Raw genomic sequence first — 72,089 nt, forward strand, 5'->3', positions numbered from 1 at the left:
CTAAAGGGTTAGTATGCAAGATATACGAAGAACTTTTAAAACTCAGTGTCTAAACCTCCAAATAATCCAGTTTAAAAATGGGCAGAAGACATTAATAGACATTTTTTCCAAAGAATACATGCAGATGGCCAACAGAGACATGAAAAGATGCTGAACACCACTCATCATCAGGAAATACAAACCAAAACCACAATGAGATATCACTTCAAACCTGTCAGAATAGCTAAAATCAACACAAGATATCACCTCACACCTGTTAGAATGGCTAAAATCAACAAAAGAAACAATAGAAACCAAAACTACAATGAGATATCACCACATATCTATCAAAATAGCTAAAATCAACACAAGAAATTGGCAAGGATGTGGACACAGGGAAACCTCTTGCACTATTGGTGGGAATGAAACTGGTACAACCACTCTCTGTAACACAGTATGGAGATTCCTCAAAAAGTTAAAAATAGAACTACCCTCTGATCCAGCAATTACACTACTAGGTATATACCCAAAGGATACAAAAATACTTATTCAAGGAGACAAATGCACCCCCAATGTTTATAGCAGGATTATCAATAGTAGGCAAATTATGGAAAGAGTCCATTTGTCCATCAACTGATGAATGGATAAAGAAGATGTGGTACATATGTACAATTGAATACTACTCAGCCATCAAAAAATGAAGTCTTGCCATTTGCAATGATACAGATGGAACTAGAGGGTATTACTAAGCAAAATAAGTCAATCAGAAAAAGACAATTGCTGTATAATTTCATTCATGTGTGGAATTTAAGAAACAAAACAGGATCATAGAGGAAGAGAGGAAAAATAAAACAAAAGGAAATCAGAGAGGGAGACAAGCAAAAAGAGACTCTTAATCATAAGAAGCAAACTGAGGGTTGATGGAGGCAAGGGGCATGGGGGGGATGGAGTAACTGAGTTATGGACATTAAGAAAGGCACCTGATGTAATGAGCACTGGGTATTAAATAAGACTGATGGATCACTGACTTCTACCTCTGAAACTAATATATATTATATATTAATTAATGGAATTTAAATTTAAAAAATTAAAAAAAACATAGAGCTACCCTATGATCCAGCAATAATGAATTCCTTACTGCAAAGGTAAAAGAAAAAATCCTAGCTGATGCCAAAATGAAAAATGCTATAACCAAGACACAAAACTGACTGGATGCAATGGCCATGAGGCTAGACAAAGTAGAGAAACAAATCAGTAATATAAGATAGAATTATGGAAATAATGAACCTGAAAAGGAGAGGGAAATAAAAATATTGGATTACAAATTTACAGACTTAGGGAACTGGCAACTTCTTAAAGCATAATATCATTGTCCCAGAAGAAGAATAAGAGAGGGAAAAGGATGCAGAAGATTTATTTGAACAAATTATAGCTGAACACTTCCCTAATCTGGGGAAGGAAACAGACATCCAGATCCAAGAGGCACAAAGAACTTCCATCAAATTCAACAAAGCTGGCAAACACCAAGATGAATCATAATCAAATTCACAAAATACACAGACAAGGAAAGAATTCTGATCACAGGAAAGGAAGAAAATCTCTTAAACTACAGGGGAAGACAAATCAGCTTTGCAACAGATGTGTCCACAAAACCTTGGCAGGACAGAAGGGAATACTTTATCCACTAATGTTGTCATTCTGAATAGAAGGAGAGATAAAGAGTGTCCCAGACAAACAAAAACTAAAGGAGTTCATGACTACTAAACCAGCCCTGCAAGAAATGTTAAAGGGGACTGCCTGGGTGAGAAAAAGACCGAAAGCAACAAAGAGTGGACAGGAAGAGAGAATATCACCGGAAACACCAACTTCACAGGTAATACAAAGGCATTAAATTCATATCTATCAATAATATTTCTGAATCAAATATTTTTGATTAAATGCTCTAACCAAAAGACATAGGGTACCAGAGTGTATAAAAAAAATCCAAGGTACATCTATATGTCACCTATAAGAGATTCAGTTTAGACCTAAATATATCTACAGATTGAAGTGAGGGCACGGAGAACCATCTGTCATGCTAATGGATGTCAAAAGAAAGTCAGAGTAGCCATACTTGCATCAGACAAGCTAGATTTAGATTTTTTTAATTTTTATTTATTTATGATAGTCACAGAGAGAGAGAGAGGCAGAGACATAGGCAGAGGGAGAAGCAGGCTCCATGCACCGGGAGCCCGATGTGGGATTCGATCCCGGGTCTCCAGGATCACGCCCAGGGCCAAAGGCAGGCACCAAACCGCTGCGCCACCCAGGGATCCCCTAGATTTTGATTTTTAAAAAAATGTTTTATTTATTCATTCATGAGAGACACAAGGAGAGAGAGGCAGAGACATAGGCAGAGGGAGTAGCAGGCTCCATGCAGGGACCCCGATGTGGGGCTTGATCCCAGGACTCCAGGATCACACCCTGAGCCAAAGGCAGGTTCTTAATCACTGAGCCACCCAGGTGTCCCTAGATTTATATTTTAAACCAAAAACTGTAACAAGAGATGGAGAGGGTCATTATATCATAATTAAGGGGCCTATCAATCAAGAATATCTAACAATTATAAATATTTATGCCCCCAACTTGGAAGCACCCAAATATATAACAGAAATATTATATATAATATATAAATTAATATTAATATAATTATAATTAATATAAAATAATAAATTAACAACACATAAGGAAACTCATTGACAATAATATAATAATAGTAGGGGATTTTAACACACCGCTTAAAGCCATGGACAGATCATCTAAGCAGAAGATCAATAGGAAACAATGGCTTTGAATGTCACACTGAACAGATTGAATTAACTAATATATTCAAATATTGCACATTAAAGCAGCAGAATTTACATTCTTTTTTGAGTACACATGGAATATTCCCTGGAATAGATCACATACTGGGTGATCATGCCTCAACCAATACAAAAAGATTGAGATCATACCATACATATTTTCAGACTACAACGCTATGAAAGTTGAAGTCAACCACAAGAAAAAATTTGGAAAGACCTCAAATACATGGAGGTTAAAGCACATCCTACTAAAGAATGAATGCATTAACCAGGAAAAACAAAAAATACATGGAAGCAAATGGTAGTGATAATGAAAACATAACAATCCAAAGCCTTTCAGATGCAGCAAAGGCAGTCCTAAGAGGAAAGTGCAGTCCTACCTCAAGAAGCAAGGAAAGTCTCAAATACACAACCTAACCTTACACCTAAAGTAGCTAGAGAAGGAACAGCAATAAAAGCCTAAAGTCAGCAGAAGAGAAATAATAAAGATTAGAGCAGAAATGAATGATCTAGAAATAAAAAACAGATCAATGAAACTAGGAGCTGATTCGTTGAAAGAATTTTAAAGATTGATAAATCCCTATCCTGTTTTATCAAAAAGAAAAGAGAATGGACCCTAATAAATGAAATCATGAATGAAAGAGGAGAGATCACAACCAACACTAAAGAAATACAAACAATAAGAATAGAATATTATGAGCAATTATATGCCAACAAATTGGGCAATCTGGAAGAAATAGATAGATTCCTAGAAACATATGTACGACCAAAACTGAAACAGGAAGAAATAGAAAATGTGAACAGACCCATGACCAGCAAAGAAATGGAACCAGTAATTAAAAATCTCCCCACAAACAAGAATCTATGGGATGACTTTCCAGGGAATTCCACCAAACATTTAAAGAAGAATTAAATGAAATTATTTCTGAAAGGGCTGGATTCCCCATCTGGGAAACCAAAGGAAGGTCTACAGTTTGCAAAGTGAAATGTAGGATCAGAGAAGAGGAAAGTAAGTGGTATAAATAGATCTTTTTGTAGAAGTTACAGATTTTTATTTCAACTATTACTATAGAATTCAATAAAAACCATTGTTTGAAAACTTTTACTAACATAGGTTTAGGTTTTACTTTTAGAATGTACACACCACTGTACATTTAAAAGCAGCTACTTATTTTGCTACTTAAATTCATTTTTTATTTTATCTGCAAATGAACTTATCTGTTTTTCTCTTTGAAGCTTCGTAAAACAAACTTGAAGCTATAAGGAGGCTAAGCCCTCTCCTTCTGCAGGTCAAAAAAAAGTTGGAAAAATAGTTTGGACATCTCATCTGACAGAATGTTTTAAGGTGAGAACTTAGTTTCATATTGTATGGTTCTGTTTAGTAGTGGATACCACAAATCTCATGTTTTTCTCTTTATTCTGAAACAGTGGAAGGTAAAGAGAGGCATTAGGTTGACTTCTAAACAATGTTATTTTATTATTATTTTATTTTTTTAAAGATTTTATTTATCTATTCATGAGAGGTGGGGAGGGGGAGGCAGAGACCCAGGCAGAGGGAGAAGCAGGCTCCATGCAGGGAGCCGTAGGTGGGACTCCATCCCGGGACTCCAGGATCAGGCCCTGGGCTGAAGGCTGTGCTAAACCGCTGAGCCACCTGGGCTGCCCTAAACAATGTTATTTTAACAATTTTTTTAAAAAGTCTTTAAGATTTCTCCCCTCCGTTTACTTAAAGGATCATGGCTCACAGTTACACAGTAGTCAGCAAAGCTAATTGGTCTTAAAGCTAAACTTCCTCTCTTCAGCAGATACTCATTAAGCAGGGAAGCTAAATGTTTTAAGATGCTAAGAAAAAAATGAGACCCATGAGTCATTGAAAGGTAGCATTAAAACTCAGATTTCATTCAAGTTTCAGACTTGGATGTTAAGACCCTTGGGTCCAGGGAAAGGACAAGGTTGCTACAATTGTGATGCCCCTGACTCAGATGCGTTGGTCATTCATTGCCTGCTTGTCTTCCTCCTCACCTCAACCTCTGAACAGTTTCGGTAAGGTTTCTTTCTGCCCTAGTAAGGACAAAGCACTTTAGGCTTAGAGCTGCTTCTACTAATAGCAGGTGTTCTTCCATGAGAACAAATAGATGGGGGGAGGAGGGAAGGCAGCAGATGGTGACTATGCAGGAAAATCCAGGTCTAAAAATACCTTGATGAAGTCCCAACAGTTCATTTTTGCTTTTGTTTCTCTTGCCTTCGTGGATGTATCTTGGGAGATGTTACTATGGCCGAGTTCAAAAAGGGTGTTGCCTGTGTTCTCCTCTAGGATTTTGATGGATTCTTGTCTCACTAATTTAGATCTTTCATCCATTTTGAGTTTGTCTTTGTGTATGGTGCAAGAGTGGTCTAGTTTCATTCTTCTGCATGTGGATGTCCAATTTTCCCAACACCATTTATTGAAGAGACTGTCTTTCTTCCAGTGGATAGTCTTTCCTCCTTTATCGAATATTAGTTGATCATAAAGTTGAGGGTCCACTTCTGGGTTCTCTATTCTGTTCCATTGATCTATGTGTCTGTTTTTGTGCCAGTACCACACTGTCTTGATGAACACAGCTTTGTAGTACAACCTGAAATCTGGCATTGTGATGCCCCCAGTATGGTTTTCTTTTTTAAAATTCCCCTGGCTATTCGGGGTCTTTTCTGATTCCACACAAATCTTAAGATGATTTGTCCCAAACCTCGGAAGAAAGTCCACGGTATTTTGATAGGGATTGCATTAAATGTGTAAATTGCCCTGGGTAACATTGACATTTTCACAATATTAATTCTGCCAATCCATGAGCATGGAATATTTTTCCATCTCTTTGTGTCTTCCTCAATTTCTTTAAGAAGTGTTCTATAGTTTTTAGGGCATAGATCCTTTACCTCTTTGATTAGGTTTATTCCTAGGTATCTTATGCTTTTGGGTGCAATTGTCAATGGGACTGACTCTTTATTTTCTCTCTCTTCAGTCTCACTGTTAGTGTATAGAAATGCCCTACAACCCAGGAATTGCACTGCTGGGGATTTACCCCAATGATACATACAGATGCCATGAAACGCCGGGACACCTGCACCCCAATGTTTATAGCAGCAAAGTCCACAATAGCCAAACTGTGGAAGGAGCCTCGGTGTCCTTCGAAATCTACGAGGGATCCCTGGGTGGCGCAGCGGTTTGGTGCCTGCCTTTGGCCCTGGGCGTGATCCTGGAGACCCGGGATCGAATCCCACATCGGGCTCCCGGTGCATGGAGCCTGCTTCTCCCTCTGCCTATGTCTCTGCCTCTCTCTCTCTCTGTGACTATCATAAATAAATAAAAATTAAAAAAATCTAAATCTAGCTTGTCTGATGCAAGTATGGCTACTCTGACTTTCTTTTGACATCCATTAGCATGACAGATGGTTCTCCGTGCCCTCACTTCAATCTGTAGATATATTTAGGTCTAAACTGAATCTCTTATAGGTGACATATAGATGTACCTTGGATTTTTTTTATACACTCTGGTACCCTATGTCTTTTGGTTAGAGCATTTAATCAAAAATATTTGATTCAGAAATATTATTGATAGATATGAATTTAATGCCTTTGTATTACCTGTGAAGTTGGTGTTTCCGGTGATATTCTCTCTTCCTGTCCACTCTTTGTTGCTTTCGGTCTTTTTCTCACCCAGGCAGTCCCCTTTAACATTTCTTGCAGGGCTGGTTTAGTAGTCATGAACTCCTTTAGTTTTTGTTTGTCTGGGACACTCTTTATCTCTCCTTCTATTCAGAATGACAACATTAGTGGATAAAGTATTCCCTTCTGTCCTGCCAAGGTTTTGTGGACACATCTGTTGCAAAGCTGATTTGTCTTCCCCTGTAGTTTAAGAGATTTTCTTCCTTTCCTGTGATCAGAATTCTTTCCTTGTCTGTGTATTTTGTGAATTTGATTATGATTCATCTTGGTGTTTGCCAGCTTTGTTGAATTTGATGGAAGTTCTTTGTGCCTCTTGGATCTGGATGTCTGTTTCCTTCCCCAGATTAGGGAAGTGTTCAGCTATAATTTGTTCAAATAAATCTTCTGCATCCTTTTCCCTCTCTTATTCTTCTTCTGGGACAATGATATTATGCTTTAAGAAGTTGCCAGTTCCCTAAGTCTGTAAATTTGTAATCCAATATTTTTATTTCCCTCTCCTTTTCAGGTTCATTATTTCCATAATTCTATCTTATATTACTGATTTGTTTCTCTACTTTGTCTAGCCTCATGGCCATTGCATCCAGTCAGTTTTGTGTCTTGGTTATAGCATTTTTCATTTTGGCATCAGCTAGGATTTTTTCTTTTACCTTTGCAGTAAGGAATTCATTATTGCTGGATCATAGGGTAGCTCTATGTTTTTTTTAATTTTTTAAATTTAAATTCCATTAATTAATATATAATATATATTAGTTTCAGAGGTAGAAGTCAGTGATCCATCAGTCTTATTTAATACCCAGTGCTCATTACATCAGGTGCCTTTCTTAATGTCCATAACTCAGTTACTCCATCCCCCCCATGCCCCTTGCCTCCATCAACCCTCAGTTTGCTTCTTATGATTAAGAGTCTCTTTTTGCTTGTCTCCCTCTCTGATTTCCTTTTGTTTTATTTTTCCTCTCTTCCTCTATGATCCTGTTTTGTTTCTTAAATTCCACACATGAATGAAATTATACAGCAATTGTCTTTTTCTGATTGACTTATTTTGCTTAGTAATACCCTCTAGTTCCATCTGTATCATTGCAAATGGCAAGACTTCATTTTTTGATGGCTGAGTAGTATTCAATTGTACATATGTACCACATCTTCTTTATCCATTCATCAGTTGATGGACAAATGGACTCTTTCCATAATTTGCCTACTATTGATAATCCTGCTATAAACATTGGGGGTGCATTTGTCTCCTTGAATAAGTATTTTTGTATCCTTTGGGTATATACCTAGTAGTGTAATTGCTGGATCAGAGGGTAGTTCTATTTTTAACTTTTTGAGGAATCTCCATACTGTGTTACAGAGAGTGGTTGTACCAGTTTCATTCCCACCAATAGTGCAAGAGGTTTCCCTGTGTCCACATCCTTGCCAATTTCTTGTGTTGATTTTAGCTATTTTGATAGATATGTGGTGATATCTCATTGTAGTTTTGGTTTCTATTGTTTCTTTTGTTGATTTTAGCCATTCTAACAGGTGTGAGGTGATATCTTGTGTTGATTTTAGCTATTCTGACAGGTTTGAAGTGATATCTCATTGTGGTTTTGGTTTGTATTTCCTGATGATGAGTGGTGTTCAGCATCTTTTCATGTCTCTGTTGGCCATCTGCATGTATTCTTTGGAAAAAATGTCTATTAATGTCTTCTGCCCATTTTTAAACTGGATTATTTGGAGGTTTAGACACTGAGTTTTAAAAGTTCTTCGTATATCTTGCATACTAACCCTTTAGCAGATATGTCATTTGCAAATATCTTCTGCCTTTCCAAAATGGTACTCTATATATAAAACCCAAAAGAGACCACCAAAAAAACTTCTAGAAGTAATACACAAATTCAGTAAGGCCACAGGATACAAAATCAATGTACAGAAATCTGTTGAATCTTTATACTCTGATAATGGAGCAGCAGCAAGATAAATCAAGGAATCACCCCATTTACATTTGTACCAAAGACAATATGATATCTAGGAATTAATCTCAGCAGAGAGGTAAAAGATCTGTAGTCTAAAAACTACAAATAATTGATGAAAGAAACTGAAGATGACACAAAGAAATAGAAAAACATTCTATGCTCATGGATTGGAAGAACAAACATTGTTAAAATGTTTATACTACCCAAAGCAATCTACACATTTAATGCAATCCCTATCAAAATACCAATATCATATTTCACAGAGCCAGAATAAATGATTCTACAATTTGTATAGAACCACAAAAGGCCCTAAATAGATAAGTGATCTTAAAAGCAATTCTGGAGGCATCAAAATTCTCTACTTCAAGCTATATTACAAAGCTGTAGTGGTCAGGACAGTATGGTACTGGCACCAAAAAACAAAGACACATAGATCAATGGAACACAACAGAAAACCCAAAAATAGACCCAAAGCTATATGGTCAACTAGTCTTTAACAAAGCAGGTAAGAATATCCAATGGAAAAAAGGCAGGTGTTTTTTTTTTTTTTTTTCAAGAAATAGTGTTGGGGAAACTGGGTAGCAACATGCATAAGCATGAAACTGGACAACTTTCTTACACTATACTCAAAAATGAATTCAAAATGGAAGAAAGACCTAACTGTGAGACAGGAAATCTAGAGTAAAACACAGGCGACAACCTCCTTGACCTTGGCTATGTCAGCTTTTTACTAGACATGTCTTTTGAGGCAAGGGAAACAAAAGGGAAAATAAACGTTTGGGTTTCATCAAAATAAGAAGCTTCTGTACAGCAAGGAAACTATCAATAAAACTAACAGGCAACCTTTAGAATGGTATAAGATCTTTATGATTTATTTATTTTTTCTTTTATTTTTTGTATATTTTTATTGGAGTTCAATTTGCCAAAATATATCATCCAGTGCTCATCCCATCAAGTGCCCCCCTCAGTGCCAGTCACCCCAGTCACCCCATCCCCTGACCCACCTCCCTTTCCATTACCTCTTGTTCATTTCACGGAGTTAGGAGTCTCTCATGTTCTGTACCCTCTCTGATATTTCCCACTCTTTTCTCTCCTTTCCCCTATAATCCATTTCCCTGTTTTTTATACTCTCCGCATGAGTGAAACCATATAATGATTGTCCTTCTCCAATTGACTTACTTCACTCAGCAGAGTACCCTCCATTTCCATCCACGTTGAAGCAAATGGTGGGTATTCATCATTTCTAATGGCTGAGTAAAATTCCATTTTATACATAGACCATCTTCTCTTTCCATTCATCTTTTGATGGACACCAAGGCTCTTTCCACAGTTTGGCTATTGCGGACATTGCTGCTATAAACATCGGGGTGCAGGTGTCCAGCCAATTCAATGCATCTGTATCTTTAGGATAGATCCCCAGCAGAGCAATTGTTGGGTCATAGGGTAGCTCTATTTTTAACTCTTTGAGGAACCTCCACAGTTTTCCAGAGTGGCTGTGCCAGTTCACATTTCCACCAACAGTGTAAGAAGTTTCCCCTTTCTCCACATCCTCTCCAACATTTGTTGTTTCCCATATTGTTCATTTTCCCCATTCTCACTGATGTGAGGTGGTATCTCATTGTGGTTTTGATTTGTATTTCCCTGATGGCAAGTGATGCGAAGCATGTTCTCATCTGCTTGTTGGTCATGTCTATGTCTTCTTTTTTTTTTTATTTACATTTATTTTTTATTGGTGTTCAATTTGCCAACATATAGAATAACACCCAGTGCTCATCCCGTCAAGTGTCCACCTCAGTGCCCGTCACCCAGTCACCCCCACCCGCGGCCCACCTCCCCTTCCACCACCCCTAGTTCGTTTCCCAGAGTTAGGAGTCTATGTCTTCTTTGGTGAAATTTCTGTTCATGTCTTCTGCCCATTTCACGATTGGATTGTTTGTTTCCTGGGTGCTGAGTTTAATAAGTTCTTTATAGATGAAAACCTCAAAATAGACAAATTTATTTTTGTTGCTTGATTGCTGAGGCTAGGACTTCCAGTACTATGTTGAATAGCAGTGGTGAGAATGGACATCCCTGTCGTGTTCCTGAACTTAGGGGAAAGGCTCCCAGTGTTTCCCCATTGAGGATGATATTTGCTGTGGGCTTTTCGTAGATGGCTTTTAAGATGCTGAGGAATGTTCTCTCTGTCCCTACACTCTGAAGAGTTTTGATCAGGAATGGATAGTAGCCCTTTATTTGAGATGTCATTTGCAAATATCTTCTCCCATTCTGTAGGTTGTCTTTTAGTTTTGTTGACTGTTTCTTTTGCTGTGCAGAAGCTTTTTATCTTGACGAAGTCCCAATAATTCATTTTTTTAATTTTTATTTTTTACATATTTTTTTTAATTGGAGTTCAATTTGCCAACATATAGCATAACACCCCGTGCTCATCCCATCAAGTTCCCCCTTCAGTGCCCGTCACCCAGTCACCCCCACCCCCCACCCCCGCCCACCTCCCTTTCCACCACTCCTTGTTCATTTCCCAGAGCTTCATAGATGTATCTTGCAAGAAGTTGCTGTGGCCAAGTTCAAAAAGGGTGTTGCCCATGTTCTCCTGTAGGATTTTGATGGAATCTTCTCTCACATTTAGATCTTTCATCCATTTTGAGTTTATCTTTGTGTATGGTGTAAGAGAATGGTCTAGTTTCATTCTTCTGCACGTGGCTGTCCAATTTTCCCAGCACCATTTCCTGAAGAGAGTGTCTTCCTTCCAAGTCTCTCCTGCTTTGTTGAATATTAGTTGACCATAGAATTGAGGGCCCATTTCTGGATTCTCTATTCTGTTCCATGGATCTATGTGTCTGTTTTGTGTCAGTACCACACTGTCTTGATGAACACAGCTTTGTAGTATAACCTGAAATTCGGCATTGTGACGCCCCTGGCTCTGGTTTTCTTTTTCAATATTCGCCTGGCTACTCGGGGTCTTTCTGATTCCACACAAATATTAAGATAATTTGTTCCAACTCCCTGAAGAAAGTCCATGGTATTTTGATAGGGATTGCATTAAATGTGTAAATTGCCCTGGGTAGCATTGACGTTTTCACAATATTAATTCTGCCAATCCATGAGCATGGAATATTTTCCCATCTCTTTGTGTCTTCCTCAGTTGCTTTCAGAAGTGTTCTGTAGTTTTTAGGGTATAGATCCTTTCGCTCTTTGGTTAGGTTTATTCCTAGGTATCTCATGCTTTTGGGTGCAAATGTAAATGGGGTTGACTCCTTAATTTCTCTTTCTTCAGTTTCATTGTTAGTGCCACTGATTCCTGGGCATCGATTTGGTGTCCTGCCGCATTACACAATTGCTGTATGAGTTCTAGCAATCTTGGGGTGGAGTCTTCAGGGTTTTCTATGTACAGTATCAGTCATCTGTGAAGAGGGAGAGTTTGACTTCTTCTTTGTCAATTTGAATGCCTTTTATGTCTTTTTGCTGCCTGATTGCTGAGGCTAGGACTTCTAGTACTATGTTGAATAGCAGTGGTGTGAGTGGACATCCCTGTCGTGTTCCTGATCTTAGGGGAAAGGATCCCAGTGTTTCCCTATTGAGAATGATATTTGCTGTGGGCTTTTCGTAGATGGCTTTTAAGATGCTGAGGAATGTTCCCTCTGTCCCTACTCTCTGAAGAGTTTTGATCAGGAATGGATGCTGTGTTTTGTCAAATGCTTTCTCTGCATCTACTGAGAGGATCATATGGTTCTTGTTTTTTCTCTTGTTCATGTGATCTATCACGTTGAATGTTTTACGAGTGTTGAACCAGCCTTGCATCCCGGGGATAAATTCCACTTGGTCATGGTGAATAATCCTCTTAATGTACTGTTGGATCCTATTGGCTAGTATCTTGTTGAGAATTTTTGCATCTGTGTTCATCAGGGAGATTGGTCTATAATTCTCCTTTTTGGTGGGGTCTTTGTGTGGTTTTGGAATTAAGGTGATGCTGGCCTCATAGAACGAGTTTGGAAGTATTCCATCCCTTTCTATCTTTCGGAGTAGCTTTAGGAGAATAGGTATTTTCTTCTTCTTTAAACCTTTGATAGAGTTCCCCTGGGAAGCCATCTGGCCCTGGACTTTTGTGTCTTGGGAGGTTTTGGATGACTGCTTCAGTTTCTTCCCTGTTTATTGGCCTGTTCAGGTTTTCTATTTCTTCCTGTCCCAGTTTTGGTAGTTTGTGGTTTTCCACAAATGCATCTATTTCTTCTAGATTGCCTAATTTATTGGTGTATAGCTGCTCCTAATACGTTTTTAAAATCATTTGTATTTCCTTGGTATTGGTTGTGATCTCTCCTCTTTCATTCTGATTTTACTAATTGGAGTCTTTTTTTTCTTTTTAATAAGGCTGGCTAATGGTTTGACTATCTTATTAATTCTTTCAAAGAACCAACTTCTGATTTTTTAATCTGTTCTACAGTTCTTCTGGTCTCTATTTCATTGAGTTCTGCTCGAATCCGTATTATCTCTCTTCTTTTTCTTGGTGTAGGTTTTTTTTTATTTCTTTTTTATTTCTTTTTATTTTTAATTTTTATTTATTTATTTATGATAGTCACAGAGAGAGAGAGGCAGAGACACAGGCAGAGGGAGAAGCAGGCTCCATGCATCGGGAGCCCGACGTGGGATTCGATCCCGGGCCTCCAGGATCGCGCCCTGGGCCAAAGGCAGGCGCCAAACCGCTGCGCCACCCAGGGATCCCTCTTGGTGTAGGTTTTATTTGCTGTTCTTTCTCCAGTGCCTTTAGGTGCAAGGATAGCTTGTGTATTTCAGTTTTCTCCAATATTTTGAGGGATTCTTGTAGTGTGATGTGTTTCCCTCTCAGGGCTGCTTTTGCTGTATCCCAAAGATTTTGAATGGTTGTATCTTCATTCTCATTAGTTTCCATGAATCTATTAATTATTTTCTAATTTCCTGGTTGACCCTTCATCTTTTAGCAGGATGCTCTTTAACCTCCACGTGTTTGAATTTCTTCCAAATTTCTTCTTGTGACTGAGCTCTAGTTTAAAGCGTTGTGGTCTGAAAATATTCAGGGGACAATCCCAATGTTTTGGTATCTGTTGAGACCTGATTTTCGACCCAGAATGTGGTCTATTCTGGAGAAAATTCCATGTACACTTGAGAAGAATGTGTATTCAGTTGCGTTCAGATGCAAAGTTCTGTATATATCTGTGAAATCCATCTGGTCCAGTGTATCTCTTAAAGCCCTTTTTTCTTTGGTGATGTTGTGCTTAGAAGATCTGTCATTTGCAGAAATTGCTGTGTTGAAGTCTCCTACTATTAGTGTGTGAGTTTCTAAGTATGTCTTAACTTTGGTTATTAATTGATTGATATACTTGGCAGCTTTCACTTCGGGGCATAAATATTCATGATTGTTAGGTTTTCTTGTTGGATAGACCCTTTAAGTATGATATAGTGTCCCTCTTCATCTCTTACTACAGTCTTTGGGATATGAGTATTGCTACCCTTACTTTATTTTGAGGACCATTTGAATGGTAAATTGTTCTCCAACCTTTCATTTTCAGGCTGGAATTGTCCTTAGGTCTAAAATGAGTCTCCTGTAGACAGCCTATAGATGGGTCTTGCTTTTTTATCCATCCTGAAACCCTGCGTCTTTTGATGGGATCATTAAACTCATTCACGTTCAGAGTTACTATTGAAAGATATTAATTTAATGTCATCATAATACCTATTCAGTCCTTGTTTATGTGGGTTATTTTTTTGGGCGTCCTCTTTATTTCACAGAGTTCCCCTTAATATTTCTTACAGAGCTGGTTTGGTGGTCACATATTCTTTTAGTTTCTGCCTATCTTGGAAGCTCTTTATCTCTCCTATTCTGAATGAGAGCCTTGCTGGATAAAATATTCTTGGCTGCATGTTCTTCTCATTTTTCTCTGAATGTATCCTGCCAGCCTTTTCTGGCCTGCCAGGTCTCTGTGGAGAGGTCTTCTGTTAATCTAATATTTCTCCCCATATAATTTAGGGATCTCTTGCCTCTTGCTGCTTTAAGGATTTTCTCTTTATCTTCGGAATTTGCAAGTTTCACTATAAATGTCAGTGTGTTGAATGGTTTTTATTGATTGGGGTGGGGACCTCTGTGTCTCCTGGATATGAATGCCTGTTTCCCTCCCCAAATTAGGGAAGTTCTCAGCTATGATTTGTTCACATATGCTTTCTTGTCCTTGGCCCTCTCAGCACTTTCTGAAATCCCAATTATACATAGATTATTCCATCTGAGGCTATCATATATTTCCCTTAACCTATCCTCATGGTCCTTTAGTGTTTTTCTCTTTTACCTCAGCTTCCTTCCTTACCATCAACTTGTCTTCTATGTCACTCACTCTTTCTTCTACCTCATTAACCCTCATGGTTAGGACCTCCCTTTGGATTGCATCTCATTTAATTGATTAATTTTGGCCTGATGGACCTAAATTCTCAGTCATGAAATCTCTTGATTCCTTTATGCTTTTCTCCAGAGTCACAAGTAGCTTTAGAAATGTGCTTCCGAATTGGCCTTCTGATATAAAATTGTAATCAATATTCTGTAACTCTGTGGCAGAGAGTAATGTTTCTGATTCTTTTGTAGTCAATTCTTCCTTCTAGTCATTTTGCTCAGTGTAGAGTGGCTGTATGAGTGGGCTGAGTCAAGAATATCAACCACAACCTAAGTAAATTTCAACCTAGAAAATTCTGATGAGGTCACAGTCCAGGAAATGAAAAGAAAGATCAGAATAAAATAAAACAAAAAGACCACTAAAGTGAAAAACTAATTTTTAAACAAAGTAGTAAAAGGCCAAGAATCCCAAAGAAGAAGGTAAAATGAAAAAAATCAGAGAAAAAAGCCAAAGAAGTACTTGTAGAGAGCCCCACCATTGACCACCAAAACATAAAGGAGATAAAAGAGGGGGGCAGAATGGGAATGAATAGAAAGTTTAATCTCACAGAATGAACCAGCTCAGTATTACACTTAGTTCTGGGTGCATACTGGCATCTTTAGAAGGTATTAACTTCCGTCATGGTAAAACAAAATGAGGCAGAGAAAACAAAGAACACAATACACACACAAAAAAAAACATGTCTTGTATATATCCCAAAATTAAATTAAGTATGTTGAAGGGAATCTAGAATTGGAAAATATATGTAAGACATGTATTTTTAGAAATATGAAAGTCAAAAAGAAAGAAACTTAAAAATGAAGATGTGGTAAAATATTGTAGTTAAGGTGGGAAAAGAGAAAAAGTATTGAAATATTTTAGTCTGATATAAAAATGATTTGTACTGGAAAAGGGGGAAAGGGGAGGGGTACCCTCTAGTTCTATATACTATAAATCCTGGTGCTTGGTCAAGAGCTTGCTCTTCCCCTGTCCTTCCACCTGGTCTTTTGGGGGAGCGGCCTGCTCTGCTGATTCTCAGGAGTGTACAGCTGGGGGAGCTGCCCTGCCCCCCCCCATTGGTTGCCAGGCTCAGTGGGAGCTGTTTACCCTGTGAAGCCTCTGTCCCCTGGGGCTCCGCCTCTCCAGGCACTCGGTGACACCAGGAGAAACAACACTGAAGGTGGCCAGGTATCCATCCCTGGAGTCAGCTCCCCGCAGTGACTACCACAGCTCCCAGTCCACAGTGGCCTAGATGCTCCCGGGGTGGTAGGGGGCCCTGATCTGCACAGCTTGGGGGTGCCCGGCAGCAGGAGCGTCCTCTCTGTCCTGTGCCCTCCGCTCCTCTGCCTGACCCGGGGGAGTGCAGAATCCTGGGCTGTGACCCTTGGCGCCCTGAGATCCCAGGCCTGTGCTGCTGGAATCGCGCTCCCGTGGCCCCAGCTTCCGAAGGTATACGTCGCAGACTCCTCTGCCTGGAGCCCCAGCCTGACCGACTGGCTTCTCCCAGAGGCCCCGTGGGGCGCGCTCTCGCCCTTTACTGAGATTGGCCACGGTTTGCGTGCACTTTCCCCCGGGCGGACTTCCTCTATTAGTGACTCTGGGAGACTGGAGGCTCCACTGCCCCTCCTGAGATTCCGCTCGATTTCCCTGCGGAGTGCCTTTCCATCTGGGAAGAAACAGGTGCAGATTTTTAAAGTCCCCGCTTCTCCGGGGCTGGGCTTTCCTGTCCCTGAGGCTCTCGCCACCCCCCTTAGCCCAGCTCCTCACAGGGCCCCTCCCCGACTTGATTCTTTTTTATTTTTTTTTTTCTGCCTTCCTACCTTGTTAGAAGGGAAAACCTTTCTCTCTGTAGCGTTCCGGTTGTTCTCTCTTTAAATCTCACGTCAAATTCGTAGGTTTTCAGGATGGTTTGAAAGTTATCTAGGTAAGTTGGTGGGACCCAGTGAGTTGAGGACCCTACTCTTCTGCCATCTAGATCTTTATGATTTATTTCATGGGAATGTTTTGTGACTTATCTCATGACCTAGATATGGTACAACTTGGTCATTATTCCTTGAAATAATTTTTCCTACTCCTTCTCTCCTCTCATTCTGGAATCCAAAAAAAAAAAAAAAGAATGAAACGAACAATAAGCTGGTGGCCCAAATTTTTAAAAAGTAGTAATATGGAAGGTAAAAACCAGGATATAGATATATATAGTGCATTAATTGTAAGTAAACTCACTCTTGTTATTAAAAGAAAAAGTTTATGGAGAGGAGAAATCCAAATATGTCATGCTTCAAAGAAATTTACCTGAAGTACAGGGATATAGAAAGAAAAAAGTAAAAATGGAAAAACAGGGGATCCCTGGGTGGCTCAGTGGTTTGGCACCTGCCTTCCGCCCGGGGCATGATCCTGGAGTCTTGGGATCGAGTCCCATGTTGGGCTCCTTACATGGAGCCTGCTTCTCTCTCTCTCTCTCTCTCTCTCTCTCTCTCTCTCTCTCTGCCTCTCATGAATAAATAAATAAAACCTTTTAAAAAATGGAAAAACGTAGGTCATGAAAAAATTAAGAAATTTAATTTCTAATTAATTAACTTCTAATTCTATAGTGAATTATAGATTTCACTATAATTATAATAGTGAAAAAATAGATCTCTAAGGCAGAAAGAATTATTAGGGAGAGTAAAGTCATAAAGGTTAATCTATGATTCTACATTTATATAAAATTTAGTTTTTTGTATCCTTCAACTAACATTTTCTTTCATTAGGATATAAATGTTTCTAGACATACGTGTAGAAGCATATGATAATGTCATACTTTACCAAACTTATATCTTAATGAAAAAGCATGTCACTTCAAGGCAGGTTTATGCATACTGTAGTTTCAATGAGTTCTGCCTACAGTTATCCTCATACGATTCCCCACACATACATAAACTTTATAAGTTCAAATTACATACAGCATAAACTAACAATTATAAGGAGAAAAGCATGACTCTACAATCACAGTGGAAATATTAGCTCAACTCTCTTAGTAACTGTATCTATATACTGTGGATGCTATAAGAGATTGCCATAAACTTGGGGACTTAACACAAGAAAAAATTTTTCTTTCATAGTTTTGGGTCCTAGATCAAGGTGTCAGTAGAGGCACACTCTTTCCAAAAGCTGTAGGGAAAAAAATCTGTCTCTTCCAGCTTTTAGTGGCTCAAGGAATTCCTTGGCTTGTGGCTGCATAACTTTAGTGTTAGCCTTTGTCTTTACGTGACCTTTTCCTGCATACCTCCTGGACAGGGTTCTTATATAGCCTGTTTGTTGGGATGTTGAGGTGGTAGGAAAATATGAAGTTTTAAATTTTACAATGCAATTGACCCTGTGGTGTCTCAGTATCATTAACGATACTAATTAGGGTAGCTAATTCTTGCCACTTGGGCTTTGGTGATGTTAAAGGTGAACGGGATAATTGACTTATATTCTGAAGGCAAATTTTCACAAAGGTGATAACTCGAAAGAGTCCTATTAGACGTATTATGAATGTTTTACATTCAGTTCACCACCAGGCACCCTACTTTGTGGGGTGGGACAAGGCCAGGCACCTCTGGATTAAGGAAACTTGTTGGAAGATTTTGGTTATGTTATGAAAGACTTTTATCCTTATAGCTTGGCCTTTACCTGTCCAGAGTTATTCATGCCCACAAAGAAGGAGGTATCCTGAATGGCACAAACCACTCCTTTGATGGCTATTAAATAGACAAGAACCATTATGTTATTCATATTACCATTTGGGCTAGAGACTCTTGGACTAGTTATATAAAGGACAATGTTTTTGGCACCCTTTGCATATATCAAAAGTCCACTGAAAGGTGGTTGACAGTTATGATTTGATTTTGTTTGACAAAGGCTGCTGGTCTGGTGCCAATTCTCACACTTCCTATAGCTATTTTAAGTCCTAGTAAGATAGGAATAAATAGGGACGCCCAAATGGCTCAGTGGTTTAGTGCAGTCTTCAGCCCAGGATATGATCCTGGAGTCTGGGGATCGAGTCCCACGTTGGGCTCCCTGCTTGGAGCCTACTTCTCCCTCTGGTTGTGTCTCTGCCTCCGTGTGTATGTGTCTCTCATGAATAAATAACTGTCTTCTGCACAACAAAAGAAACAGTCAACAAAACTAGAAGCAACCTACAGAATGGGAGAAGATAGTTGCAAATGACAGCTCAGATAAAGGGCTAGTATCCAAGATCTATAAAGAACTTATTAAACTCGACAGAAAAGAAACAAACAATCCAATCATGAAATGGGCAAAAGACATGAACAGAAATCTCACCAAAGAAGACCATGGCCAACAAGCACGTGAGAAAATTCTCCACATCACTTGCCATCAGGGAAATACAAATCAAAACCACCATGAGATACCACCTCACACCAGTGAGAATGGGGAAAATTAACAGGGCAGGAAACAACACATGTTGGAGAGGATGTGGAGAAAAGAGAACCCTCTTACACTGTTGGTGGGAATGTGAACTGGTGCAGCCACTCTGGAAAACTGTGTGGAGGTTCCTCAAAGAGTTAAAAATAGACCTGCCCTACAACCCAGCAATTGCACTGCGGGGGATTTACCCCAAAGATACAGATGCAGTGAAATGCCGGGACACCTGCACCCAGATGTTTATAGCAGCAATGTCCACGATAGCCAATCTGTGGAAGGAGCCTTGGTGTCCATCGAAAGATGAATGGATAAATAAGATGTGGTCTATGGATAATGGAATATTACTCAGCCATTAGAAACGACGAATACCCACCATTTGCTTCAACATGGATGGAACTGGAGAGTATTATGCTGAATGAAGTAGGTCAATTGGAGAAGGACAATCGTTATATGGTTTCACTCATACAGGGAATATAAATAATAGTGAAAGGGATTCAAGGGGAAAGGAAGGAAAATGAGTGGGAAATATCAGAGAGGGTGACAGAATATGAGAGACTCCTAACTCTGGGAAACAAACAAGAGGTAGTGGAAGGGGAGGTGGGCAGGGGGATGGGGTGACTGGGTGATGGGCACTGAGGGCTGTCAAATCGAACTCTAATTAATTAATTAATTAAAATATTTTTTAAAAAGATAGGAATAAATATTGCCCATTTTGCTTGGTGTCCTTCAGGGAGGTCTCAGTGGAAAAAAAAACTATGGAAATCTCTTTTGTAACCACTTCACTCTGGGATATGGTTGCATTAGGAAAAACATGTGAGGGGACTGGCAAAGCAAACAATACATAAATTGTTATGCATGTGAGTTTGGGCCACAGTAGAAGTTGAATGTACCATTATTTAGACCATAATGTACCATAAGGATGTTAATAAGAGAGTGAAGTCCTCAACATGGGGAATTGGCCAAGTGCAGTTCATTCCTAAGCATAAGCTCTAAGCCCGTGGGGTTGCTTGACTATAATGGTAGCTATACCAGATGAATACAGTTAAGAATGAAAGCAGGTGATATATTTAAGCAAAGAGGTTTCCCTCTGAAGCCACGCTAGAACTTAGTCTAGCATGGTGTTTACAGGGAGGATTTTGAGGTGGGGACCCATGACTAGCGGGACTTAGTAGCAGACCCAACAGTTTCAAGGGATAGAGTCATGGTTGAAACTTCAGGGGCCCATTCATATGAGTTAGAGATCTTGGTCTGTCAACAGGGTAATTTGATGGTTGTTGTGATATAAGTAAGAGGACATAGGAAGTTGAGGTGTTCATGGAAATGGTGTGCTTGAATGTACACTCCTGAGTGACAGCCACAGGGATGCTGGAATGTGTGGATTTTCCCGCCATGGTCAGTGTTGGGAGGAAACAGAAATCATGGGAAGTCTTTAGGAGGGCACATAGGAATGACAAATCTTGGAGGTGAGTGGTTAAGCATGGCAGAGAGGTGTACTAGGAGATATTCCCTGCAGGGTGGCATTTAAGTTACCATATTTTACATCCTCTAGAGGCTTAATGCATTCTAGGGCAGCTCTGCAATCATGGCATTTGAACTCAGTTTTACAGGCAAGTTTCAGCAATGTAGGGCTAAACAATTAGAAATCAGAAGATAGGACTCTAGAGTTCACATTCATAAGGGGCAATTCAATGTCACAGCTCACTGAGACCAGCTGTGGGTATCAGGAGGATGGATATTAAGTGTGGGGGCTTTTAAAGCGGAGATGTCCAAAATACAGAGCAGAGGCAGTTGTCTGAGGTGAAGTCAACTCCATGGATAAGCTCTTGGGCTATAATTTCCACTTTCTATAAAAAGTCAGTGGAATGCTGGTTAAGCAGCCATTAGCTTATGAAGGTATTCCTGTGTCCAAGCTAAATATCTAGGGCATCCAAATGGGCTTTCAGTGGTTAAAGGGTCATATTTAAAAATCTGTCTCTAATTGGACTTTGAAGCCAAAGGGGTTAGAAAAGAAATATAAAAAAGTCACATTTACATGAGGAGGAACCTTTGACAGGAGTAATGAGGACATAATTGTCCCAGACAGTGAAATAAGCCAGATTGCCTTTGATAACAAGCAAAGGCAACTTGCATGAAATTAGTTTAAGGGCATAGAACTCCCTGTGCGGAAAGTTGAGGAGAATGGGGGATTTCAGGAGCAAAGAGATCCACTTAGAGGTTCATTTCCCAGAGAGGAATTTTAGTAACAAATACAAGTTCCAAATTGAATGCCCTGTTCTTTTTTTTTTTTAATCGGGTTTTTTGTTTTGTTTTGGTTTTGGGGTTTTTTTTTTTTAGATTTGTATTTATTTATTCTTGAGAGACAGACAGAGAGAGGCAGAGACACAGGCAGAGGGAGAAGCAGGCTCCATGCAAGGAGCCCGACTTGGGACTCAATCCCGGGTCTCCAGGATCCCACCCTGGGTCGAAGGCAGCGCTAAACCGCTGGGCCACCGGGGCTGCCCTGAGTGCCCTGTCCTAATGACACATCTGGAGAGCATGGGAAGTGAAATGAGTCTCTTTATCAGCATCAATGATACCAAAGACTATTAATATGGTCTTCATGAGACCAGTAATGGTGGTCTCATTTGTGGCATTCTACCTGGGGAGGCCATAATCAACCCTGTAAAGGAGTCAGTCATGATAGGCTGAGTGGCATTTGAGGTGGGAAGGCAGGGGCCAATATAATCAATGTGCCCTCAGAATGGACAGGAACCCCATGGGACAGATCCCCACCAAGGAACGTGCCAATATATAGTCTTAGAGCTTAAGTCACAGTTTTCAGTTGCTGTCTTGGCGAGAGAGGGTCCTAGAGGAATGCACTGTCTATGGTTCCATTCAACAAGAACATGGATGTCCCAGTGTCCAGAATTATTATGTGCCCAAACTGCCAGTGGATATGAAAATGAAGAGGGTCCTATCAGGCAGCTGAAGTGGCTAGTGAAAAGTGTGCTAATCTTAGATAATTTGTCTGGGGTGTTATTGAAATGTGCCTCTGGAATGTTACATCATATAGTTACAGAAACATATGCGACAAAAATGGGAATGGGCTCTTTACAAGTGTGGGATCCTATAGATTGGCCAGCCTTATGTTAATTAAGAAATCATTACTCTGTTTTTGGCAATGAATCAATAAAGTTCTAGAATGGGAAACCTGCCTAACAAAGGGCATCCCATAGAGCTGAATGCACCATTTCCAACTCTACTAACTGGGCAAGCCAAAGGACATCATTCCCTAGCCATAGAATTATTTGAAGTCATAAGAGCTGTGGCTCTTCAGTGGGCTGCATTGCATACAGTGTGATGCTGCCGTCAATAAACTATACTGACTTCTGCATCAGAAGGTTGGCCCAAAGGGACTCCCCATTTCACAGAGGAAATTGCTGTCCCTTAGTCTGAGGTCAGGGGCTGAGTGTGGGTGAAGCCACATCTTCCTGCGACCTGGGAAAGCCCTATTTATCAGGTTTAACCAAATACTGAAGTTCCATTTCCACTTAAGTAAAGAGGCTCTCATGGCTGTGCCAAGGTGCTGTTGAGAAGAATCTCTCACCCATGGCAGGATAGAAATCTAGGTGGGGGCAGTAAGAGGCTTGGTCTCTCGCAGGACCCAGTAGGCAACTAATATTTGGTGCTCTACAAGCATACATTAAGCAGTGGCTGATGGAAGTCTCTGGACCCAAAAGTCCATTGGGCTCTATTTTTGACCCTGACCAGAGGCTCATGGTGGCCAGTGGCTCAAGTCTAAAATCAGTTCAGGGGGAACCAGTGGCCTGGCTCATTGTAAAGCCTGCTGAATTAATTATAATGCCTGTTGCTGGGGCTCTCCCAAGTGGAACTTGGCAGGCTTTCAAGCGACGTGGTAAATAAGTTGAGATAAAATTGAAAGATATAGAATGTGATGTTGCCAGATATGAAGAGGCTTAACAGGCCTAGCAAGGTACCTGGGGTGGGCTGAGCTGTGAAAGCTGGTGTTTAACTGGGGTAGTGATTTGGTAACCATCAGAAAACAGATTATGCCCAAAAATTTAACTGAGGACACCAGGCCTTGGATTTTGTGTAGAGCTATTATCGGACCCTGTTTTTGATATGTAAATGCATCTAAATCTTCCTCAAAGGGGGATCCGTATCAGGATATCATCTAGGTAGTTCTAGCAGGAAATCCTGAAGCAAAAGTGTGCCCAGGTCCTGGAGGCATAAATCATGAGTAATAGCTAGATTTAAATAACCAGTGGGCAACAAAGTAAATGCATTTTGGGTTCTTTCATGGTAAAGAGGAACTAAGGCTGTGACTGGTAATTGGCACTGAATAAAAGGCCAGAGACTCTATAATGAAATAGTTGCCAGATGATCTTTTGATATCTTCAATTAACTTGATAATGTAAGATGTTGGAGCCTTAAAGAGGGATATTTGAGCACTGAGTTTTTGATAATCAATAGTTAGGTACTACCAGTTAGCATAAGGCTGACCAATTAGGACTACTGAAAGGAGAAATAGTGGCAGTAATCATAATTTTTAAAAGTAAATCTTGAAAGACAGGTAGAAGGCCAATAATACCTTGTCTTGAGGATTTTGTGTTCTGTTCACCACCTTTACTGGCAGAAGCAGCTCCACAAGGACCTGCTTTGTGATTCTGACTAGAGAGTCAGGGACTTTGGCTTGTTCTAATGTTGCAAAAATAAACTGTTGGGACTACATTGAAATAAACTTTTGAACAGTAAATAATACTATTAACAACAAAAAAAGACATCTTACCAAATGGGAGAAGATATTTGCAAATGATATGTCTGGTAAGATGCTAATATCTAAAATACATTATGAAACTTATACAATTCAACACACACACACAAAGAAATAATCCAATTAAAATGGGCAGAAGATATGAACAGATATTTTTCTAAAGACTTATAGATGGTCAACAGACACATGAGCTTGGGACAACTGGGTGGCTCAGTGGTTGAGCGTCTGCCTTTGGCTCAGGGCATGATCCTGGGGTCCCGGGATCAAGTACCACATTGGGCTCCCTGCATGGAGCCTGCTTCTCCCTCTGCCTATGTCTCTGCCTCTCTCTTTGTCTCTCATGAATAAATAAATAAAATCTTAAAAAAAAAAACCAGACACATGAGCTCAACATCACCCATCATCAGGGAAATCCAAATTAAAACTACAATGAGGGATCCCTGGGTGGAGCAGCGGTTTGGCGCCTGTCTTTGGCCCGGGGCGTGATCCTGGAGACCCGGGATCGAATCCCACATCGGGCTCCCGGTGTATGGAGCCTGCTTCTCCCTCTGCCTGTGTCTCTGCCTCTCTCTCTCTCTCTCTGTGACTATCATAAGTAAATAATAAAAAAAAACTACAATGAGATATCACCTCAAATCTATCAGGATAGTTAAAGTCAAAAAGAGAAGGAACAACAAGTATTGGCAAGGATGTGGAAGAAAATGAAACTTCATGCACTGTCAGTAGGATTGCAAGCTGGTGCAGCCACTGTGGAAAACAGTATGGAAGTCCCTCAAAGAATTAAGGATAGAATTACTGCATGATCTAGTAATTCCATTACTCGGTATTTACCAAAAGAAAATGAAAAAAACTAATGTGCAAAGATATATGCACCTCTATGTTTATTGCAGCATTATTTGCAATAGCTAAGATATGGAAGCAACCCAAGCATCCATCCATAGATGAATGGATAAAGATATGGTATATATACATAACGGAATATTAATAGGCCATAAAAAAGAATGAAGTCTTGCCATCTGCAACTACATGGATGAAGCCAAAGGATATAATGCTAGGTGGAAGAAACAAATGAACAAAGAAAAAAGAGACAAACAAAAAGACCAGACTGTATAAATATAGAGAACAAACTGGCAGTTGCCAGAGAAGAGATGGATGGGGGGATGGGTGAAATAGGTGAAGAGGATTAAGAGGTATGCTTATTGTGATGAGCACTGCATAATGTATAGAATTATTGAATTGTTATATTGTACACCTAAAACCAATATAACACTGTATGTTAATTATATTTTAATTTTAAAAATATATTTAAAAAGACATACCTCTTTTAAATTTGGGTGGGTTGTCAGAAATGATGGTAACTTGGGTTTCCACATCTGGTAAAAGTAGAAATATTGTTTATATTTAGAGTTCCAATGAACTCTTAGAATCTTATGTGGGCAATTTGTCCCTGAGCAGTTGCCCAGGAATCCCTATTGAAAAGGTCACAGTGGTTGCCAATTTCAGAGGTCTGGGTATGGGCTGTATGGATCTTGGGTAGACCACTAGTTCTTTGAACAACCAGATCTGTGCACAAGGGATGAAATCCTATTAATATAATCATATAGTTTTAATATGGGTCATCCTGTGCAGTAATTACTTCATGAGGCATGTCCTATTCAACTACCAATAAATAGGGTGAGTCAGATGGCTTGGAGGCAGTAGGGAGTCAATGAATCAGAAAAGAAATGGCAGAAGTGATATAGATTGGTGGGATGGATAGGGGGAGAAGAGTCCCTGTGCATCAGGGGTCAGGGTTTAATAGGTCAGAATTTGTGACTCAGGGTTGGCAGAATCTTCACAGAGAGCTGGATCAATTCCATTCATGGTCTTTATATGGTATGAGAAATCTCAATAAATTTAAATGACTCCCTTATGCAAGAACATTCCTTGGATTCTGAGCTTCTTCTATTAGAAATGTGTTCAAGATCTTTCTTTTCTGAATGTTCAGAAAAATGATAGACCCATTGAACCATACCAGTTTTGTAGAGGAGCATGATGGGTCTCCTGGGGAGTTTTCCATTGAGCATCTGCTTTAGTAGCAATGACTGTATAGGAGGGATGAATTTGCCTCCTGCTATGAAAATCCAAGTCAGTAATTTCAGGACTTTGGACTGCCAAAAGGTGGTAGAAATTCTGGGTTACTTATTTGAGGCTTCTATAACCTCCTCTAAAGCTTTTTTTCTTCTTTATCATACTTGCCCTGGCACTTAGGAGGCTATTTATCTTCCTTGGGTGACTTTGGCATAAAATGCCATGTCTTACATGTAATAATTGAGCTCTGAGGGCTAAAGAATCTCTAAATGTGTTATGCATTTTAGGATCACTATTAATGAAGGTGAGCTGCCTCATCTCTATGGCCCATGGCAGGAGCTCCAAGCTTATATTATCTCAGTAACGAATTCACTTCCTTCTCCTCATCTCTCTGAACAAAATTTTTGAGAATAGTTTGAATTTCTAATCTCACAAAATTATATCTTAGTTTCTAGTTCCTCTAAATCACTGGGTTATGACCAGAAAGACCATGAACACTTCCTTGCTGTGATACGCCTCTCAGGCAACACCATCCCTCTCTAGGGTGTTCCAATCTCAATTGTGTTGGGGTCTGAATCTAGGAGAGCTATGGTAGCCAGGTCTCCCTTAAGGAGAGGTCTTAGACCTTGGAAGCAGAGCGGAGCATCTCGGCATGCTAGTATCCAGCAGCACAACTAGAGTCTAGGCAGACGGCAGAGATTTTACACTTCCTGAGTAATTGGTTATCCTCTTCTGGTATGTTGGAAGGTGCCAAATGATATACTCTTGTTCCATTTTGGCCATAAGATACTGAGCCACTGATCTCCAGGGATGGGGCTTCACATTCCCCATGGGATGGGTGGATGAAAAACTACCAAGGTATCAAGGTATATAACAGAAGAAGTAACAAGCAGCATCAACCCTTAGCAGGCATCATGCTGGACTTTGAAGGTGATGCTCCTTCACTGCTTAGGACTGGGGAGAAATTTGAGGAAAATGAACATGAAGAAGGAACTTGAACATTGAGAAGCTCCATTTTACTGGAGCTGCCTTCATCTGCCCACAAGCCAGATAATAGCCTGCATCTGATACCCAGTGCGCAGCATTGCTGGGGATAGAGAGGTCCCCGTACCACTCTCACCCTCAATCCTGGTGGAGCCTTCCTAATATATTTAGCCCATATGCCAGTCTGTCTGCTAATTGGAGAGCATTAGGAGAAATTTCACAGCCTCTTGCCAAGTCAGGGCTGGGTGGAAGTGGAATCTCAGGGTATTATGAGGGGATCCACAATGTTGGGTGAGTAGCTTTAGCAGTACCCAAAAAAGGCAATGCAAAGCATTGTTCTGGCACAAAGCAGAACACAGAGATGACAACACTACATCAAGTCTCCCTGGATGATACAGCCCAACTGGAACATCTAATTAGTAGTCTAAGAGCAGTCAAGGGACATCTTTTTAAAAAATATTTTATTTACTTATTTATTTATTCAGAGAGAGAGAGAGAGGCAGAGACACAGGCAGAGGGAGAAGTAGGCTCCATGCAGGGAGCCGGACATGGGACTCAATCCCGGGTCTCCAGGATCACACTCTGGGCTGTAGGTGGCGCTAAACCACTGCGCCACCGGGGCTGCCCCCAAGGGACATCTTTTAAGTCTCCTCTCACCACTGGTGACAAGGCTATCCTGTTCATGATGCCAACTGTTCCGTGTTCTTTTAGGTGATGATCAGTCAGGTGTGGCCACAAGAGGGGACACAGGAGAGACTCAGAAAAACCAAGTTGATTATAGTGATAGAACCTAAGGAGACAGAGTCACTGCATACTGAGAGGTCAGTAGGAACACCAAAGGAGAGCTATGGTAGCCGGGTCTCCCGTAAGGAGAAGTTCTACCAAAGGAGTAGATGCAGCAAGCAGGTGGGGGATCAGGAGAGAAAGGACCTGTGGGAAAGAGACTTTATTAAGGGTCAGGGTGGAGTACACAAGCAAAAGGTGCCAGGAGATTTCACTGGTGCACATGAACAGGAGGTCATAGTCAGGGGAGGGCAAGAAGGGGAACTTGTGTCAAGGACCAACCTTTATCTTATTGGTGCACCTGGTCACTTGTAGAGGGGGTGGTGTTATGCTCACAACTTGTTTGTGGGGGATGTTGAGGCAGCAGGAAAATATAAAGTTTTAAAACTTGCAATATACTTTCTTGATAGGATCCTTTTTTTTTTGAACAATTTATGATCTTTATTTTGGGGGAGGGGGACTGTTCATTGCCGATGTATACAAATAAAACTGGTTTTTGTTTGTTGATCTTATATCCTGTAACTTTGCTGAATTTATTAGCTCATGAAGCTTTCTTGTAGATTCTTAAGGATTTCCTATATATAGAATTATGTCATCTAAAAATACAGTTTTATCTCTTCCTTTCCAATGTGGATGCCTTTTATTTTCCGTCGTTTAGCTCTAATTAGAACTTCCAGTGTAATGTTGAATGTGGATATAGTTGTTTACTCTTGATCTTAGAGAGAAAGCTTTCAGTCTTTCAATATTATGATGCTATTAGTTTTGGGTTTCTCATAATATATCACGTTGAAGAATTTTCCCTATATTCCTAGTTTACGGAGAATTTTTGTCATAAAATTATGTTTGATTTTGTTAAACATCTTTTCTGTATCAATTTAAATGATCATGTGTGTTTTTCCTTTTCACTCTATTAATGTGATTTTTTATATTGATTTGTTTTCTTATGTTGAAACACATTTGTATTCTTGGACCAAACTCCACTTGCTCATGGTGAATTATTTCATTATGCTCTCAGGATCTATTTGATCAGATTTTTGAGGATTTTTACATCTGTGTTCATTTTTCATTTGTAAGGGAAATTGATCTATAATTTTCTTTTCTTGTGATATCTTTATCTGACTTCATCAGTGTAATTCTAGCTTCATAGAATGAGTTAGGAAGTGTTTTCTCTTCTATCTTTTGCAAGAGTTAGAGGAAGATTGATGTTGATTCTTTATGTTTTTAAAAGGATTTTATTTATTAGAGAGAGAGATTGAGCAAGAGAGAGAAAATGAGTGCAGAGAGGAACAGAGGGACAGGGAGAAGCAGACTCATCACTGAGAAGAAAGCTCGATGTGGGGCCCGATCCCAGAATTCTAGGACATGACTTGAAGACAGATGCCCAACCTAGTGAGCCATCCTGGTGCCCCAATGTTGATTCTCCAAATGTGTAGAATTGAATGGTGAAGCCATTAAATCTAGGATTTTTCTTTGTAGAGAACTTTTCTATTATGAATTCAATCTCCATACTAATTATAGGTCTGTTCGGATTTTCTATTTCTTCAAAATCAGTTTAGATAATTTGTATGTTTCAAAATATTTCCCATTTCTTGTGGGTATCTAATCTTGTATTCTCAATCTCTTTTTGCATTTTGATATTTAAATTCAAGTAGCCAACATATATTAATCATTAGTTTCAAGTGTAATTTTCAATAGTTCATCAGTTATGCATAACACACAATGCACATCACATCACTGGCCCTCCTTATTGCCCATAACTCAGTTACCCCATCCCCTTTCATTACTTATCAGAAAACTTGAAGAATTCAGTAGAGAACTTTGACAGCAGACTGGACCAAACAGAAGAAAGATTCAGAGAACTAGAAGACATAATTTCAAACTATCCAGTCAGAGGAGCAAAAAGTGAAAAAAGTGAAAAGAAGTGAAAAAAAATCTATATGACTTATGGACATCATTAAGGGAAACTGAAATACCGGAATCCCAGAAGAGGAAGAGAAGAAGAAAGGAGCAAAAAGTTTATTTTAAACTTTTTTTTTGTTTTATTTATTTATGATAGGCACACAGTGAGAGAGAGAGAGGCAGAGACACAGGCAGAGGGAGAAGCAGGCTCCATGCACCGGGAGCCCGACGTGGGACTCGATCCCGGGTCTCCAGGATCGCGCCCTGGGCAAAAGGCAGGCGCCAAACCGCTGCGCCACCCAGGGATCCCCAAAAAGTTTATTTTAAAAAGTAATGGCAGGGGTGTCTGTATGGCTCAGTTGGTTAAGTGTCTGCCTTCGGCTCAGGTCATGATCCCGAGATCCTGGGATCGAGCCCTGCATCAGGATTCCTGCTTATCAGGGTCTACTTGTCCCTTTCCCTCTGCCTGCTTCTGTTTGTGCCTGCTTTCTCTTTCCTTCCTTTAATTAATTAATTAATTAATTAATTAATAAGAAGTAATGGCTGAGAATTTCCCAAATGGGAGAGAGATTTGAACATCCAAGTTCATGAAGTTTTTTTTTAATTTTTTTTTAATTTTTATAAATTAATTTTTATTGGTGTTCAATTTACCAACATACAGAATAACACCCAGTGCTCATCCCGTCAAGTGTCCCCCTCAGTGCCCGTCACCCATTCACCCCCACCCCCCACCCTCCTCCCCCTCCACCACCCCTAGTTCATTTCCCAGAGTTAGAAGTCTTTATGTTCTGTCTCCCTTTCTGATATTTCTCACACATTTCTTCTCCCTTCCCTTATATTCCCTTTCACTATTATTCATATTCCCCAAATGAATGAGAACATACACTGTTTGTCCTTCTCCGGTTACTATGGCCAAGTTCAAAAAGGGTGTTGCCTGAGTTCTCCTCTGGGATTTTGATGGAATCTTGTCTCACATTTAGATCTTTCATCTATTTTGAGTTTATCTTTGTGTATGGTGCAAGAGAGTGGTCCAGTTTCATACTTCTGCATGTGGATGTCCAATTTTCCAGCACCATTTATTGAAGAGACTGTCTTTCTTCCAGTGGATCGTCTTTCCTCCTTTATCGTATATTAGTTGACCATAAAGTTCAGGGTCCACTTCTGGGTTCTCTGTTCTGTTCCATTGATCTATATGTCTGTTTTTGTGCCAGTACCACACTGTCTTGATGAACACAGCTTTGTAGTACAACCTGAAATCTGGCATTGTGATGCCCCCAGATATGGTTTTCTTTTTTAAAATTCCCCTGGCTGTTCGGGGTCTTTTCTGATTCCACACAAATCTTAAAATAATTTGTTCTAAGTCTCTGAAGAAAGTCCATGGTATTTTGATAGGGATTGCATTATACGTGTAAATTGCCCTGGGTAACATTGACATTTTCACAATATTAATTCTGCCAATCCATGAGCATGGAATATTTTTCCATCTCTTTGTGTCTTCCTCAATTTCTTTCAGAAGTGTTCTATAGTTTTTAGGGTATATTTTAAGAACCATTTGAATGGTAAATGGTTCTCCAACCTTTTATTTTCAGGTTGTAGGTGTCCTTCTGTCTAAAATGAGTCTCTTGTAGACAGCAAATAGATGGGTCCTGCTTTTTTATCCAGTCTGAAACCCTGCGCCTTTTGATGGGGTCATTAAGCCCATTCACGTTCAGAGTTACTATTGACAGATATGAGTTTAGTGTCATCATGATATCTATTTAGTCCTTGTTTTTGTGGATTGTTCCACTGAATTTCTTCTTAAAGGGGGATTTTAAGAGTCCCCCTTAAAATTTCTTGCAGAGCTGGTTTGGAGGTCACATATTCTTTCAGTTCCTGCCTGTCTTGGAAGCTCTTTATCTCTCCTTCCATTTTGAATGAGAGCCTTGCTGGATAAAGTATTCTTGGTTGCATGTTCTTCTCATTTAGGACCCTGAATATATCCTGCCAGCCCTTTCTGGCCTGCCAGGTCTCTGTGGAGAGGTCTGCTGTTACCCTAATATTCCTCCCCATGAAAGTCAGGGACTTCTTGTCTCTTGCTGCTTTAAGGATCTTCTCTTTATCTTTGGAATTTGCAAGCTTCACTATTAAATGACGAGGTGTTGAACGGTTTTTATTGATTTTAGGGGGGGATCTCTCTATTTCCTGGATCTGAATGCCTGTTTCCCTTCCCAGATTGGGAAAGTTTTCAGCTAGGATTTGTTCAAATACATATTCTGGCCCTCTGTCCCTTTCGGCGCCCTCAGGAACCCCAATTAAACGTAGGTTTTTCTTCCTTAGATTGTCATTTATTTCCCTTAATCTGTCTTCATGGTCCCTTAATTGTTTGTCTCTTTTTTCCTCAGTTTCCCTCTTTGCCATTAACTTGTCTTCTATGTCACTCACTCGTTCTTCCACCTCGTTAACCCTCGTCGTTAGGACTTCTAGTTTGGATTGCATCTCATTCAATTGATTTTTAATTTCTGCCTGATTGGATCTAAATTCTGCAGTCATGAAGTCTCGTGAGTCCTTAATGCTTTTTTCTAGAGCCACCAGTAGCTGTATAATAGTGCTTCTGAATTGGCTTTCTGACATTGAAGTGTAATCCAGATTTTGTAACTCTGTGGGAAAGAGGGCTGTTTCTGATTCTTTCTTTTGAGGTGAGGTTTTCCTTCTAGTCATTTTGCTCAGTGCAGAGTGGCCAAAAACAAGTTGTATTGGAACACGGGGGAGTATCACTGGTCCCTCTAGTTGGTCTTCTGGGGGAGGGGCCTGCTGTGCTGATTTTCAGGTGTTAGCACTTGGGGGAGCTGCTCTGCCCCTGCCTACTGCAGGGCTCAGCGGGGGTTGTTTACCCCGTGAGGCCCCAGGAGGAATAGTCGCAGTTGCTATGGCAACTCTGGAAGCCTGGATTCAGCCTCTGCAGGAACTACGGGGCTCGGGGCTCTCGGCTCTCCGTCTGCAGGGCCTGGAGGCTCCGGGGGGGGGGGCGCTGATCTGCTCAGCTCGGGGCAGGAGCGTCCTTGCTGTCCTGGGCCCTCCCGGCCTCTGCCTGTCCCGGGGGAGGCCGGATCCTGGGCTGTGTCCCAGTGCCCTGTGCTCCGGGGCCTGCGCTGTTGGATTCGCGCTCCCGCCCCGCAGCCCCCTCCGCGGAGCCGCCGCCCGCCCGAGACCCTCCGAGCTGCTCCGGCCCCGCCGTGCGCGCTGCAGCCCTTAGGGAGCTCGGAGCACTCTCCTGTGCTCGCAGGTGTCTGTTAGTGTCCCAGGGAGCCCGAGGGCATCCCCGCTCTCCTGGGTCCTGCTCTAACTCCCTGTGAGCCCCTTTCCGCCCGGGAAGGTTGGTGCAGCTCCTGCTTCTCCGGGACGGGGCTCTCCTGTCCTGGGGACACTCGCCCCGGCCCTAGCCCGGCTCCTCGCGGGGCCCCTCCCCCTCGGAGGCCTTTTGTTCCTTTATTTCTTTTTCCCCGTCTTCCTACCTTGATGGAAGCGCGAACTCTTCTCGCTGTAGCATTCCAGCTGGTCTCTCTTTACATCTCAGGCCGAATTCGTAGATTTTCAGGATGATTTGAAGGTTATCTAGGTAATTTGGTGGGGACAGGTGACTTGGGGACCCTGCTCTTCCGCCATCTTGCCCCTCCTCCTCCAAGTTCATGAAGCTTATAGGTCCCCAAATTCAACGAGAGAGATCTTCTCCAACACACATAATACAACTGCCAAAAATCAAAGACAAAGATAATTTGAAGGCAGCAAGAGAAAATAAGATTGTCACCTACAAGGGAAATCCCATATGGGGACCCTGGGTAGCTCAGTCAGTTAAGCATCTGCCTTTGGCTCAGGTTACTATACTAGGGATCTGGGATTGAGCCCCACATTGTGTTCCCTGGTCAGCAGGGAGTCTGCTTCTCCCTCTCTCTTCCTCTGTGTGTTCACTCTCTTTCTCAAATAAAAAAAGAAAATCTTAAAAAAAAAAAAAAAAAACAAGGGTTCTCAGGACAAACCATGCAAGCTAGAGGAGAATGGAGTGATGTATTCAAAGTGCTAAATAAATAGAATTTATTTATTGCTGAATAACTCTGCCAAGCAAGAATACTTTATTTAGCAAAAGTGTCATTCAGAAGTAAAAGAAAATAAAGACTACCCAGAAAAACAAAAGTTAAGGGATCTGCAATATAAGAAATTATGAAAGAAGCTCTTTAAGTTGAAATGAAAGGACACTATCAGTAACATAAAAACACGAAAATATAAAACATACTGGTAAGGTTAAGTATATGGTCAAATTTGGAATACTCCAATGCTATATATTATGGTGATATGTTAATCACTTTAGTGTAAAGACTAAAGTTCAAAAGTATTAAAATAGCTATAGGTACAATAATTTTTAAAGGTTACACAGTATAAAAAATAAGCAAACTGACATCAAAAATGTGGGGTAAAGGAGAAAGGGGTAGGGTTTTTCCTATATGATTGAAGTTAACTTGTTATCAACTTAAGCTGTTATAACCATAAATGTTTTATGTAAGTCTCAGGAAACCACAAAGGAAAAATCTCTTATAGATACACACAAAATAAAGAGAAGGCAATCAAAGGATTCCATTATAGAAAATAATCAATTCACATACAAAGAAAACAGGGCAGGACAAATGGAACAAAAGAACTAAAAATAGCCAGAAAACAATAAGTTGTCAATAGGAAGATCTTATCAATAATTACTTTAAATGTAAATGGGTTAGATTCTCCAATCAAAGAGTGGCTAAATGGATTTAAAAAGCAAGACCCAACAATATGCTGAAAAAGAGAGTCATTTCACTTTCAGAACACAATAGGCTCAAAACAAAGGAATGAGAAAAAAATTCCATGCGAATGCAAACCAAAATAGCAGCAGTAGTTGAACTTTTATCAGACAAAATTGATTTTAAACTATAATCCATAACAAGAGAAAAGGTAGATCATTATATAATAATAAAGAAGTTAATTTACCAAAAGAATATGTCAATTGTAAATATATATGCACCCAGCATCAGAGGATCTAAATATATTAAGCAACAATTAATACAATACATCTGAAGAGAGAAATAAATAATAATACAAGATTAAGGGAGTTCAATACCTCACTTTCAATAATGGATAGATAGTCCAGACAGAATATAAATAAGGAAATTTTAGATTTGAACTATATTTTTTTCTTTCCAGATTTTATTTAAATTCAAGTTAGTTAACATATAGCATAGTGTTAATTCAGGGGTAGAATTCAGAGATGCATCACTTGTATATAACACCCAGTGCTCATTACAACCAGTGCCCTCCTTAATAGAATAGAAGGAGAGTTTCTGCCTGTCTTGGAAGATCTTTATCTCTCCTTCTATTCTGAATGAGGGCCTTGCTGGATAAAGTATTCTTGCCTGCGTGTTCTTCTCATTTAGGACCCTGAATATATCATGCCAGCCCTTTCTGGCCTGCCAGGTCTCTGAAGAGGTCTGCTGTTAATCTAATATTTCTCCCCATAAAAGTTAGAGATTTCTTGTCTCTTGCAGCTATAAGGATCTTCTCTTTATCTTTGGAATTTGCAAGTTTCACTATTAAATATTGAGGTGTTGAGCGGTTTTTATTTATTTTAGGAGGGGGATCTCTCTATTTCCTGGATCTGAATGCCTGTTTCCCTTCCCAGATTAGGAAAGCTTTCAGCTATTACTTGTTCAAATACGTATTCTGGACCTCTGTCCCTTTCAGAGCCCTCGGGAACCCCAATTAAACGTAGATTTTTCTTCCTGAGGCTGTCATTTATTTCTCTTAATCTATCTTCATGATATTTTAATTGTTTTTCTTTTTTCCTCAGTTTCCCTCTTTGCCATCAACTTCTCTTCTATGTCACTCACTCGTTCTACCTCATTAAACCTCGTCGTTAAGACCTCTAGTTTTGATTGCATCTCATTTAGTTGACTTTTTAATTTCTGCCTGATTAGATCTAAATTCTGCAGTCATGAAGTCTCTTGAGTCCTTTATGCTTTTTTCAAGAGCCACCAGTAGTTTTATAATAGTGCTTCTGAATTGGCTTTCTGACATTGAATTGTAATCCAAATTTTGTAACTGTGGGAGAGAGGACTGTTTCTGATTCCTTCTTTTGAGGTGAGTTTTTCCTTCTAGTCATTTTGCTCAGTGCAGAGTGGCCAAAAACAAGTAGTATTGGGAAAAGAAGAAAAAGAGAGAAGAGAAAGAAGAAAAGAAAAAAAAAGAAAAAAAGGAAGAAGAAAAAAGAGAGAAGAAAAGAAAAAGGGGGGAAACAAAAAACAAGGGGGAGTATTCTCTGACTCTATACACTGTAAATCCCTCGACTTCCCCTGGAATTTTCCAGTGCTGCTTGGTCAATAACCTGCTTTTCCCTGGTCCCTCTAGCTGGTCTTCTGGGGGAGGGGCCTACTGTGGTGATTCTCAGGTGTGAGCACTTGGGGGAGCTGCTCACCCTCCTGCCTGGTGCATGGCTTAGTGAAAGTTGTTTATCCTGTTTATCCTGTGAGGCCACTGTGAAGCTGAGTGAGGGCTGTTTCTTCAATAAATGGTGCTGGGAAAATTGGACATCCACATGCAGAAGAATGTAACTAGACCACTCTCTTACACAAGACACAAAGATACACTCAAAATGGATGAAAGATCTAAATGTGAGACAAGATTCCATCAAAATCCTAGAGGAGAACACAGGCAACACCCTTTTTGAACTCAGCCACAGTAACTTCTTGCAAGATACATCCATGGAGGCAAAAGAAACAAAAGCAAAAATGAACTATTGGGACTTCATCAAGATAAGAAGCTTTTGCACAGCAAAGGATACAGTCAACAAAGCTAAAAGACAACCTACAGAATGGGAGAAGATATTTGCAAAGGACCTATCAGATAAAGGGCTAGTATCCAAGATCTATAAAGGACTTATTAAACTCAACAGCAAAGAAACAAACAATCCAATCATGAAATGGGCAAAAGACATGAACAAAAATCTCACCGAGGAAGACATAGACATGGCCAACAAGCACGTAATAAAATGCTCCGCATCACTTGCCATCAGGGAAATACAAATCAAAACCACAATGAGATCCCACCTCACACCAGTGAGAATGGGGAAAATTAACAAGGCAAGAAACAACACATGTTGGAGAGGATGTGAGGAAAGAGGAACCCTCTTGCACTGTTGGTGGGAATGTGAACTGGTGAAGCCACTATGGAAAACTGTGTGGAGTTTCCTGAAAGGGTTAAAAATAGATCTGCCCTAGACCTAGCAATTGCACTACTGGGGATTTACCCAAAGATACAGATGCAGTGAAATGCCGGGACACCTGCACCCCAATGTTTATAGCAGCAATGTCCACAATAGCCAAACTGTGGAAGGAGCCTCGGTGTCCATCGAAAGATGAATGGATAAAGAAGATGTGGTTTATGTATACAATGGAATATTACTCAGCCATTAGAAATGACAAATACCCACCATTTGCTTCAACGTGAATGGAACTGGAGGGTATTATACTGAGTGAAATAAGTCAATCAGAGAAGGACAAACATTATATGGTCTCATTCATTTGGGGAAAATAAAAAATAGTGAAAGGGAATAAAGAGGAAAGGAGAAAAAATGAGTGGGAAATAAGAAAGGGAGACAGAACATGAGAGACTCCTAACTCTGGGAAACGAACAAGGGGTGGTAGAAAGGGAGGTGGGCAGGGGTGGGGATGACTGGGTGACGGGCACTGAAGGGGGCACTTGATGGGATGAGCACTGGGTGTTATGCTTTTGTTGGCAAATTGAACACTATTTAAAAAAAAAAAAAAGACTAAGGACCCCTGGGTGGCGCAGCAGTTTAGCGCCTGCCTTTGGCCCAGGGTGCGGTCCTGGAGACCCGGGATCCAATCCCACGTCGGGCTCCCGGTGCATGGAGCCTGCTTCTCCCTCTGCCTATGTCTCTGCCTCTGTGTGTGTGTGTGTGTGTGTGTGTGACTATCATAAATAAATAAAAATTTTAAAAAAGACTAATAAATTGAATAAAGTTGCAGGATACAAAATTTAAAAAAAAAAGGATAGAAGGAGAGATAAACAGCTTTCAAGATAGGCAGAAACTGAAAGAATGTGTGACCACCAAACCAGCTCTGCAAGAAATATTAAGGGGGGCTCTGTAAAATAAAGAGAAGGTCCAAGGAAACAATCCACAAAAACAGGGACTGAATAGGTATCATGATGATACTAAATTCAGATCTTTCAATAGTAACTCTGAACGTGAATGGGCTTAATGACCCCATCAAAAGGCGCAGGGTTTCAGACTGGATAAAAAAGCAAGACCCATCTATTTGCTGTCTACAAGAGACTCATTTTAGACGTAAGAACACCTATAGCCTGAAAATGAATGGTTGGAGAACCATTTACCATTCAAATGGTCCTCAAAAGAAAGCAGGGGTTTGCATCCTCATATCAGGTAAATTAAAGTTTATCCCAAAGACTGTAGTAAGGGATGAAGAGGGACACTGTATCATACTTAAAGGGTCTATCCAACAAGAAGACCTAACAATCATGAATATTTATGCCCTGAAGTGGGAGCTGCCAAGTATATCAATTAATCAAGTTACTTGGTAACTTGAACACAATGCTTTCTACAATAGACATGTCTTTTTTTTAATATTTATTTATTCATTTATGATAGACATAGAGAGAGAGAGAGAGAGGCAGAGACACAGGAGGAGGGAGAAGCAGGCTCCATGCCGGGAGCCTGACGCGGGACTCGGTCCCAGGACCCCGGGATCGCGCCCTGGGCCAAAGCCAGGCGCCAAACCGCTTAGCCACCCAGGGATCCCCTACAATAGACATGTCTTCTAAGCACAACATCTCCAAAGAAACAAGAGCTTTAAAGGATACACTGGACCAGATGGATTTCACAGATATTTACCGAACTTTACGTCCAAATACAACTGAATACACATTCTTCTCAAGTGCATGTGGAGCTTTCTCCAGAATAGACCACATACTGGGTCACAAATCAGGTCTTAACTTATACCAAAAGATTGGGATCGTACCCTGCATATTTTCAGACCATAATGCTTTGAAACTAGAACTAAATCACAACAAGAAGTTTGGAAGGACTCCAAACACGTGGAGGTTAAGGACCATCCTGCTATAAGATGAAAGGGTCAACCAGGAAATTAAGGAAGAATTAAAAAGATTCATGGAAACTAATGAGAATGAAGATACAACCATTCAAAATCTTTGGGATGCAGCAAAAGCAGTCCTGAGGGGGAAATACATCACAATACAAGCATCCATCCAAAACTGGAAAGAACTCAAATACAAAAGCTAGCCTTGCACTGAAAGGAGCTGGAGAAAAAACAGCAAATAGATCCTACACCCAGCAGAAGAAGAGACTTAATAAAGATTCAAGCAGAACTAACAAAATTGAGACCAGAAGAACTGTGAACAGATAAACAAAACCAGGAGTTGGTTCTTTGAAGGAAATGCCCAGAAATCAGTGCCCAGTAATCAGTGGCATTTGTATACACTAACAGTGAGACTGAAGAAAGAGAAATTAAGGAGTCAACCCCATTTACAATTGCACCCAAAAGCATAAGATACCTACGAATAAACCTAACCAAAGAGCTAAAGGATCTAAACCCTAAAAACTACAGAACACTTCTAGAAGAAGTTGAGGAAGACACAAAGAGATGGAAAAATATTCCATGCTCATGGATTGGAAGAATTAATATTGTGAAAACGTCACTGTTACCCAGGGCAATTTTCACATTTAATGCAATCCCTATCAAAATACCATGGACTTTCTTCAGAGAGTTGGAACAAATCATCTTAAGATTTGTGTGGAATCAGAAAAGACCCCGAATAGCCAGGGAAATATTTAAAAAGAAAACCATGGCTGAGAGCATCACAATGCTAGATTTCAGGTTGTGCTACAAAGCTGTGATCATCAAGACAGTGTGGTACTGGCACAAAAACAGACACATAGATCAATATAACAGAATAGAGAATCCAGAAGTGGACCCTCAACTTTATGGTCAACTAATATTCAACAAAGCAGGATATTCAAATATCCACTGGAAAAAAGACAGCCTCTTCGATAAATGGTGCTGGGAAAATTGGACATCCACATGCAGAAGAATGTAACTAGACCACTCTCTTACACCAGACACAAAGATACACTCAAAATGGATGAAAGATCTAAATGTGAGACAAGAATCCATCCAAATCCTAGAGGAGAACACAAGCAACACCCTTTTTGAACTTGGCCACAGAAACTTCATCCATGATGGCATGAAGATTCATCCATGAAGCCAAGGGAAACAAAAGCAAAATGAATTGTTGGGACTTCATCAAGATAAAAAGCTTCTGCACAGCAAAGAAACAGTCAACAAAGCTAAAAGACAACCTACAGAATAGGAGAAGATATTTGCAAATGACGTATCAGATAAAGGGCTAGTTTCCAAGATCTATAAAGGACTTATTAAAGTCAACAGAAAAGAAACAAACAATCCAATCATGAAACGGGCAAAAGACATGAACAGAAATCTCACCGAGGAAGACATAGACATGGCCAACAAGCACATAATAAAATGCTCCGCATCACTTGCCATCAGGGAAATACAAATCAAAACCACAATGAGATACCACCTCACACCAGTGAGAATGGGAAAAATTGACAAGACAGGAAACAACACATGTTGGAGAGGATGTACAGAAAGGGGAACCCTCTTACACTGTTGGTGGGAATGTGAACTGGTGCAGCCACTATGGAAAACTGTGTGGAGGTTCCTGAAAGGGTTAAAAATAGAACTGCTCTATGACCCAGGAATTGCACTGCTGGGGATTTACCCCAAAGATACAGATGCGGTGAAACAGCAGGACACCTGCACCCTAATGTTTATAGCAGCAATGTCCACAACAGCCAAACTGTGGAAGGAGCCTCGGTGTCCATCAAAAGATGAAAGGATAAAGAAGATGTGGCATATATATACAATGAAATATTACTCAGCCATTAGAAACGACAAATACCCACCATTTGCTTCAACGTGGATGGAACTGGAGGGTATTATGCTGAGTGAAGTAAGTCAGTCAGAAAAGGACAAACATTATATGGTCTCATTCATTTGGAGAATATAAAAATTAGTGAAAGGGATTATAGGGGAAAGGAAAGAAAATGAGTGAAAATATCAGTGAGGGTGACAAAACATGAGAGACTCCTTACTCTGGGAAATGAACAAGGGGTAATTGAAGGGGAAGTGGGCAGGGGGTTGGAGTGACTGGGTGATGGGCACTGACGGGGGCCCTTAGTAGGATGAGCACTGGTTATTATGCTGTATGTTGGCAAATTGAACTCCAATAAAAATTTTTTAAAAAAGAAGAAGGAAGAAAAGAACAAAGCTGTGAGTAGAAATAAATGAAATAGAGTAAAGAAAATATAAAAGGTCAATGAAACAAAGTTGTTTCTTTCAAAAGATAAACAGAACTAACAAACCTCTCACTAGTCTTAACAAGAAAGAGAAGAGGACTCAAATAAGTAAAATTACAAATGAAAGAGGAGGCATTATAATAAATACCACAGAAATACAAAAGAATGACAAGAGACTATTATGAACAAATACGTATTAGAGATTGGACAACCTAGAAGGATTGGATAAATTTCTAGAAACATAAAATCTACCAAGACTGAAATAGAAAATCTGAACTGACTGAGATGGTTAGAAGATCTAATCAGTAATAAAAAATATTGCAAGAAAGAAAAACCCAAGACCAGGTAGTTTCCCAGGTGAAGTCTACCAAGTATTCAAAGAAGAATTAATGACAATCATTTTCAAACTTTTCTGAAATTTGAAAAGGAGAGGACACTCTGAACTTATTTTACAAGGCCAGTATTACTCTGATACCAAAGCCATAAAGACACTACAATATGAGCATGCATACATACATACATACATACATACATAAAAACACCTATAGGCCAATATCCCTGATGAACATCAATGCAAAAATTATCAACAAAATATTAGCAAACTGGGGCACCTGGGTGGCTCATTTGGTTAAATGTCCAACTCTTGATCTCAGCTCAGGTCTTGATCTCAGAGTTCAAGCCCTCCCTTGGGCTCCATGTTGGGTGTGGAGCCTACCCCCAAAAAAGTAGCACACTGAATTTAACAGCACATCAAAAGATTTAGACAGTGTGATCAAGTGGGACTTATTCTTAGGATGCAAGAGTGGCTCAACTTATGCAAATCAATTAGTGTGAGATATGACATAAATAGAATAAAAGATAAAAATCATACGATTATTTCAGTAGATGCAGAGATGCAACACTAATTCATGATTAAAGTTGAGTATAGAAAGAAAATACTTGACATTACAATAGCTATATATGTCAACCCCACAGCTAACATTATATCCAACAGTGTAAGGTTGAAAGCTTTTTCTCTAAGATCAGGAACAAGACAAGAATGCCTACTCTCATCATCCCTATTTAACATAGCACTTGAAGTGCTAGCCAGAGCAGCAGTCACAAAGAGGAAGAGGAGGAAGAAAATGAGGAGGAGGAACAGGAGAAGGAGAAGGGAAAGGAGGAGGATCAAGAAGAGGGAAGGAAGAAACAAACGGTATACAAATCATAAAGAAGTATAACAGTCTTTGCAGGTAATATGATCCCATATGTAGAAAAACCTGAAGCCTACCAAAAAATTTATTTAAAAAATTTATTCATGCATTTTAGAGAGAGCACATGTAGGGGAGAGCGGCAGAGGGAGAAGAACAAGAGGACTCCCCACTGAGAAGGGAGCCTAACTCAGGGCCCAATTCCAGGGCCCTGAGATCATGACTTAGGCCAAAGGCAGACACTCAACTGACTGAGCCACCCAGGAACCCCCAAAAAACCTTCAGAACAAATCAACAAATTCAATAATGTTGTAAGATACAAAGTTAACCTAGATGAATCATTTGATTTTCTATACATTAACAACAGAGTATCTGAAAAATAAAGTAAGAAAGCAATACCATTTACAACAGCCTCAAGAACAATAAAATAATTGGGAATAAATTTATACAAGGAAATGAAATATCTATGCACAGAAAACTATAAGACATTGATAAAATAAAGACAACACAAATTAATGGAAATATATTCCATGTTCATGGATAAAGAGCCAATATTATTTAAAGGTCCGTACTACCTAAAGCCATTCACAGATTCAATGCAATTCCTACCAAAACTCTAGTGGTATTTTTCACATAAATAGAACAAACTATCCTAAAATTTGTAGAGAATCACTGACGACCCTGAATAAACAAAGCAATACCAAGAAAGAACAAAGCTAGAGTCAGCACACTTCATTATTTGACTATATACAAATGGCCAAGAGGTACATGAAAAGATAGTCAACATTACTAATCATCAGGGAATACAAACAAAACCCATGAGCTATCACTTCTGATTTGTTAGAATAGCTATTATTTAAAAAGTCAAGAAATAATAAGTATTGAGAGGATGTGGTGAAAGGGACTCTTTGTACACTGTTGGTGAGTATGTAAATTGGTATAGCACTGTGCAAAACAGTGTGAAGATTCGTCATTTAAAAATGGCAACTATATGATCAAGCAATCCCACATCTTGGTACATATTCAAAGGAAATGAAATCAGGATCTATTTCAAAGAGATAGTAACAGTTTGATATTCAATAGTATTATTCACAAAAGCCATGACACAGAAATAACCTAAGATCTCTCTCCAACAAATGGATCTGAAGGGAATTATGCTAAGTAAAATAAGCCATACAGAGAAAGACAAATATTGTATGATCTCACTTATATGTGGAATCTTTAAAAAAAATCAAACTAATACAGAGTATAAAAGTAGTTATCAGAACTGGGTAGTGGGGAAAATGGGGAATGTTGGACCAAAAACACTATATACTTTGTTATAAGATGCATAAGTTTTTGGAATCTAATGTACAGCAAGGTGATTATAGTTAACAATATTGCTTTAAATACTTGAAAATTGCTAACAAAGTAGATGTTAAATGTTCTCACCACAAAAAAGACATGGTATTTATCTGAAGTGATGGAAGTATTAGATAACACTACCATGGTAGTCATTTTGCAATATATAAGTGTATCAAATTAACACATGTATACCTTAAACCTATAGAGTGTTATATGTCATATGGATTTCACTGTCCTAAAATCAAGGTCTTAGCAAGGTCATATTCATTCTGGAAGCTCTAAAGGAGAACCTTTTCCAGCTCCCAAGGCAGTTTGGATTATTACTTGAAGTTCCTTTCTCCATCTTCTAAGCCAGCTTCAAATGTCTCTTTCTCTCTCTGACACTATCACTTACAAGGACCATTGTGATTACATTGGACCTGCCTAGACAATCCAGAATAATATCACCAACTCAAGATCATTAATCACATTTGCAAAGTAAATTTTCCTGTGCAAGGTAAAATTTTCAAAGGTTATGAAGATTAGGGCATGGAAATTTTTGGAGGACATTATCCTGCCTACCACAGTTCTTGCTCTAATACCTAAAAATTCATAGATGATCTTCGAAAATATCAACTCAGGATAACATCAACTGAAGTGCAGAAGTTCATCTAAGTCTCATGGCTCAAATATCCCAATTCTCACCATCTTACTGATCTAAACTAGGTATGGCTGAAATTCTATATTTCATCCATCCTAAGAGACAATTCCTCTCCATCTGTGAGCCTGTGGAAGTCAAGTATCAAGTTATCTTTTCCCAAAACAGAATCCTGATATAAGTTTAGGATAACAGCCACCAGTATTCAGTTTAATGGGAGAAAATTGGAGGAAAATGGGAGGAACATGGAATCAATTAATTTCAAATTCCAGCTGGCTAAACACTAAGCTTTAAGATCTGGGAATAATCCTTTGTGGTTCTACAGTTTTGCTTTCTGGGTTTATGGCTCCATTCTTTGAGCTCATGGTTTCCCTGTGGGGATCATTCTTTCTTTTTCATAAAGGGTAGCAGCCATTTGCAACCAGCAATTTTATCAGACTAAAATCTATAGAAATTTGGGAGGAGGGGCAAGATGGCGGAAGAGTAGGGTCCCCAAGTCACCTGTCCGCACCAAATTACCTAGATAACCTTCAAATCATCTGAAAATCTGTGAATTCAGCCTGAGATTTAAAGAGAGAACAGCTGGAATGCTACAGTGAGAAGAGTTCACGCTTCGATCAAGATAGGAAGAAGGAGGGAAAAAAAGAAATAAAGAAACAAAAGGCATCCAAGGGGGAGGGGCCCCGCGAGGAGCTGGGCTAAGGCCGGGGCGAGTGTCCTCAGGACAGGAAAGCCCCAACCCGGAGAAGCAGGAGCTTCACCAATCTTCCTGGGCGGAAAGGGGCTCGCAGGGAGTTAGAGCAGGACCCCAGGAGGGCGGGGATGCCCTCAGGCTCCCTGGGACACTAACAGACACCTGCGCCCTGGGGAGAGTGCGCCACACCTGGCAGCGAGCTCCCTAAAGGGCTGCAGTGCGCCCAGCTGGACCTGGGAGCAGCTCCGAGGGGCTCCGGCGGCGGCTACACGGAGAGGGGGCTGCCCCGCCGGGAGCGCGATTCCAACAGCGTAGGCCCCGGAGCCCTGAGCGTGGGGGGACACAGCCGAGGATCCGATCTCCCCCCGGGACAGGCAGAGGCCAGGAGGGCCGAGGACAGCGAGGAGAGCAGCGGCCCCGCCCCCGGAGCATACAGGCCCCTGCAGGCTGAAAGCTCAGTACTTACTGCGGGAACTGACTCCAAGGCTCCAGAACTGGCCACCGCCACTGCGGTTGCTCCTCCTGGGGCCTCACGGGGTAAACAACCCCCACAGAGCCCTGCACCAGGCAGGGGGCAGAGCAGCTCCCCCAAGTGCTAACACCTGAAAATCAGCACAACACGCCCCTCCCCCAGAAGACCAGCTAGAAGGACAAGTTCCAAGGGACTTTAAATGTACAGAATCAGAACATATTCCCCCGTGTTTTTTTTTCTTTTTGATTTCTCTTTGCTTCCCCAACCTTTTCTTTTTGCTTTCTTTCTTTTTCTTTCTCTTTCTCTTCTCTTTTTTTTTCTTCCTTTTTTCTTTTTCTCTTTCCTTTCCTTCTTTCTCTCCTCTCTTTTTCTCCTTTTCCCAATACAACTTGTTTTTGGCCTCTCTGCACTGAGCAAAATGACTAGAAGGAAAACCTCACCTCAAAAGAAAGAATCAGAAACAGTTCTCCCTCCCACAGAGTTACAAAATTTGGATTACCATTCAATGTCAGAAAGCTAATTCAGAAGCATGATTATAAAGCTACTGGTGGCTCTTGAAAAAGCATAAAGGACTCAAGAGACTTCATGACTGCAGAATTTAGATCTAATCGGGCAGAAATTAAAAATCAATTGAATGAGATGCAATCCAAACTAGAAGTCCTAATGACAAGGGTTAATGAGGTGGAAGAATGAGTGAGTGACATAGCAGACAAGTTGATGGCAAAGAGGGAAACTGAATAAAAAAGAAACAAACAATTAAAAGACCATGAGGATAGATTAAGTGAAATAAACGACAGCCTGAGGAAGAAAAACCTACATTTAATTGGGGTTCCTGAGGGCCCCGAAAGGGACAGAGGTCCAGAATATGTATTTGAACAAATTATAGCTGAAAACATTCCTAATCTGGGAAGGGAAACAAGCATTCAGATCCAGGAAATAGAGAGATTCCCCCCCCCCTAAAATCAATAAAAACCGTTCAACACCTCGACATTTAATAGTGAAGCTTGCAAATTCCAAAGATAAAGAGAAGATCCTTAAAACAGCAAGAGACAAGAAATCCCTGACTTTTATGGAGGGGAGTATTAGGGTAACAGCAGACCTCTCCACAGAGACCTGGCAGGCCAGAAAGGGCTGGCAGGATATATTCAGGGTCCTAAAGGAGAAGAACATGCAACCAAGAATACTTTATCCAGCAAGGCTCTCATTCAGAATGGAAGGAGAGATAAAGAGCTTCCAAGACAGGCAGGAACTGAAAGAATATGTGACCTCCAAACCAGCTCTGCAAGAAATTTTAAGGGGAACTATTAAAATTCCCCTTTAAGAAGAAGTCCAGTAGAACAATCCACAAAACAAGGACTGAACAGATATAATGATGACACTAAACTCATATCTTTCAATAGTAACTCTGAACGTGAACGGGCTTAATGACCCCATCAAAAGGCGCAGGGTGTCAGGCTGGATAAAAAAAGCAGGACCCATCTATTTTCTGTCTACAGGAGACTTATTTTAGACAGAAGGACACCTACAGCCTGAAAATAAGAGGTTAGAGAACCATTTACCATTCAAATGGTCCTCAAAAGAAAGCAGGGGTAGCCATCCTTATATCAGATAAACTAAAATTTACCCTGAAGACTGTAGTGAGAGATGAAGAAGGACACTATATCATACTTAAAGGATCTATCCAACAAGAGGACTTAACAATCCTCAATATATATGCCCCGAATGTGGGAGCTGCCAAATATATCAATCAATTAATAACCAAAGTTAAGACATACTTAGATAAAAATACACTTATATTTGGTGACTTCAATCTAGCGCTCTCTACACTCAATAGGTCTTCTAAACACAACATCTCCAAAGAAACGAGAGCTTTAAATGATACACTGGACCAGATGGATTTCACAGATATCTACAGAACTTTATATCCAAACTCAACTGAATACACATTCTTCTCAAGTGCACATGGAACTTTCTCCAGAATAGACCACATACTGGGTTACAAATCGGGTCTGAACCGATACCAAAGGATTGGGATCATCCTCTGCATATTCTCAGACCATAATGCCTTGAAATTAGAACTAAATCACAACAAGAAGTTTGGAAGGACTTCAAACACGTGGAGTTTAAGGACCATCCTGCTAAAAGATGAAAGGGTCAACCAGGAAATTAAGGAAGAATTAAAAAGATTCATGGAAATTAATGAGAATGAAGATACAACCATTCAAAATCTTTGAGATAAAAAACAAAAACAAAAACAAAAAATCTTTGAGATGCAGCAAAAGCAGTCCTGAGGGGGAAATACATTGCAATACAAGCATCCATTCAAAAACTGGAAAGAACTCAAATACAAAAGCTAACCTTACACATAAAGGAGCTAGAGAAAAAACAGCAAATAGATCCTACACCCAGCAGAAGAAGAGAGTTAATAAAGATTCGAGCAGAACTCAACGAAATTGAGACAAGAAGAACTGTGGAACAGATCAACAAAACCAGGAGTTGTTACTTTGAAAGAAATAATAAGATAGATAAACCATTAGCCAGTCTTATTAAAAAGAAGAGAGAAAAGACTCAAGTTAATAAAATCATGAATGAGAAAGGAGAGATCACTACCAACACCAAGGAAATACAAACGATTTTAAAAACATATTATGAACAGCTATATGCCAAAAAATTAGGCAATCTAGAAGAAATGGACACATTCCTGGAAAGCCACAAACTACCAAAACTGGAACAGGAATAAACAGAAAACCTGAACAGGCCAAAGAGCAGGGAGGAAATTGAAGCAGTCGTCAAAAACCTCCCAAGACACAAAAGTCCAGGGCCAGATGGCTTCCTAGGGGAATTCTATCAAACGTTTAAAGAAGAAATCATACCTATTCTACTAAAGCTGTTTGGAAAGATAGAAAGAGATGGAGTACTTCCAAATTCGTTCTATGAGGCCAGCATCACCTTAATTCCAAAACCAGACAAAGACCCCACCAAAAAGGAGAATTACAGATCAATATCCCTGATGAACGTGGATGCAAAAATTCTCAACAAGATACTACCCAATAGGATCCAACAGTACATTAAGAGGATTATTCACCATGACCAAGTGGGATTTATCCCTGGGATGCAAGGCTGGTTCAACACTCGTAAAACAATCAACGTGATAGATCACATGAACAAGAGAAAAAACAAGAACCATATGATCCTCTCAGTAGATGCAGAGAAAGCATTTGACAAAATACAGCATCAATTCCTGATCAAAACTCTTCAGAGTATAGGAATAGAGGGAACATTCCTCAACATCTTAAAAGCCATCTATGAAAAGCAATATAATTCTCAAATTATAATGCAAATCACAGCAAATATAATTCTCAATGGGGAAGCACTGGGAGCCTTTCCCCTAAGATCAGGAACAAGACAGGGATGTCCACTCTCACCACTGCTATTCAACATAGTACTGGAAGTCCTAGCCTCAGCAATCAGACAACAAAAAGACATTAAAAGCATTCAAATTGGCAAAGAAGAAGTCAAACTCTCCCTCTTCGCCGATGACATGATACTCTACATAGAAAACCCAAAAGCCTTCACCCCAAGATTGCTAGAACTCATACAGCAATTCAGCAGTGTGGCAGGATGCAAAATCAATGCCCAGAAGTCCGTGGTATTTCTATACACTAACAATGAGATTGAAGAAAGAGAAATTAAGGAGTCAATTCCATTTACAATTGCACCCAAAAGCATTAGATACCTACGAATAAACCTAACCAAGGAGGTAAAGGATCTATACCCTAAAAACTATAGAACACTTCTGAAAGAAATTGAGGAAGACATAACGAGATGGAAAAATATTCCATGCTCATGGATTGGAAGAATTAATATTGTGGAAATGTCAATGTTACCCAGGGCAATTTACACATTTAATGCAATCCCTATCAAAATACCATGGACTTTCTTCAGAGAGTTAGAACAAATTATTTTAAGATTTGTGTGGAATCAGAAAAGACCCCAAATAGCCAGGGGAATTTTTAAAAAGTAAACCATATCTGGGGGCATCACAATGCCAGATTTCAGGTTGTACTACAAAGCTGTAGTCTTTAAGACCATGTGGTACTGACACAAAAACAGACACATAGGTCAATGGAACAGAATAGAGAACCCAGAAGTGGACCCTCAACTTTATGGTCAACTAATATCCGATAAAGGAGGAAAGACTATCCACTGGAAGAAAGACAGTCTCTTCAATAAATGGTGCTGGGAAAATTGGACATCCACATGCAGAAGAATGAAACTGGACCACTCTCTTGCACCATACACAAAGATAAATTCAAAATGGATGAAAGATCTAAATGTGAGACAAGATTCCATCAAAATCCTAGAGGAGAACACAGGCAACACCCTTTTCGAACTTGGCTACAGTAACTTCTCCCAAGATACATCCATGAAGGCAAAAGAAACAAAAGCAAAAATGAACTATTGGGACTTCATCAAGATAAGAAGCTTTTGCACAGCAAAGGATACAGTCAACAAAACTAAAAGACAACCTACAGAATGGGAGAATATATTTGCAAATGACCTATCAGATAAAGGGCTAGTACCCAAGATCTGTAAAAGACTTATTAAACTCAACATCAAAGAAACAAACAATCCAATCATGAAATGGGCAAAAGACATGAACAGAAATTTCATAGGAAAGGAAGACATAGACATGGCCAACACACACATGAGAAAATGCTCTGCATCACTTGCCATCAGGGAAATACAAATCAAAACCACAATGAGATACCACCTCACACCAGTGAGAATGGGGAAAATTAACAAGGCAGGAAACCACAAATGTTGGAGAGGATGCGGAGAAAAGGGAATCCTCTTACACTGGTGGGAATGTGAACTGGTACAGCCACTCTGGAAAACTGTGTGGAGGTTCCTCAAAGAGTTAAAAATAGACCTGCCCTACGACCCAGTAATTGCACTGTTTGGGATTTACCCCAAAGATACAGATGCAATGAAACGCCGGGACACCTGCACCCCGATGTTTATAGCAGCAATGTCCACAATAGCCAAACTGTGGAAGGAGCCTCGGTGTCCATCGAAAGATGAATGGATAAAGAAGATGTGGTTTATGTATACAATGGAATATTACTCAGCCATTAGAAACGACTAATACCCACCATTTGCTTCAACGTTGATGGAGCTGGAAGATATTATGCTGAGTGAAATGAGTCAATCGGAGAAGGACAAACATATGTTCTCATTCATTTGGGGAATATAAATAATAGTGAAAGGGAATAGAAGGGAAGGGAGAAGAAATGGGTAGGAAATATCAGAAAGGGAGACAGAACATAAAGACTCCTAACTCTGGGAAATGAACTAGGGGTGGTGGAAGGGGAGGAGGGCGGGGGGTGGGGGTGACTGGGTGACGGGCACTGAGGGGGGCACTTGATGGAATGAGCACAGGGTGTTATTCTGTATGTTGGCAAATTGAACACCAATAAAAAATAAATTTATTATTTAAAAAATAAAGTAAAATCTATAGAATTTTGGTGTTCTTAAAACCTTCCTTCATTTCATCTTCTCTCTGTTGCCTCCAATGCAAGATGACATTGTTTCTGCTGATAAAATATTGTCAATAATATTGTTGATCCCCTATGTATATCATGGGAATTCATTCCATTAGACAGGAGATTTCTCCATAAATCTTTCCTGGAAGATCTCATCTTTACCCTTGCCTTCCAATGAGATGATTGAGGGGATCCATGAGTCACATATCTAATCTCTTCAAAGATCTTTGTATTAATACTCTTACCCTTTGATCCTTCTGAGGCACTAACAAGAAGTCATCTAGCTACCTCCTCCCTCTTGGCTCTTTCAGTGTGATACACTTTCCTGACAGTGAATCTGCTAATTTTATTCTATTTCAAAAACCTGGGTAGGCTGAGCATATCTCAAATCACCAAATATTTATTCCTTTGGTGCTTAATAGTTCTTCCCTGTATTTCTTTAATATTACGTTTTAGTATAAGAAGTAAGAAAGAAGAAGACTACACCTTTAAAACTGGATGAAAATCTCCTCAGCTAAATATTGAAGTTTATCATATACAAGTTTTACTTTGCACATACTGTAGGACACAATTTAGAAATCATTCTGCCACTGCCCATTACTCAATTCCAAAGCCACATCCAAACTTTCAGGTATTTATTACAACAATATACCACTTCTTGGTATCAAAATTTGTATTATATTTCTATTGCTGGTGTGCCTAGCTGGCTTAGTTAGTAGAGCATGTGATTCAGTCTTGGGGTTCTGAGTTCAAGCCCCATGCTGGGTGTAGAGCTTACTTAAAAAAAAAGAAAGAAAGAAAGTCATTTTCTATTGCTGCTATAATAAATTACTGCAAGCTTAGTAAAATAAAGCAAAGTTATTATCTCATAGTTTTAGAAGTCAGAAGTCTGAAATGGATTTTATTAGCTAAAATCAGAGAGTCAACAGGGTTGTGCTTCATCTGGAGACTTTACAAAAGCATCCATTTATCTCCTGTTTCTCAGCTTCTAGAGACCACCTGCATTCCTGGGCTTGGGGTCCCTTCCTCCATTTTCAAAGCCAGCAGCATAAAATTTTCAAAGCTCTCTCAGTGACTCTAACTCTCTTACTTCCCTCTTTTGCTTCTAAGAACTCTCATGATTATATTAGGCCCACGCAGATAATTGAGGATAATTTTCTAATCCCAAGATCTTTACATTAATCTCATTTGAAAAGTGCCTTTTTTCATGTAAGATAAAATATTCTAGATACTGAAATGTGGACATCTTTGAGGGGACATTATTTTGTCTATAATACCATATATTTTGGTTATAAACAATTTCTGTTTAATTATTTTATAGTTTCCATTACTTGTTGAAATTACCTATCTTTTCATCCATTTTATCCAATATTTCTCTATGCTCTCTAATACATTTGTAATATGTATTTTTTAATTTTAAATTTTTAAAAAAATTTAAGTTCAATTTGCCAACATACAGTACATTAGTTTCAGATGTAGTTTTCAATAATTCATCAACTGTGTATAACTCCTAGAGTTCATATATTTTAAATAATTTGTCTACTAATTTTAACAACTGGATCACCTATGGACCTACTTCAATTACTTGTTTTTCCCTTGATTATAAGTTACTTTTTGTATTTCTTCATAAATATCACAATTTTTGGTTGTTTGCATGACATTACATATTATAGAACAATAGACGGTATTATGCTGAGTGAAATTAGTCAATCAGAGAAGGACAAACATTATATGGTCTCATTTATTTGGGGAATATAAATAATAGTGAAAGGGAATAAAGGGGAAAGGAGAAAAAATAAGTGGGAAATATCAGAAAGGGAGACAGAACATGAGAGACTCCTAACTCTGGGAAACGAACTAGGGGTGGTGGAAGGGGAGGAGGGCGGGAGGTGGGGGTGACTGGGTGGTGAGCACTGAGGTGGGCACTTGACGGGATGAGCACTGGGTGTTATTCTGTATGCTGGCAAATTGAGCACCAATAAAAATAAATTTATTATTAAAAAATAAAAAAGAACAATAGAGGATAAAGTATATTATTATTTTACCCAGAAAGGGTTTATATTTTCCTCTTTCAAGTAACTAGAATAATGGCTGATCAGGAGTTAAATTTGGTTAGCCCTGGTTCATAACTTTAGTCAATGTCAGCTTACCTCTGGTTTCAAATATTTTGAGAGTAGGATCAGTCCCTCTAACAACATTTTGGTATCTAACCATGTTGAGACTTCAAGTGTCTCTCAACTTCTATCTCTGATTCCAATTCCTGTACTATCACTTACTTAGAAAAAAATCTTGGACAGAAAGAAATAGTTCAGGGCATTAGCTCTGTACTGGGGGCTCTTCCAGATTTTAATGCAATATCAGCCTACATACAACTGTTAAAAGTTTCTCTGTGTCTGATCAAAGCTCCTTTTCCTATTGGGTGCTCATTCCACTTCCTGTTACCCTAGACTTTGCAAATTCTCCACAAGAATAGAAGTAGCCCTGGTGTCCACTCATATAGGAAGATAATGATTCACTCTGCAATTTAGATAATTTATACTTTGTCTTGTTAACAACCCTTCAATAGGTTTAAGAAAAATATTTCATTTATCTGGCAATTTCTTATTGATACAGCAGGATTATTGGTCTTTTGCAATACTATACATCCTATCTGGAAGCACAATTCTCTTAATGGTGACCTTTGCTAAACAGAATTACTTAATTTTGATGGAGTCAATTTATAATATTTTTCATTTATGATTATTATTTTTTGTATCATATTAAAGTATTTCAATATTCAGAACTAGACTTCACCTGGATTGACTGTTAGATATTATATTAGTTTTACACCACTGCATAACAATTACAACAAACTCAGCAGCTTAAAAAATATAAATTTAATATCACAGATTATCTGGGTCAGGAGTCTAGAAATAACTTAGCTGGGTCCTTGCTCAGTATCTCACCAGGTGGAAAACAATGATCCAGCCATCTAACCCTGGATAGGATCTTATCTGATACTTGGAAGTGCTCTTCCAAGTTCATTGCTTGCTTAGCAGAATTGATTTCATTGCAGACCCTCTCAGTTCCTTAAATCTCTCCCAGTTTCCAGCCACAAGAACTTCACAGTTTCAATTTAATTAAGTAACAGGTAATTGAGATAGATGTCATATACCAAAAAATTTACTCACTGAAATTGTGCAATTTGTGGTCTTTAATATATTTACAGTGTTATACAGCTATCACTACTATCTAATTTTAGAATATTTACATCATTCCAAAGAGAAATCCATATCAAACAAACTGTTACTCCCTACTTCCGCATGTCCCAATCTCATAGAAAGCACCAATTTATTTTTGGTTGCTATGGATTTGCCTGTTCTGGATACTTCATTTAATGGAATCATGCAGAAAACACAGTCTTTTATGATCGACTTATTTCACTTAGCATAATGTTTTCAAGATTCATCCACATTGTAGAATTTATCAGTGCTTCATTCTTTTTATTGACAAATAATATTTAATTGTAGGGATATACATGTACAAATTTACAAAAGAACATGTTTTCATTTATCTTGGGTATATGCCTAGGACTAAATTGCTGTCATATGGCAACTCTATGTATAAAACTAGGAATTGCCATATTGTTTTTCAACATAATCTGTGTATATACATACATATATAAATATAAGTAAACATATATTTATATACCACATCTTCTATATCCATTCATCAGGTGATAGACACTTGGACTCTTTCTATAATTTTGCTAATGTAGATAATGCTGCTATAAACATCCTTTTTGTGTCCTTTGGGTAAAGAGCTAGTAATACAAATGCTGGGTCATAAGGTAGTTCTAGTTTTAACTTTTTGAGGAATCTCCAAACTGTTTTCCAGAGCGGTTGCACCAGCCTGCATTCCCACAACAGTGTAAGAGAGTTCCCCTTTCTCCACATCCTCACCAACACTTGTTGTTTCCTGTCTTGTTCATTTTAGTCATTCTGACTGGTGTGAGGTGGTATCTCATTCTGGTTTTGATTTCTATTTCCCTGATGCCAAGGGATGTGGAGCATTTTTTCAAGTGTCTGTTGGCCATGTGTATTTCTTCTTTGGAGAAATGTCTGTTCATGTCTTCTGCTTGTTTCTTGACTGGATTATTTTGGGTGTTGAGTTTTGGTGTGTTGAGTGTGATAACTTCTTTATAGATCATGGATACTAGCCTTTATCTGATATGTCATTTGCAAATATCTTCTCCCATTCTGAAAGTTGCCTTCTAGTTCTGTTGATTGTTTCCTTTGCTGTGCAGAAGCTTTTTATCTTGATGAAATCCCAGCAGTTCATTTCTGCGTTGGTTTCCCTTGCCTTTGGAGATGTGTCTAGCAAGAAGTTGCTGTGGCTGAGGTTAGAGAGGTTGCTGCCTGTGTTATCCTTTAGAATTTTGATGAATGCTTGTCTCACATTTAGGTCTTTCATCCATTTTGGATTTATCTTTGTGTATGGCGTAAGAAAATAGTACAGTTTCATTCTTCTTCTTCATGTGACTGTCCAATTTTCCCAGCACCAGTAATTGAGGAGACTTTTTTCCATTGGATATTGTTTCCTGTTTTGTTGAAGGTGAGTTGACCATAGAGTTAAAGGTCCACTTTGGGTTTCTATTCTGTTCCATTGATCTATGTCTCTTTGTGTGCCAATACAATACTCTCTTGATGATTACAGCTTTGTAATATACTTGATGTCTGGCATCATGATGCCATTAGCTTTGGTTTTCTTTTTCAACCTTCCTCTGGCTATTCAGGGCCTTTTCTGGTTTATTTGTTCCAATTCTGTGAAAAATGTTGATGGTATTTTGACAGGGATTTCACTGAATCTGTAAATTGCTCTGGGTGAAATAGACATTTTCATAACATTTGTTCTTCCAAACCATGAACGTGGAATGTTTTTCAATTTCTTTGTGTTTTTCTTCACTTCTTTCATAAGTCTTCTAGTGTTTAGAGTAGAGATCATTTAACTCTTTGGTTAGGCTTATTCTTAGTTATGGTTTTTGTTGCAATTGTAAAAGGGATTGATTCCTTAATTTCTCTTTCTTCTGTCTCATTATTATCATATAGAAATGCAACTTATTTCTGTGCATTGGTTTTATATCCTGCCACATTGCCAAATTGCTGAATTCTTGTATAAATTCTAGCAGTTTTGGGGTGGAGTCTTTTGGGTTTTCCACATATAGTATCACATCATCTGCAAAAGAGGGAGAGTTTGACTTTTTCATCAATTTGAATGCCTTTTATTTCTTTTTGTTGTCTGATTGCTGAGTCTAGGACTTTGAGTACTATGTTAAACAACAGTGGTGAGAGTGGGCATCCCTGCTGTGTTCCTGACCTTAGGGGAAAAGCTCTTCATTTTTTCCATTTAGAATGATATTCACTGTGGGCTTTTCATAGATGGCTTCTATGATATTCAGGTATATTCCCTCTATTCTTACATTGTGAAGTGTTTTAATCAAGACAAGATGCTGTATTTTGTCAAATGCTTTTTATGTATCAATTGAGAGGATCACATGGTTCTTGTCCTTCCTTTTTCTAAAAAGGATTTTATTTATTTATTCATGAGAGACACAGAAAGAGAGAGAGGCAGAGACACAGGCAGAGAGAGAAGCAGGCTCCGTGCAGGGAGCCTGATGCAGGACTCAATCCCCAGGACTCCAGGATCACATCCTGAGCCAAAGGCAGGCACCAAACCGCTGAGCCACTTAGGGATCTCTTGTCCTTTTTCTTACTAATGTGATGTATCATGTTGATTCTTTTGTGGATATTGAACCACCCTTGAGGCTAGAAATAAATCCTGTTGTCTTGGTGAATAATTATTTTAATGTAGGGTTGGATCCTATTGGCTAGTATCTTCATGAGAATTTTAAAATCCATGCTTATCAGGGATATTGGTCTGTAATTCTTTTTGGTGGGGTCTGTGTTGGTTTTAGGATCAAGGTAATGCGACACTCATAGAATGAATTTGGAAATTTTCCTTCCATTTCTATATTGAAACAGCTTCAGTAGAATAGGTATTCGTTCTTCTTTAAACGTTTGGTGGAATTCCCCTGGGAAGCCATCTGGCCCTGGACTCTTGTCTGTTGGAAGGTTTTTTGATGACCCTTTCAATTTCCTTGCTTGTTACCAGTCTGTTCATGTATTCTAATTCTTCCTGTTTCAGTTTCTGCAGTTTATAAGTTTCCAGGAATGTGCTCATTTCTTTCAGACTGCCTAATTTGTTCGCATACAGTTGCTCATTATATGTTCTTAAAATTGCTTGTATTTCTTGATGTTGGTCATGATCTCTACTCTTTCATTCATAATTTGATTATTTTGGGTCCTTTCTCTTTTCTTTCTGATAAGTCTGGCCAGGGGTTTATTGATCTTATTTTTTTTTTAAAGAACCAGATTGTAGTTTCATTGATCTGTTCTGTTCTTTTGGTTTTTATTTCATGATTTCTGCTCTGATCTTTATTATTTCTCTTCTGCTTGGTTTAGGCTTTATTTGCTGTTCTTTCTCTAGCTCCTTCAGGTATAAGATTAGGTTGTGTATTTGAGACTTTCTAATTTTTTGAGAAAGCCTTGTATTTCTATTTACTTCCCTGTTAGACTCCCTTTGCTGAACAGCTTTGTTTTAATTTTCCTTTGTTTTTGTGAATTTTTTAAATTCTTCTTTAATTTCCTGGTTGACCCAATCATTCTTCAGTTGGATGCTCTTTAACCTCCAAGTCTTTGAGTTTCTTCCAAATTTCCTCTAGTGACTGAGTTCCAGTTTCCAAGCACTGGGGTCTGAAAATATGCAGGAAATTCCAATCTTTTGGTACCTGTTGAGACTTGATTTGTGGCCCAGTATGTGATCTACTCTGTAGAATGTTCCATGCACACTCTTGAAGAATATGTATCCTGTTGCTCTAGGATGGAATGCTCTGTATATATCTGTGAAGTCCATATCATCCATGTATCATTCAAAGCCCTTGTTTCCTTGTTGATCTTCTGCTTAGATGATCTGTCCATTGCTGTGAGTGTTGAAGTTCCATACTATCATTGTACTGTTCTCAATGTGTTTCTTTAATTTGGTTATTAATTGGTAGATATAACTGGCTGCTCCCAAATTAGGAGCATAACTATTTATAATTGTTAGAATTCTTGTTGGAGAGATCTTTTAAGTATGACATAGTGTCTCATTGCATCCCTTACTGCAGTCTTTGGTTTAAAATCTAATTTATCCGATATGAGGATTGCTACCCCAGCTTTCTTTTGAGGTCCACTTGCATGATAAATTATTCTCCATCCCCTCACTTTCAATCTGGAGGGGCCTTTAGGTCTAATAGGATCCCCTTTAATATTTCTTGCAGGGCTGGTTTAGTGATCACAAATAATTTTAGTTTCTGTCTGTCCTGGAAGCTCTATATTTCTACTTCCATTCTGAATTACAGCCTTGCTGTATAAAATATTCTTAGTTGCATGTTTTTCTTATTTAGTATGTGAGTATATCATGCCTGCACTTTTTGGCCTGCCAGGTCTGTGTGGATAGGTCTGCTGACAGTTTAGTGTTTCTATCATTGTAGGTTAAGGAGCTCTTGCCTCGAACTGCTTTCAGGATTTTCTCTTTATCTCTGCAATTTGCAAGCTTCACTAATATATGCCAGGGTTTTGATCTATTTTTATTGATTTTGAGGGACATCTCTCTACTTCTTGGACTTGAATGCCTATTTCTTTCCCCAGATTAGGGAAGTTCTAAGTTATGATTTGCTCAAATATACCTTCTGTCTCCCTCTCTCCTTCTTTCTTCTTCATCTGGGACCCCAATAATTCTAATATAGTCTTGTGTTATGGTATCACTGATTTTTTTGAAGCCTCCTCTCATGGTCCATTAGTTGTTTTTATCTCTTTTCTTCGACTCCTTCCTTTCCATCCTCTTGTTTTCTATGTCACCGATTCTCTTCTTTGCCTCATTTACCCTAGTTTGAGCATCCAATTTAGACTGCACCTCAGTTAAAACATTTTTAATATCAACCTGATTAAATTTTATTTTTGCACTAAGAGGTTTTCTGGTGCATTTTATGCTCTTTTCAAGCCAAGCTAGTAGCTTTATAGTTGTTATCTTGAATTCCATCTCTGATATTTTACTTATATCCATATTGATTAGATCTGTGGCAGAGTATTACCTCTGGTTCTTTCCTTTGTTGTGAATTCCTCCTTCTAGTTATTTTGCCCAGAGAAGAATGGATGAGTGAGAGGACAAAATGAAAAATATCAACCATGACCCAAGCAAAATACACATTAGACAAATCTGAAGAGGTCAGGAACCAAAAAAGAAAAGAAAAAAAGGGAAGGAAAGAAAGAATACAATTTCCCAGGTGGACAAAACAGGGTGATTCATTTGTTCGTGGGTGAATTTTGGTCTGTTAATTAGGTGGCACTAAATCTCAAAATTGTAAAGATATCTATATATCTATATCTATATCTATATCTATATCTATATCTATATCTATTCACAAAAATAGAATACAGTGAAAGGAAGCCAAAAATTAAGACTATAAAATGCTATAAAATGTAAATATAAAAATAAAGATCAAAAAAAGACAAAGAGTTGATAAAATAAGAAAGTAGGTGAAAGGAAGAAAAGAAAAAGGAGAGGAAAATTTTAAATGGAAAGGTAAAAGCATCATTAAAAAGTCCTCAAATTCTATGTCATTCTCTCTGAGTGCTCAAGTTCTGCAGTTCTGTGTGCTTTGTAAACTTTGTATTCCCCTGGTGTTACAGCTGGACTTCTGAGGGTGGTGTCTGCTGCACTGATTCTCAGGTGTCTTTGTCTGGGCAGAGTTGCACTATCCTTTGCCAGTGAGTTGGTATTGGTGTAAACTGCTTGGGTTCTTCTATGTGGCATTTGCTCCCTGAAGTCTTTCTACACCACTTCAGAGAATAAACATAAAAATAGCTACAGGATTTTTGAAAAATAGATATTTAACATAAAAATGGAAGATTTCAAAGTAGCTATCATAAATATGTACAAAAGAACCAAAGGAATTTTGTTTAAAGACATAAAGGGAGGTATGATAATGTCAAATCAAATGGTAAATGTCAATAAAGAGATTTTTTAAAGAACCAATGAAGTTTTTGCAGGTAAGACTGACAATAAACAAAAATTCACTAGAGGGCCCAACAGTAGATTAAAACCGGCAGAAAAGTGAACATGAAGAAAGATCAATAAATATTAAGCAAGCTGAAGAATAAAGATAAAAGAAGAATGAACAAAAGTGAAGAGAGCATCAAAGAAATGTAGGATACCATTTAATGCACCAACATATGTGCAATGGGAATACCAGCAGAAAAGGAGAGAAAATAGAAAAAAAACTGAGGATAAAATTGTAGAAAAATCCCTGAATTTATCAAAAGCCTTCAAATCTAGTAATCTGGACACTCTCCAGAATAGCTCATTTGCTGGGTCACATATCAGGCCTCAACAAGTTCAAAAAGATTAAGATCATCCATGCATATTTTCAGACCACAACACTATAAAACTTGAAGTCAATCACAAGAAAAAATTTGGAGACAACAAATACATGGAAGTTAACAGCATGCTATTAAAACATGAATGGATCAATCAGTAAATCAAAGAAGAAATTTTTAAAAAGCATGGACACAAGTGAAAATGAAAACATGACAGTCTAAAAGCTTTGGGATGCAGGAAAAGTGGTCATAAAAGGGAAGTATATAGCAATACAGGCCTACCTCAAAAGGCAAGAAAAATCTCAAATAAGCAACCTAACCTTACACCTAAAAGAGCTAGAAAAAGAACAACAGATGAATCCTAAAGCCAGGAGAATGGAAATAATAAAGCTTAGATATAGAAACAAACAAACAAAAAATCCCAACAGAACAGATCTACGTTCTTTAAAAAAATTAATAAAATTGATAAACCCCTAGCTAGACTTATCAAAAAGAAAACAGAAAGGACCTAAATGAAGACAATTACAAATGAGAGAGGAGAAATAATAACCAACACCACAGAAATATAAACAATTATAAAAGAGTATTATGAAAATTATATGCCAACAAATTGGACAAGCTGGAAGAAATTGATCAATTCCTAGAAACATGTAAGTTGCCAAAACTGAAACTGGAAGAAATGGAAAACTTGAACAGGCCAATAACCAGCAGAGAAAATTAATCAGTAGTCCAAAGGCAGATTTCAAACTGGATAAAAAAAACAGTCCAACTCCATGTTGTTTAAGGAGAAACATTTTAGATACAAAGATAAAAATAGAGTGAAAGTAAAAAGCATGGAGAAGATATATTATGCAACCACAGGAATGCTGGAATGCCTACTATAAATATAAGATAGAACATACCTTAAAACAAAACAAAGTAAAAATTATTATGAGGGGAAATTTATAATTACAATGAGGTAAGTCCGTTAGGAAGATATTTTAAAAATATAAACATACATATACTGAATCCCAGAACGCCAAAATATATAGAGAAAAAAAAAAGAAAGAGGTAATACATACAAACAATAGTTGGAGGCTTCGATGACTCACTTTGAGTAATGAACAGGACTAGGTTGACAAGAAAGATAGGAGAGTAGGATGATCCTAAGTTCACCTCATCCCTCAGATACAACCAGATAACACTCACATGAGTGCAAATAACCCAGAACACCACCTAAACACTGGTAGAACAAACTCTACAACTAAATGTAGAGATGAGGCAACATTGAAAAGAGGTAGGAAGGGTGGAGACTCAGGGGGAGCTAAATGGACCAACAGGACTGTCTGCAGTAGAGAGGGACCCATAGGTGCAGAGAAGGAAGAGAAACAAACTGTCACACTGGGGAATCCACATGGGAAAGATGAATCCTCCTAACGTTTGGCTTTGAAAACCAGAAGGGTGGAATTTCATGACTTCTTACACCAGTGGGACTTAAAACAAGGAATTTTAAAAATCAGCAATCTTAGTTCTGTGAGAGCTTGGAGGACAAGAAGAAACTGAGTCCCTGCCCTTAAAAAGACAGCACAACAAACAGCTCCCTGGGAAATAGCAGTTTGAAAAATGTCTGGGGCATAGAGGACAGAGAGTAGTTTATTAATCTCAGAGCACGTCTTAGAGGGACAAAGTTCATTGAGAGACTCCTCCAGGCCAAAGGAGCTGACAGGTACCGTTTTCCATCCCCTACTCTTGCCCCTCAACATAAACACATGACTAACTGCAGAAACCAGTGTGATGCTGACATTCATTACCAAAATTGATAATACCAAGTGCCTTGTCCTATACACCCCCAATGCTTTGATGAATTTGCCTACCATAGTCTTACTGATAAGGTCCCCTGTCACAGAAGACTGGCTTATGCCCCACCATTCTGCATGTTGCAATCCACCCCCTCCAATACACTCTTGGCTGGAGTCCATCTAAAATGGTACCACACCTGGCAATGTGAAAATAGTCCCAACAGGAGCCAGCAGCACTCCAAAATGACTCATGCCTTGGGGAGAGGGAAAGATAACCACACACACACCAGTCACACTGCAGCCACAGCATTGGACAAGGGGCAGAGAGCGGATCTGATGGCAGGCCATACCAACCAATGAAAACTTCTCAGGGGATGACACAGAGAAAGCACACTGTAGTTTAGTTCTATTGCATTTCTTTCTTTTTGTCTGTCTTTATTTCTTTTTTTTTAGAGAGAGAGAAAGAACACAAGCAGGGGTGAGGGGCAGAGGCAGAGGAAGAGAATCTCAAGCAGACTCCCTGCTGAGCATGGAGCCTGCTGCAGGGCTTGCTCCCATGATCGTGATCTGAGCTGAAATCAAGAGTTGGACACTTAACCAACTGAGCCACCAGGGGCCCTGGTGCTACCACATTTCTGACAAATGTCTGGTCTGACTTACCTCAAGCCCAAGATAGCTCCGAACTGGCTCCCTAACACTATAGGAATCAAACCCTGCCCACAACAGGCAAAAAAGAACTATTATAGGTGACTGAATTGAAAGCAAAAGCAGCTAAGCCACAATAGTAGTGGGCATGTAACACACATAGGAGACACCTCTAAAATTCCAGGTTCCAAGGAACAGAAGACATTGCAATGTAGAGCACTAGAGAGCCTCCCCTTCATTAGGTCATGACTCTGAAGAGCAAGGAGACATAGCTTAATTTCCTAACACAGAGAAATAGACAAACAGTTAAAGAAAATGAGACAAAGGAATATGTCCCCACTGAAAGAAGAGAACAAAATCATAACCAGAAGCCTAAGGAAATGGAGATAAGTAATGTGCCTGATAATTAAAGTAATGATCATAAGTATACTCACTGGACTTGAGAAAAAAGAAGAGGACATTAATAAAAAACTTTAATAAATATATTTTAAAAAGAACCAATCCGAGAAGAGCACAATAAATGAAATTTAAAAATACACTAGATGAGGACGCCTGGGTGGCTCATTGGTTGAGCATCTGCCCTCGGCTCAGGGCGTGATCCCAGAATCCTAGATCGAGTCTCATTGTCAAGTTCCTTCAGGGAGCCTACTTCTCTCTCTGCCTATGTCTCTCCCTCTCTCTCTTTCTCTGTATCTCTCATGAATAAATAAATAAAACCTTTAAAAATACACTAGATGATATAAATAGCAGATTTGAGAAAGCAGAAGGTCAAGTCAGTGACCTGGACACTGACAATGTAATAGAAAGTAATCAAGTGGAACAGGTAAAAGAAAATGAATAATGCAAAATGAGAATAAATTTAGGGAACTCATATATACCATCAAGTGTATTTGCATTGTAGAGATCCTAGAAGGAAAAGAGAGAAAAGGGGGCAAATCATTAATTTGAAGAAATAATGGCTGAAAAGTTTCCACGTCTGAAGAAGGAAACAGAAATGTAGATTCAGGAGGCAGAGAGATATTCCAATGAAATCAACTCAAGGAAGTTTACACAAAGAAGCATAGTAATTAAAACAGCAAAAGTAGCAATAGGGGATATTTATTTATTTGTTTATTTATAATAGTTTTTTTTTTTTAGAGAGAGAGAGAGAGAAAACATGAGCAGGGGAGAGGGGTAAATGAAAAGGGAGAAGCAGACTCCCCACTGAGCAGGGAGCCCAATGTGGGACTCGATCTCAGGACCCTGGCTGGAATCATGACCTGAGTGAAAGGCAGACACTTAATTGACTGAGCCAGTCAGGTGCCCCATGATGGAGAATTTTTTTCTTTTTTTTTCTCTTTATTACTTTTTTAATAATAAATTTATTTTTTTATTGGTGTTCAATATGCCAACATACAGACGGCTCATACCGTCAAGTGACCCCCTCAGTACCCGTCACCCATTCACCTCCACCACCCCGCCCTCCTCCCCTTCCACCACCCCTAGTTCGTTTCCCAGAGTTAGGAGTCTTTATGTTCTGTCTCCCTTTCTGATATTTCCTACCCATTTCTTCTCCCTTCCCTTCTATTCCCTTTCACTATTATTTATATTCCCCAAATGAATGAGAACATATAATGTTTGTCCTTCTCTGATTGACTCATTTCACTCAGCATAATACCCTCCAGTTCCATCCACGTCAAAGCAAATGGTGGGTATTAGTCGTTTCTAATGGCTGAGTAATATTCCATTGTATACATAAACCACATCTTCTTTATCCATTCATCTTTCGATGGACACCGAGGCTCCTTCCACAGTTTGGCTATTGTGGACATTGCTGCTATAAACATCGGGGTGCAGGTGTCCCGGCGTTTCATTGCATCTGTATCTTTGGGGTAAATCCCTAACAGTGCAATTGCTGGGTCGTAGGGCAGGTCTATTTTTAATTCTTTGAGGAACCTCCACACAGTTTTCCAGAGTGGCTGCACCAGTTCACATTCCCACCAACAGTGTAAGAGGGTTACCTTTTCTCCACATCCTCTCCAACATTTGTGGTTTCCTGCCTTGTTAATTTTCCCCATTCTCACTGGTGTGAGGTGGTATCACATTGTGGTTTTGATGTGTATTTCCCTGATGGCAAGTGATGCAGAGCATTTTCTCATGTGTGTGTTGGCCATGTCTATGTCTTCCTTTCCTATGAAATTTCTGTTCATGTCTTTTGCCCATTTCATGATTGGATTGTTTGTTTCTTTGGTGTTGAGTTTAAGTTCTTTATAGTTCTTGGATACTAGCCCTTTGTCTGATAGGTCATTTGCAAATATATTCTCCCATTCTGTAGGTTGTCTTTTAGCTTTGTTGACTGTATCCTTTGCTGTGCAAAAGCTTCTTATCTTGAAGTCCCAATAGTTCATTTTTGCTTTTGTTTCTTTTGCCTTCGTGGATGTATCTTGTAATAAGTTACTGTGGCCGAGTTCAAAAAGGGTGTTGCCTATGTTCTCCTCTGGGATTCTGATGGAATCTTGTCTCACATTTACGTCTTTCATCCATTTTGAATTTATCTTTGTGTATGGTGCAAGAGAGTGGTCTAGTTTCATTCTTCTGCATGTGGATGTCCAATTTTCCCAGCACCGTTTATTGAAGAGAGTGTCTTTCTTCCAGTGGATAGTCTTTCTTCCTTTATCAAATATTAGTCAACCATAAAGTTCAGGGTCCACTTTTGGATTCTCTATTCTGTTCCATTGATCTATGTGTCGGTTTTTGTGCCAGTACCACACTGTCTTGATGACCACAGCTTTCATTAATTCTTTCAAAGAACCAACTCTGGTTTTGTTGATCTGTTCCACAGTTCTTTTGGTCTCAATTTCGTTGAGTTCTGCTCGAATCTTTATTAACTCTCTTCTTCTGCTGGGTGTAGGATCTATTTGCTGCTTTTTCTCTAGCTCCTTTATGTGTAAGATTAGCTTTTGTATTTGAGTTCTTTCCAGTTTTTGAATGGATGCTTGTATTGCAATGTATTTCCCCCTCAGGACTGCTTTTGCTGCATCCCAAAGATTTTGAACGGTTGTATCTTCATTCTCATTAATTTCCATGAATCTTTTTAATTCTTCCTTAATTTCCTGGTTGACCCTTTCATCTTTTAGCAGGATGGTCCTTAAACTCCACGTGTTTGAAGTCCTTCCAAACTTCTTGTTGTGATTTAGTTCTAATTTCAAGGCATTATGGTCTGAGAATATGCAGAGGATGATCCCAATCCTTTGGTATCGGTTCAGACCCGATTTGTAACCCAGTATGTGGTCTATTCTGGAGAAAGTTCCATGTGCACTTGAGAAGAATGTGTATTCAGTTGAGTTTGGATATAAAGTTCTGTAGATATCTGTGAAATCCATCTGGTCCAGTGTATCATTTAAAGCTCTCGTTTCTTTGGAGATGTTGTGTTTAGAAGACCTATTGAGTGTAGAGAGCGCTAGATTGAAGTCACCAAATATAAGTGTATTTTTATCTAAGTATGTCTTAACTTTGGTTATTAATTGATTGATATATTTGGCAGCTCCCACATTCGGGGCATATATATTGAGGATTGTTAAGTCCTCTTGTTGGATAGATCCTTTAAGTATGATATAGTGTCCTTCTTCATCTCTCACTACAGTCTTCAGGGTAAATTTTAGTTTATCTGATATAAGGATGGCTACCCCTGCTTTCTTTTGAGGACCATTTGAATGGTAAATGGTTCTCTAACCTCTTATTTTCAGGCTGTAGGTGTCCTTCTGTCTAAAATAAGTCTCCTGTAGACAGAAAATAGATGGGTCCTGCTTTTTTTATCCAGCCTGACACCCTGCGCCTTTTGATGGGGTCATTAAGCCCGTTCACGTTCAGAGTTACTATTGAAAGATATGAGTTTAGTGTCATCATTATATCTGTTCAGTCCTTGTTTTGTGGATTGTTCTACTGGACTTCTTCTTAAAGGGGAATTTTAATAGTTCCCCTTAAAATTTCTTGCAGAGCTGGTTTGGAGGTCACATATTCTTTCAGTTCCTGCCTGTCTTGGAAGCTCTTTATCTCTCCTTCCATTCTGAATGAGAGCCTTGCTGGATAAAGTATTCTTGGTTGCATGTTCTTCTCCTTTAGGACCCTGAATATATCCTGCCAGCCCTTTCTGGCCTGCCAGGTCTCTGTGGAGAGGTCTGCTGTTACCCTAATACTCCCCTCCATAAAAGTCAGGGATTTCTTGTCTCTTGCTGTTTTAAGGATCTTCTCTTTATCTTTGGAATTTGCAAGCTTCACTATTAAATGTCGAGGTGTTGAACGGTTTTTATTGATTTTAGGGGGGGGGAATCTCTCTATTTCCTGGATCTGAATGCTTGTTTCCCTTCCCAGATTAGGAATGTTTTCAGCTATAATTTGTTCAAATACATATTCTGGACCTCTGTCCCTTTCGGGGCCCTCAGGAACCCCAATTAAATGTAGGTTTTTCTTCCTCAGGCTGTCGTTTATTTCACTTAATCTATCCTCATGGTCTTTTAATTGTTTGTTTCTTTTTTATTCAGTTTCCCTCTTTGCCATCAACTTGTCTTCCATGTCACTCACTCATTCTTCCACTTCGTTAACCCTTGTCGTTAGGACTTCTAGTTTGGATTGCATCTCATTCAATTGATTTTTAATTTCTGCTTGATTAGATCTAAATTTTGCAGTCATGAAGTCTCTTGAGTCCTTTATGATTTTTTCTAGAGCCACCAGTAGCTTTATAATCATGCTTCTGAATTGGCTTTCTGACATTGAATTGTAATCCAGATTTTGTAACTCTGTGGGGGAGAGGACTGTTTCTGATTCTTTCTTTTGAGGTGAGGTTTTACTTCTAGTCATTTTTCTCATTGGAGAGTGGCCCAAAAAAAGTTGTATTGGGAAAAGGAAAAAAAGAGAGGAGAGAACGAAGGAAAGAAAAGAGAAAAAGAAAAAAGAAAAAAGGAAGAAAAAAAGAAAAAAGAAAGAAGAAAAAGGGAAAGAAAAAGAAAGAAAGGGAAAAAAGGGTGGGGGAAGCAAACAAATCAAAAGGAAAAAAAAAAAACAACACGGGGGAGTATCTTCTGATTCTGTATACTTTAAGTCCCTTGACTTCCCCTGGAACTTGTCCATCTAGCTGGTCTTCTGGGGGAGGGGCGTGTTTGCTGTTTTTCAGGTGTTAGCACTTGGGGGAGCTGCTCTGCCCCTGCCTGGTGCAGGGCTCAGTGGGGGTTGTTGTTTACCCCGTGAGGTCCCTGGAGGAACAACCACAGTGGCGGCGGCCAGCTCTGGAGCCCTGGATTCAGCTCCCGCAGTAACTACAGAGCTCTCCATCTGCAGGGTCTGGATGCTCCGGGGCAGGGCCGCTGATCGGCAGGAGTGTCCTTGCTGTCCTGGGCCCTCCTGGCCTCTGCCTGTCCCGGGGGGAGGCTGGATCTTGGGCTGTGTCCCGGGGGCCCTGTGTCCCGGGCCTGCGCTGTTAGATTCGCGCTACCGGGGGCGGCCCCCTCCATGCGGAGCCTCCGCCGGAGCCCATGATGGAGAATTTTAAAAGCAGAAAGAGGAAATAAAACAGTTACATGCAAGGTAAAATCCATAGGCTATCAGCTGAATTTTCATCAGAAACCTTACAGGCCAGAAGAAAGTAGCATGATATATTTAAAGTGCTGAAAGAAAAAGAATCTACAGCTAAGAATACTCTATCCAACAAGGCTATCATGCAGAATAGAAGGAGAGATGGAGTATTCCATACAAACAAAAAAGTTAAAGGAGTTCATGACCACTAAACCAACCCTACAAGAAATGTTAAATGGTAGTATTTGAATAGAAAGGAAAGAAAGACTATAGTACAAGAATGAAAGGTAGGAAGCAAAAAGAAAAAAGTAAAAATAAGTATATCTGTAAAAATATCAGTCAAGGGACTACCAAAATAAAAATATGTAAAGGATGACACCATATGCCCAAATGGTGGGGGGGGGGGGAGAATGGGCTCAAAATTAAGCAATCAACAATTTAATAATAGACTGCTATATATATGTATTCATATTATGTTATATGGAAACTTAATGGTAACCATAAATCAAAATCAGTAATAAATATAAAAAAGAGGAAGAAATCCAAATATGTGACTAAAGAGAGCCAGGTTATAGTCAGAGAAGATAACAAGGGAAGAAAGGACAGAGACCTACAAAACCAACCATAAACCAAGTAACAATATGGTAATAAATAAATATCTATCAATAATTACTTTGAATGTAAATAGATTAAATGCACTTATCAAAAGCCATAGGGTGACAGAGTGCAAGAAAAAACAAGACTCATCTGTATGCTCTCTACAAGAGATTCATTTATCACCTAGAGACACATGTAGATTGAAAGTGAGAGAATAGAGAAATATTTATCATGCAAATGGACGTGAAAAAAAACCCGAGATAGTAAAACTTAGATAAAAGACTTTAAGACAAAGACTATAACAAGAGATGAACGAGGACACTATATAATCATAAAGGAGACAATTCAACAAGAAGATATTATAATTGTAAATATTAATGCACACAACATGGAAGTACCCAAATACATAAAATAGTTAATAATAAACATAAGGAAATGAATCAATAGTAATACAGTAATGGTAGTGAATGTTAACACCCCACATACATCAATGGACAGATCATCAAACAGAAAATCGACAAGGAAACAGTGACTTTGAATGAAATACTGAACCAGATGGACTTAACAGATAAATCGAAAACATCCCATCTTAAAACAGCAGAATACAAATGTTTTTCAACTGCATAATATGTGACCAGAATAGGTCATATATTAGACCACAAAACAAGACCCCAAAATTCAATAATATCGATGACATCATGCATCTTTTTTGACCAAAATGCTATAATCTTAGGAATTGACCACAAGAAAAAATTTGGGAAGACCACAAATACTTGGAGATTAAATAACACGCCTCTAAACAATAAATGGGTTAAAGAAATCAAAGAAGAAACCCAAAAGTATATGGAAACAAATGAAAACACAAAGGTCCAAAATCTTTGGGACACAGCAAAAGCATTTTTTGAAAGGTTTACCTAATTATTTCCTTGCAGAGAGAGAGAGAGTGCACAAGCGGGAGGAGTGGCAGGCAGAGGTAGAGGGTGAAGCAGACTCCCCACTGAGCAGGAAGCCCAATGCAGGACTCAATCCCAGGACCCTGAGATCATGATATGAACTGAAGACACACTTGATCAACTGAGCCACCCCGGTGCCCTGACCAAAAGCATTTCTAAGAAGGAAATCTTCTCTAATTTCCTGGTTGACACTTTCATCTTTTAGAAGGATGCCTTTTACCTCCACATGTGTTTGAGTTTCTTCCAAATTTCTTCTTGTGATTGAGTTCTAGTTTCAAAGCATTGTGGTCTGAAAATATGCAGGGGACAATCCCAATCTTTTGGTATCTGTTGAGACCTGATTTTTAACCTAGTATGTGGTCTATTCTGGAGAAAGTTCCATGTGCACTTGAGAAGAATGTATTCAGTAGCGTTCAGATGCAAAGTTATGTATATATCTGTGAAATCTGTCTGGTCCAGTGTGTCATTTAAAGCCCTTCTTTCTTTGGAGATGTTCTGCTTGGAGGATCTGTCATTTGCAGAAAGTGCTGTGTTGAAGTCTCCTACTATTAGTATATTATTATCTATGTCTTTACTTTGGTTATTAATTGATTGATATACTTAGCAGCTCCCACATTTGGGGCATAAATATTCATGATTGTTAAGTCCTCTTGTTGGATAGATGCTTTAAGTATGATATATTGTCCCTCTTCATCTCTTATTACAGTCTTTGGGATACACTTTTTAATTTATCTGGTATGAGGATTCCTACCCCTGCTTTCTTTTGAGGACCATTTGAATGGTAAATGGTTCTCCAACCTTTCATTTTCAGGCTGTAGATGTCCTTAGGTCTAAAGTGAGTCTCTTGCAGACAGCAAATAGATGGGTCTTGCTTTTTTATCCAGTGTGAAACCCTGCGCCTTTTGATAGGATCATTAAGCCCATTCGCGTTCAGAGTTACTATTGAAAGATCTGAATTTAGTGTCATCATAGTTCCTATTCAGTCCCTGTTTTTTGTGGATTGTTTCTTTGGGCTTCCTCTTTCTTTTATAGGGTTCCCCTTAATATTTATTGCACAGCTGGGTTTGTGGTCACATATTGTTTCAGTTTCTTCCTATCCTGGAAGCTCTTTATCTCTCCTTCTATTCTGAATGAGAGCCTTGCTGAATAGAGTATTCTTGGCTACATGCTCTTCTCATTTAGGACTCTGAATATATCCTTCTAGCCCTTTCTCACTGCCAGGTCTGCTGTTAATCTAATATTTCTCCCCATATAAGTTAGGGATCTCTTGTCTCTTGCTGCTTTAAGGATTTTCTCTTTATCTTTGGAATTTGCAAGTTTCACTATTAAATGAACCGTGCTGAACAGTTTTTATTGATTTTGGGGGGGGGACCTCTGTGTCTCCTGGATCTGAATGCCTGTTTCCCACCCCAAATTAGGGATGCTCTCAGCTATTTTTTTCAAATATGCTCTCTGCCCTCTGGCCCTCTTGTGGTTCTCTGGAACCCTGTTATATGTAGATTTTTCCTTCTGAGGCTATCATTTATTTTCTTTAACCTTTCTTTATGGTCTTTTAATTGTTTTTCTCTTTTTTCCTCAGCTTCCTTCCTTGCCATCAACTTGTCTTCTATTTTGCTCACTTTCTTCCAACTCATTAAACCTTGTCATTAGGACCTCCAGCTTGGATAGCATCTCGTTTGATTGATTTTTAATTTCAACCTGGTTAGATCTAAATTCTGCAGTCATGATATCTCTTGAATCCTTTATTCTTTTTTCCAGAGCCACCAGTAGCTCTTTTTAAAGATTTTTTTATTATTCATGAGAGACACAGACTGAGAGAGAGGCAGAGACATAGGCAGAGGGAGAAGCAGGCTCCTTGTGGGGAGCCTGATGTAGGACTCGATCCCAGGACCCACAATCATGACCTGAGCCAAAGGCAAGTGCCCAACTTTGAGCCACCCAGGCATCCCACACCAGTAGCTTTATAATTGTGCTTCTGAATTGGCTTTCTGACATTGAATTGTAATCCATATTCT

Source organism: Nyctereutes procyonoides, unplaced genomic scaffold (genome assembly GCF_905146905.1).
Source record: "Nyctereutes procyonoides isolate TBG_1078 unplaced genomic scaffold, NYPRO_anot_genome, whole genome shotgun sequence".
Lineage (NCBI taxonomy): Eukaryota > Metazoa > Chordata > Mammalia > Carnivora > Canidae > Nyctereutes > Nyctereutes procyonoides.